The 66,526-nt window shown below is 43.8% G+C and overlaps 3 protein-coding genes and 2 pseudogenes across 5 annotated transcripts; 1 reads left to right on the top strand and 4 right to left on the bottom strand.

Annotated features, from left to right (window-relative positions):
* Positions 1-3,758: 3,758 nt before the first annotated feature.
* On the bottom strand, positions 3,759-6,314 carry LOC311019299 (uncharacterized protein). Its single transcript, XM_084018614.1, has 2 exons — positions 6,097-6,314; positions 3,759-4,502 (listed from the first exon to the last, which is right to left on the bottom strand). Exons 1-2 carry the CDS (start codon positions 6,161-6,163, stop codon positions 3,811-3,813), a joined length of 759 nt encoding a protein of 252 aa, XP_083874740.1. The 5' UTR covers positions 6,164-6,314; the 3' UTR covers positions 3,759-3,810.
* Positions 6,315-10,227: 3,913 nt separating this feature from the next.
* Positions 10,228-11,939, bottom strand: LOC311018585 (beta-1,3-galactosyl-O-glycosyl-glycoprotein beta-1,6-N-acetylglucosaminyltransferase 3 pseudogene; annotated as a pseudogene). Its single transcript has one exon. The product of its transcript is annotated as a beta-1,3-galactosyl-O-glycosyl-glycoprotein beta-1,6-N-acetylglucosaminyltransferase 3 pseudogene (transcript).
* A 2,703-nt stretch (positions 11,940-14,642) lies between these two features.
* On the bottom strand, positions 14,643-16,251 carry LOC311018156 (beta-1,3-galactosyl-O-glycosyl-glycoprotein beta-1,6-N-acetylglucosaminyltransferase 3 pseudogene; annotated as a pseudogene). The gene has a single exon. The product of its transcript is annotated as a beta-1,3-galactosyl-O-glycosyl-glycoprotein beta-1,6-N-acetylglucosaminyltransferase 3 pseudogene (transcript).
* A 948-nt stretch (positions 16,252-17,199) lies between these two features.
* Positions 17,200-30,445, bottom strand: LOC311019256 (uncharacterized protein). Its single transcript, XM_084018550.1, has 16 exons — positions 30,159-30,445; positions 28,503-28,706; positions 28,354-28,422; positions 28,172-28,214; positions 25,366-25,514; positions 24,540-24,734; positions 22,883-22,969; positions 22,586-22,784; positions 22,271-22,494; positions 21,932-22,174; positions 21,059-21,304; positions 19,938-20,133; positions 19,566-19,771; positions 19,338-19,438; positions 17,685-17,856; positions 17,200-17,603 (listed from the first exon to the last, which is right to left on the bottom strand). The coding sequence occupies exons 1-16, from the start codon at positions 30,334-30,336 to the stop codon at positions 17,221-17,223; spliced, it is 2,895 nt and encodes a 964-aa protein (XP_083874676.1). The 5' UTR covers positions 30,337-30,445; the 3' UTR covers positions 17,200-17,220.
* A 1,132-nt stretch (positions 30,446-31,577) lies between these two features.
* On the top strand, positions 31,578-63,483 carry otud7a (OTU deubiquitinase 7A). The gene is made up of 13 exons (XM_084018572.1): positions 31,578-31,708; positions 42,683-42,812; positions 45,316-45,469; positions 48,604-48,789; positions 48,875-49,093; positions 50,707-50,808; positions 51,237-51,364; positions 51,921-52,033; positions 53,586-53,713; positions 53,793-53,942; positions 58,991-59,105; positions 59,845-59,929; positions 60,244-63,483. The coding sequence occupies exons 3-13, from the start codon at positions 45,385-45,387 to the stop codon at positions 61,795-61,797; spliced, it is 2,865 nt and encodes a 954-aa protein (XP_083874698.1). The 5' UTR covers positions 31,578-31,708; positions 42,683-42,812; positions 45,316-45,384; the 3' UTR covers positions 61,798-63,483.
* Positions 63,484-66,526: the final 3,043 nt, after the last annotated feature.

Below are 66,526 nucleotides of genomic sequence, written 5' to 3'. Positions count from 1 at the left end.
CTGGTTCTCCTCATTAGACCTGCGCAGTGGGTATTGGCAGGTGCCCCTCAGCCCCTCAGCCAGACCAAAGACTGCTTTCTGTACCGGCAGAGGATTGTGGCAGTTTCGTGTCCTCAGTTTCGGCCTATGCAACGCCCCAGCCACGTTTGAACGGCTGATGGAGAAGGTGCTGGGTGACATCCCCCGACAGGAATGTCTGGTCTACTTAGATGATATACTGGTCCATGGGGGCTCCTTCCATGCAGCCTTGGGGGCCCTGCGGCGCGTTCTACAGAGGATATCGGTGGCTGGTCTGAAACTTCACCCAGATAAGTGCTGCTTCGTGAGAAAAGAGCTGGAGTTTCTGGGGCACAGGGTTGGGGGAGAGGGCATTAGCACGTTGAAGGAGAACGTGCAGGCAGTGAGGGACTGGCCGGTCCCCACAAACTTGCGAGAGCTGAAGAGCTTCATTGGACTGGCATCCTACTACAGGCGGTTTGTGCGTGGCTTCTCATGCATAGCTGCGCCCCTCTTCCGCCTGCAGCAGAAAGACAGTGCTTTTTCCTGGACACCTGAGTGTGAGCAGGCCTTCAGCTCTTTGAAGAAAGCCTTGACAAAGTCTCCCATCCTCATCCCCCCGGACCCCAACCTGCTGTTCTTCCTGGACACGATGATCTATGCTCAGGGCAGCCACACCTGAAAGCCAGAATAAGTTTATGTCCAAATGAGTCAAGATCATAAAGCCTGGAATGTGTTCAGAGATCAGACAGCAGCCTCGCCCTAAAGCATACCCTGTTGTCTATTTGACTCTAGATGGAACCTTCATTTACCAAATGAACATCATGCTGTATTGAAGACAATTATTTATAAAGCACATTTAAACAACAAATGTATACATTAAAGAAGCCATTGGTCGCACTAAAGTGTTGCCATTTACTGATGTTAACAGTTTACATCAAAGCTTCAAGTGCAACAGGTTGCCCTCTGCACTAATACTGCCATCTAGTGGGCTATTCGGCAAACAAACCACATTACATTTTATCGCCAACTTAGGCTTTGAAAGACCTTGCATATTCAAAAACTGACTCCGGCTGCTGTGTTAGACACACAATACACACATAGTTGTGTACATTAATCCTAATTCATCCACACATATCTCCACTGGTATGTGTGCTGGTCTGGCTTTACTAGGCTTGCCTGGTTCTAGTTTATATACTATCACTCTTTTGACCGACTACACCATCACTTTTTAAATGTTTTGTAGAAAAACAACACTGTGGCTTCTTTGGACTGTTTTTATACCAACTCTTCCATTTTTTATTTGACTATTTTTTTTACCAACTCTACTCTGACTTTTTAACCTACTTTACTATGAATTATTTGACAGAGAACATGTATGACCTTTTTTGATATATTATAATGTGAATATAATATTCTTTATGAATTATTTCAAAATTCTATACTTTAATTTTTTTTTAGACACAATAGAATGACTTTATGAATTTATTTGAAATACTTTAATATCACTTTTTAATGGAATATGTCATGACTCTTATAAGACTTGTTTCAACATACTATATCACAACTTTGTTGTCCTGCAATATAATTATTTTTTCACATTTTACACCATTGATTTTTAAAGCCATATTATAATTTGACTCATTTTCTTGACAAAATAAACTATGATTTTTTTGGATTACTTTTATCGTCATACTATACTACCACTTTTTTTCAAGATGCTACACTATGTCTTTTTGAGATGTACTATTCTGTGATTTGTTTTCCCCACATACTATACAATGTCTATTTCATGCATATTTGACATACTACAACTTGTTTTGACATACTATGAATATGAATATGCATGCATTTGTTGTAGATTTTTCAATAATGCATACAAATGGTTTCCTTAATTTCTGAACACAGATGCAAAGAGGTTGTGCAATTAAATTCAAAAAACTTTATTTGTCCCCGAGGGCAATAACAGGCACACAGAGCAGCTGTACAATAATAAATGGTGACACAAAACAAAGCAATACTGTACAGATTGAGATGAAAAATATATATTTACACAGACAGATATCTACTACAAAATAAATAATAATTATATAAACATTTTGTTTCAATGGAAACTTAAAAAAAAATATATATATATATATAAAGTATATAAACTATAAATAATCATGAATAGCTTGCTGTGTGTGTGTGTGTGTGTGTGTGTGTGTGTGTGTGTGGGTGTGTGTGTGTGTGTGTCTGTGTGTGAAGAGCTTCCCAAAAACAAAACAAAACAAAAACAACAAAAACATCCTCTGCTGCTCGGTGTACAGATTTAGATGAAAAATATATATTTACACAGACAGATATCTACTAGAAAATAAATAATAATTATATAAACATTTTGTTTCAATGAAAACTTGAAAAATATATACATATATATATTTATAAAAAGTATATAAACTATAAATAATCATGAATAGCTTGCTGTTTGTGTCTGTGTGTTTGTGTGTGTGTGTGTGTGTGTGTGTGTGTGTGTGTGTGTGTGTGTGTCTGTGTGTGAAGAGCTTCCCAAAAACAAAACAAAACAAAAACAACAAAAACATCCTCTGTGCTGCTCGGTGTACAGATTGAGATGAAAAATATATATTTACACAGACAGATATCTACTAGAAAATAAATAATAATTATATAAACATTTTGTTTCAATGAAAACTTAAAAAATATATACATATATATAAAAAGTATTTAAACTAATCATGAATAGCTTGCTGTTTGTGTGTGTGTGTGTGTGTTTGTGAAGAGCTTCCCAAAAACAAAACAAAAACGTCCTCTGTGCTGCTCGGGAGCCGCCTCACCCTTTGGCTGGTGGGTGCGGCGGGTGGTGTCGGGGGATGGGCGGAGGGGCAGGGAGGTTGGAATGGCACACACTGGGTCTCGGGCTCACTAAGGTAGGGGAGCAGTCCATCCTTCTCATCTGGTCCTGTGGTCCTCCATCCTTCTCATCTGGTCCTGTGGTCGTCCATCCTTCTCATCTGGTCCTGTAGTCCTCCATCCTTCTCATCTGGTCCTGTGGTCATCCATCCTTCTCATCTGGTCCTGTAGTCCTCCATCCTTCTGAGGAGGTCAGTACTTATGACCGTACCTCTGTCAGGAACAGCCACCAACACCTAAATTAAAAAAATAAAAAGACAGAGTGAGTAAAACAAACAATCTTTGAATCACTTGTAAATTAGGAGACTTGTGTTACTGTGTAATTAAATGTTAACTTACCTTTGTCTTATCGCCATCTACAATTTCAACACATACAATACATAACACATACAACACAACTAGACTCAGAAGGTAAATCATTTAAAAAGAGACACGCTATCTCATCTGGTCCTGTAGTCCTCCATCCTTCTCATCTGGTCCTGTAGTCCTCCATCCTTCTCATCTGGTCCTGTAGTCCTCCATCCTTCTCATCTGGTCCTGTAGTCCTCCATCCTTCTCATCTGGTCCTGGAAGCTGAGTAGGCCTTCCACATGGTCTCTTCTTGTTGGGAGGCTGGTGCAGTGTGTGTAATCCTGAAGGTCTGCTGCTGCCATCAATACCTAAGTAAAAGAGACTTGGAGACTTGTCTTCAGGTTAGTAATTATGATACAATATAATATACAATACAACACAACTATGACTCAGAAGGTAAATCATTTAAAAAGAGACGCGCTATATTGCCATGAAATCCGGTGTTCCAATCACTTCCATGGCCACAGGTGTATAAAAGCAAGCAAGAGGCTGTCTGGGGCTTTATCAGTCCTGCCAGACACAAAGGATTTACAATCCTGCAGAAGAAGGCCGTCAGTCTTCATCCGAGTCGCTGTCTTCTGGCCACGCACGGTATCTTCTGAAGGTCACGTAGTCACCGTCCTTGGAGCTCCTCTTCCTCTTCATACTTACCTCCCCGTCGTCTTCTCTGCTTCTCTTCATGGATGAGCTGCAGCCGGAGGTTGAGGGAGCGCAATCTTCTGGCCTCTGAGGAGCCAAGGATGGATCTTCTGCTCCATGAGAAGGGAGGGAAAGGGGAGGACAAGAGGGAAGGCTAGGGGGAAACAGTGCACGATGTCTGTCCCAGAAGCTGAGGCGAGGGCGCTGCTGAGGTCCAACGTCATCATCTTCTCTGCTTCTCTTCGTGGACGAGCTGCAGCCGGAGGTTGAGGGAGCGCAATCTTCTGGCCTCTGAGGAGCCAAGGATGGATCTTCTGCTCCATGAGAAGGGAGGGAAAGGGGAGGACATGAGGGAAGGCTAGGGGGAAACATTTCAGCAAGTCTCTCCCAGAAGTTGAGAGGACGGTGCGGCTGAGGTCCAACGTCATCATCTTCCTCTTCATCAGAGATCTCCATGGAGCTGTAGCCAGAATCTTCGCTCAACCACTCTTCATCGTCTTCAACGTCCTCCTCTTCGGAAAAGTCTTCAAAAACCCCAAACTCACCTACCTGAGCCGCAACTCTATACTCACCTGCAGGAAGGTCGATGACGTCGTCGACAGCCTCTGAGGGGGAAGAAAAATCAGGTATGAGTTTTTTGTTCATTGATTTAAACAAAGCAATAATCCAGTTTTAATTAGCCAAGAAGACAGCATATCTATATAGCAACTATCGCTGCACTACGTCTGTCACAAAGCCACCAACACACGGGGCTTTGAACAGGAATATCACACATAGTGCTGTTCTGTCTGTGTGAAGGAGGATCGATTCATGCAGCTGTCATGTGACAATTAATTTACTATTAGCATTATTTCAATATGTTAAAGTTTGAAAAATAAATGTTTTTGACTTCACCCATACATATTATGATTATATTCTTTTTTTTTAAGTAATTTTTTTTGCCTTTATTGAGAGAACAGCGTGAGAGTGAAAGGGGGGAGATTGTAGATTTGTAGATTCAAAATCAATACATTTTGCGATCAGAAACTAAACGTAATTGAAAATATGAGGCTGTTTATTCTTAAATTACTGAACAGAAATGAAAACGGCATTAAGATTAATTAAACAAATAATAATATTAATGAATAATTATAGTAATAACAATTTCTATTATTGTAGCTGTTTATAAACATATTATTTATACATTATTATAATAACGCAATATAAAATAATAGAATATGAATAAATCTAATACAATTACAATATAAAAGACTGCAATTATGTTATTATTATTATAATATTGTACATATTAAATGTAAATAACCTCAATAATACTATGAATATTATTATAATCATCAATAGTGATTACTTTGTGCAAAGACATGTATTCTGCACCAAAGAATAGTGAGGACTTCAGTTTGTGAAACGATCAGTGGTTTCTGATCAATGTATTAGTGGATGGATTAGATGTCGCCTGTGCGTCATTACGCGCAGTGAAACGGAGCTTCTTTCATCCAAAATGACCACAGCGACCTCTTTACCCCAGAACTCATCATCATCACCCCGTCTATCATTTGCAGGTCGGAGCGCGTGCAGGATACGGTGTCATCGGGGAGGCGGCACGCGCACACGCAGTGTCACGCAGTGACGTTGGGCCCGAACATTCATATGGTTTCCATGGTGCAGACCTAAAACACTCTTTGGGCATTTTATGAAATATGACCCCGGCGGCATCTTTTTTCACGAATCTCTATGTAAGATAAGGAAGTGTTGACGCCCTCAAACCAAAACACCACACTTCCAACTTCCCGAACATTCATATGGTTTCCATGGTGCAGACCTAAAACACTCTTTGGGCATTTTCTGAAATATGGCGGCGGCGCAATGTTTTTTGACAAATCTCGATGTAGCCTAAGATGTGGACGTTTTGACCCTCAAACCAAAGTGTTTCCACCACACTTCCTAGTACGACACGCCACGGTTCTCCCGCCATAGTTAAGACATGCTGGCCCACAAATCATTATTTTACACGAAGAAACCGTCGAGTGAGGGTCTGGTTTCACCAAATGTGTTTTTCCACCAATCGTCATGAACTGATGTGAACTGTTCTCCTTCAAACTCCAAAAGTTGCACTGATTTGTGGACTTGGGACGATGTTTAAGGTTCTAAGGCTATGAATCAACAAGTATAACACTAAAATAAATATAAAAGTTGTCTTACCGTCCCCGATGAAGTCCGGATCCAGGCCCAGGGGATCCTCCAGGAGCCATCGATCCCAGTGGGCCATCGTCGTCGTCGCCGCCGGTCTCTTCTTCCAAACAGTAGCTCGTTGACGATCCTCTACGACTGGTTTTACAAAAAGATATCGATATCGATTGTTTTTCTCAAGCGCTTTAAACTTTTCACAGGTTGGGTCAACTCTCAGTTTATCCAAGTAGTGTGTAGTCCAAGTGCAAAAAGAGAACGCCAAACGGTGGACAGCGCTTTTATACCTGCTCAATAATTCGATTTCCATGACAATTAGTGACGCGCGTGCGTGCGTGTGCTTGAGTAAGTCCGAACAGCGATTTTTTTCCTCATATTTGTCAAATGTATGTTAATTTTCTTGTATTGTTTCGTCATTAATTGTTCAGGACACTGTGACAGGACACCAAGCATCTTCTGCCTCGTCATGAAATAACGTTTCTACTTCCTGTCCTCCATATCCCTTTGTTCACAAGTCAGTAAAAAAAAGAATTCACTCCAGGGGCCTCATTTATAAAGCTTGCGTACGCACAAAACGGGGCTGGAAACGTGCGTACGCCACTTTCCACGCAAAGGTTGTGATCTATAAAAAACAAACTTGACGGGAAAGTGTGCGTACCCGTAAGCAAACTCTGAGGCATGCGTACCGGTAGCCTACGCACATTCTGGAGACGGGAAGGGAATCAGCAGTAAACGTGAGAAGAACTATATATTTTTGATGACTCGCACACATTTAATTACACTCCATATCATACGTTAGATCTGCGTTATCATGAGGAACTCCAGCAATGTTTTTGACGCTTTTAATGAGTGATAGTTTTTTTCATATTAACACCTTCTTTTAAAATCTGACTTGTATCTTAAATCAAAAATAATTTTGAAATATTGAATCAGCGCTGTCACCGCAGGAGGAGGAGACGGCCCAAATGCATGTAATACAGTACGATAAATACCTTCCATTAGATCACTGTAGAATACAGCGGGAATAACTAAATATTCTCCTTATTTATGTGCATATGTCATCAACACACATACATACAGCCATTAAGCCATCGTATAATTGTTACACTTATCCTCGTTTTTAAACCACCAGAGCGCAGAGGAAATGCGCTATAATGAGTGGCACGCTCGTGCGCGCTCAGTCGTGGAGCGTGGAGAGCGCAAATGTATCGATGACCCCGAGCCTCGGCCCCCTGCCCGACTGGAGGGGTATCAACAGGGCGCAAGAATCCGTGAGGATGTTATGCGTTTGTAATATAAGGACAACAATCAATGTTCATAGTAAACATATTATTTTATTTATCACAGTGCGCGTTTGCCGTAGCTCATCTGCAACGTTGTTGATGGCGGTGATTGTGTCTCGCTTGCAGGACGGCATCAGTGAGCACCCGACCGCTTGATGAGCCATGCGTACGGGGTGCGCTGCTGCTTTGCGCCGGACCCGGACGCTGTGCCGAGGGTCACCGTCACCCTCCTCACCGTCACCCTCCTCTACGCCCAACGCTGCAGACTCTGGAAGGACAGAAACTATTTAACGTTTTGTTTTATATACAATAAAAGTTTAAAATCTGAAAACTTCCTCAAATAGCCTACTCCAGCAATACATTAAATCCATGTTAGGAGCGGAAAGATGTCATTTACCTTCAGATCACCGTCCGCTCCGTCCAGCTGACGCCGTTGACTGCAGCAGCAATGTGTTGTCACTCGCACTACGTCTTTTTATTCGTGATCCCGCTGCTGTGACCACTAAATTAAATTATTGTCCGGGCCTCCACCTCCCCAACAAGTGTCTCTTTCTCCGTTTCTGAAAAGTTACGTTTCTTCGGTTTTTTGTCGCCGTGATTCACCACACGGAAACAATTGCATGCCGGCTCATTAACATAGTAAAATGTGGGCGTGTACAGGGCGGGATTCAGGTACGCACACTTGTAGGTGATCCTGTGATTTATAAAGGGAACATTGCGTACAGCTTGCGTGCGCACAGTTTTATAAATCGGATTTTTTTTTGGCGCACGCAAACTTTGGCTTTTGGGCGTACATACACTTTTAAGTAAGGATCCTATGCACAGTTTTATAAATGAGGCCCCTGGATAAGATGACACGCCACATACACCGCTTTGAACCAACTCCTAGTGGCGATCCTCACCCGCCAATATCTAAAAGATATTGATTTCCATCTGGAAGTTTTCAAATGCCACAGTCAGCGATAAGATGTACCTGATAAAGGTAACTTTTAATCGAAAAGTCAACAAATTCCTTAGTTGCAGCCTGACCATACCAAAGCAGATTATAAACTGCTATGCCAAGCCATGCTGGAGGAATTCTCTGATACGAGTCACAGACTGGTTTGACTGCCGCCATGACATTCTGGCAGGGAAGACGGGAATCTCCTCAGCAGTATTCCCACCGTCTTCGGCTGGCCTACTGTGGTTCTATGAATGAACCCGGGGTAGAAGAGGAGCACACTTTCAAGTCGCTCTTCATCCAGAACCTCCATCCCATTACTAGCTATCATCTTGGTGTGGCAGCATGTCCAGACACCTTAACGAGTTGACAACTTAGAGGACTTGCTCTAAAGGGTTTTGAAAAACAAAAACAGACCACAAACAAGTTTGTGGAACCTAACACGGGCTTTAGCCTCGATGCTAAGACCTCAGAATTAGGAGGAGTTTCTAAAACACAGTCCCATAAAACTCCCCTTCGCAAAAAGCAACAACCCACCCCACCGAGAAACCAACCTTTACCTCAACCACCACCAGGGTGTGGTAGAGGACAAAGGAATCTCAAGTTCGAACCCAGAGACCATGTTCCATACTCACTCTCAGGTTTTAACAAACCGCCGGGAGAACCATCAGCCTTGGAACAACAGAGGAATTGATCGATGTAACATTCGAGACACTCTCCCTCGTAATAAACAATCCCTGAAGCAGGATTCATCCAACGATGAACCAAAGGGAGATAATAGCAAACGAGCTAACCAAGCGAACAACCACAGCTCTAAAGGTAAATATAAACCACCAGGTCTCAACCCAAAAGACGTCAAATACATCAGGCGTATGGTCCAAAGCCTGTTTAAAGCAAAAGAAAAGGAAACTGTAACCAGATCAGTTACCTCAGTGAAGACTGGGAGCCAACTTTGACCATAAGGGCGAGATTGTGTGTGAGCAGCATATTACACATTTAGGGAATCACATTACGAGTAGTTCTATTGGAGGCCCTCCCGGACCGACCCCTCCTCAGGATCGGGTTCAACTAAAATCACGCCCCCTGCGTGTAGCATAAAGACCAAGCATTTCCAATAGCTTGTCGAGTAGAGTAGGGTTGGAGAGGGGGCTTGAGGTCAAAGCTGACGCTTGGCTGGCTCAGTGCCTTAATTCACCGACGGGAAGAGTGACTGCTTGGGGTTCCGAGAAAAAGCTGAGACCACGCTGCAGAACGTAAGACCGACACAGTCTACATAGCATTCTCTAATATTTTATATCCGTTGATACATTATGTTTTATTACTAAGAAAATCCAAATTCTTAGGAGAAACACACACTCGTCCTTATCGCCAAACTCCCTATCTTCATGGTTAATCAGTTTCTTTCATTTATACCTCTTGTATGTTTATGTGTTAATCCTGATTCCACTTATACTCTTTTATTCCCTTTGTTTAATCCTTAATCAATAAATTCCCCAAAGCATATTTCTTCTGAGCAGAATACAAAGATCCCTATTTCAAGAGCTTATGATCTGAGGAAATGAGACTGATTTATTAAATATTGATTCATTGTTAATTGCTTTTTTATGTGATCGTTGCGGTCTAAAACGCCTGATTTTGCTTTTTTGAAAAGATGCGGTGCAAGTTGAGATGTTTTCGGGCTTTATTTTTTCAATAACATTGCAGGCGCAAGTGAATTTACAAAAATAGTTGCACCTGTTTTTAGTTTTCTATGTACAAATTCTAACCAAATATGCTTTTTTTCAGTGACAAATAACAAAGGACAAAAGCGTCTGCTAAATGCCCTAAAGGAAATGTTGCTTATATTTGACACATTTTCTGTAATAATTTTATGATACCATAGTTTGAAATTAGACTGGCACATTCTCTCTACAGCCATCATAATGAACCCAGTTATCATCCAGTAGAAAATAGTTTATTTCATTTAAATTTTCATTTACAACAAATAATTCAGATTTAAATTATATATGATAATTTCACTGTTTAAAAAAATATTTTATTATATACCGGTAGTAAAAAAAAAAATCATACAACTCATACATATGGCTACTTAATGTAAAATACGTTAAATTTTAGATTTCAAATGATTCCACACTTTACAAAATGGTGGAGTATTGATCAGTTAACAGTGAGTCATGTCTTAAAGCTTTGAAGCGTAGAACTGACTCCATGCATCTGATGGCAACATCATCAACCTCAGGATCAAACTTATTTGCAAGGAGATGATGTTGTCTCAGGAGCCACGGGAGTTCACCTGCTCCGTACACACAGACCGATCTTCTGTAAGCACCGGTGCACGGATTGTACGGGGCTCCGGCTTCGATATCTCCTGCTAAGTAGCTCCACTTCACCACACGAGCGAGGGATTGCATGTCCGACGCGTCATACTTGCCGTTGGAAGGCACTGATCCAGGAACAGAGGGCATTCTCTGCAGAGTGGCCCACAAGTGCTCGTCGGGGCTGTACGTGTCCCTCTCCCACTCCAGAAGCTGCTGAACCTCTCTGTCCTGCATCACGTGTTCCACAAAGGCTCTCGTGACCACAAAATAAGCATTTCCTGTGAACATAGGGCTGCTAATGGGTGGGGGGGTTTTCCTCACGTCTGTCTTAGTGATAGTGTTCGTTATGTTGTAATGATACAGCCAACGGCCTTTCTTGTAGTCATTTGTGGCCTCGGACTCCATGCTGTTTCTCCCATTGAGGGCCTTCAGTGCCTGAACCATCTCTCCATTGGTTTTGATGGGGAAGTCTGTCCCGCAGGTGTTAAGCAGGTACCTCCACTGGACGTGCGAGTTCAACAGATCTTTCATGCAGTTCAAATCTGCCTGCACACGGGACCACGAGTCATAGACCACTCGTTCTAATTTACCGGCTACAAAGACATTAGGAATGCAGGAAACAATTGCCTCAACAGCCTTCTGAAATTCTGTAGAGGATTTCTGGTCCACGTGTACACAGTATATGTTCTGAGGAGTATAAACAGCTCGTAGAAGTCGCTCAAACATCTCAATCTTGTCATGGATCACCATGGAGTAGGCGATGGGAAAATCCTTTTCCTCCTCACTGAAAGGCTCTGTAATGAAACCTCTCTTTTCAATGTAAGATGTGCAGTCCTTTGTCAAATTAAGGTAGAAATCCTCAGACAAAAGACTTTGTCTTTTCTTGGATGACAGAAGCACATTCAATGCATCATGCTTGCCCTCTGCGTTTCCACTGACGATGGCTGAGCAGCCAGGCAGGTCAATAGAGAACTGCTGTGGTATTCTGAGATCAGGCAACGACTGCCAGTTCCATGCAGTTTCCCAAAGGACAAAAGAAAGGAACATACCCACGAGGATGAGAGAGGGGTTCCTCAACATCCGGCTCTTCAACAACCTTGAATAACTCATGTCCTTGCTTGAACACAGGCGAACTTGCTGTCAGTTTAAGTTTCAGTTTACCAGTGAGGCATGGTTTAATGTCAGGAACACATGGATCAGCCCCCTTCAGTAGGCGTGTCAAGGTGTGGAAGGAATTTCCTGAGTATTGTCAATAGTTCTTAAATAGGATGTGATCTAGTGCAGGTCCGTGTGGACATTTCTTACACGATATTTACTGATTGTTGGCAACAGTTCAGGTTGAGCTTCAATGCCAACCTAGGACTTTGTATTGTAATAGTTGTACAGACTTGCTACCATGAAAGTTTCTTCCCACAGTGAGATTGAGGGCAAACATTATCTAATAATTTACAACCACTATGTGAATTAATGCAATAAAACCATCAAAAGTCAGTCCCTCCAGGATTTCCTCTTTTGAAAAGTTGTGGTGAAAGTTGCAATGTTTAGGGGGTTTATTTTTTCAATAACATTGCAGGAGCAAGTTCATTTACAAAAATAGTTGCAACTGTTTTTAGTTTTCTATGTACACATTCTAACCAAATATGCTTTTCTTTCAGTGACAATAACAAATCTGTTCAAGTACTTACAATGTGAAATTGATGAAATCCAGGAATGGCTCCTTCGTTGATCATATTTTTCGTTGAGGAAACTTTGCATTGCAGGGTGGTCACTTTTAAAGAGTGGACAGTTGAAGTGGAAACCCAATTGTTACAAATCTTAAGGAACTTGGTCAACACATGTTGCCAAACCTATGTCTGTTGTTTCACACATCACATTTTCTGTAATAATTTTATGATACCATAAATTAGACTGGCACATATTCTCTCTACAGCCATCATAATGAACCCAGTTATCATCCAAATGCCACAGTCGACGATAAGATGTACCTGATCATGGTAACTTCTAATCGAAAAGTCAACAAATTCCTTAGTTGCAGCCTGACCATACCAAAGCAGATTATAAACTGCTATGCCAGGCCATGCTGGAGGAATTCTCTGATAGGAGTCACAGACTGGTTTGACTGCCGACATGACATTCTGGCAGGGAAGACGGGAATCTCCTCAGCAGTATTCCCACCGTCTTTGGCTGGCCTACTTTGGTTCTATGAATGAACCCGGGGTAGAAGAGGAGCACACTTTCAAGTCGCTCTTCATCCAGAACCTCCATCCCATTACTAGCTATCATTTTTGTGTCGCAGCATGTCCAGACACCTTAACGAGTCGACAACTTAGAGGACTTGCTCTTAAGGGTCTGCAAAACAAAAACAGACCACAAACAAGTTTGTGGAACCTAACACGGGCTTTAGCCTCGATGCTAAGACCTCAGAATTAGGAGGAGTTTCTAAAACACAGTCCCATAAAACTCCCCTTCGCAAAAAGCAACAACCCACCCCACCGAGAAACCAACCTTTACCTCAACCACCACCAGGGTGTGGTAGAGGACAAAGGAATCTCAAGTTCGAACCCAGAGACCTTGTTCCATACTCACTCTCAGGTAGGTTTTTAACAAACCGCCGGGAGAACCATCAGCCTTGGAACAACAGAGGAAGTGATCGATGTAACATTCGAGACACTCTCCCTCGTAATAAACAATCCCTGAAGCAGGATTCATCCAACGATGAACCAAAGGGAGATAATACCAAACGAGCTAACCAAGCGAACAACCACAGCTCTAAAGGTAAATATAAACCACCAGGTCTCAAACCAAAAGACGTCAAATACATCAGGCGTATGGTCCAAAGCCTGTTTAAAGCAAAAGAAAAGGAAACTGTAACCAGATCAGTTACCTCAGTGAAGACTGGGAGCCAACTTTGACCATAAGGGCGAGATTGTGTGTGAGCAGCATATTACACATTTAGGGAATCACATTAGAGTAGTTCTATTGGAGGCCCTCCTGGACCGACCCCTCCTCAGGATCGGGTTCAACTAAAATCACGCCCCCTGCGTGTAGCATAAAGACCGAGCATTTCCAATAGCTTGTCGAGTAGAGTAGGGTTGGAGAGGGGGCTTGAGGTCAAAGCTGACGCTTGGCTGGCTCAGTGCCTTAATTCACCGACGGGAAGAGTGACTGCTTGGGGTTCCAAGGAAAAGCTGAGACCACGCTGCAGAACGTAAGACCGACACAGTCTACATAGCATTCTCTAATATTTTATATCCGTTGATACATTATGTTTTATTACTAAGAAAATCCAAATTCTTAGGAGAAACACACACTCGTCCTTATCGCCAAACTCCCTATCTTCATGGTTAATCAGTTTCTTTCATTTATACCTCTTGTATGTTTATGTGTTAATTCTGATTCCACTTATACTCTTTTATTCCCTTTGTTTAATCCTTAATCAATAAATTCCCCAAAGCATATTTCTTCTGAGCAGAATACAAAGATCCCTATTTCAAGAGCTTATGATCTGAGGAAATGAGACTGATTTATTAAATATTGATTCATTGTTAATTGCTTTTTTATGTGATCGTTGCGGTCTAAAACGCCTGATTTTGCTTTTTTGAAAAGATGCGGTGCAAGTTGAGATGTTTTCGGGCTTTATTTTTTCAATAACATTGCAGGCGCAAGTGAATTTACAAAAATAGTTGCACCTGTTTTTAGTTTTCTATGTACAAATTCTAACCAAATATGCTTTTTTTCAGTGACAAATAACAAAGGACAAAAGCGTCTGCTAAATGCCCTAAATGAAATGTTGCTTATACTTGACACATTTTCTGTAATAATTTTATGATACCATAGTTTGAAATTAGACTGGCACATTCTCTCTACAGCCATCATAATGAACCCAGTTATCATCCAGTAGAAAATAGTTTATTTCATTTAAATTTTCATTTACAACAAATAATTCAGATTTAAATTATATATGATAATTTCACTGTTTAAAAAAATATTTTATAATATACCGGTAGTAAAAAAAAAAAACATACAACTCATACATATGGCTACTTAATGTAAAATACGTTAAATTTTAGATTTCAAATGATTCCACACTTTACAAAATGGTGGAGTATTGATCAGTTAACAGTGAGTCATGTCTTAAAGCTTTGAAGCGTAGAACTGACTCCATGCATCTGATGGCAACATCATCAACCTCAGGATCAAACTTATTTGCAAAGAGATGATGTTGTCTCAGGAGCCACGGGAGTTCACCTGCTCCGTACACACAGACTGATCTTCTGTAAGCACCGGTGCACGGATTGTACGGGGCTCCGGCTTCGATATCTCCTGCTAAGTAGCTCCACTTCACCACACGAGCGAGGGATTGCATGTCCGACGCGTCATACTTGCCGTTGGAAGGCACTGATCCAGGGACAGAGGGCATTCTCTGCAGAGTGGCCCACAAGTGCTCGTCGGGGCTGTACGTGTCCCTCTCCCACTCCAGAAGCTGCTGAACCTCTCTGTCCTGCATCACGTGTTCCACAAAGGCTCTCGTGACCACAAAATAAGCATTTCCCATGAACATAGGACTGCTAATGGGTGGGGGGGTTTTCCTCACGTCTGTCTTGGTGACGGTGTTCGTTACGTTGTAATGATACAGCCAACGGCCTTTCTTGTAGTCATTTGTGGCCTCGGACTCCATGCTGTTTCTCCCATTGAGGGCCTTCAGTGCCTGAACCATCTCTCCATTGGTTTTGATGGGGAAGTCTGTCCCGCAGGTGTTAAGCAGGTACCTCCACTGGACGTGCGAGTTCAACAGATCTTTCATGCAGTTCAAATCTGCCTGCACACGGGACCACGAGGCATAGACCACTCGTTCTAATTTACTGGCTACAAAGACATTAGGAATGCAGGAAACAATTGCCTCAACAGCCTTCTGAAATTCTGTAGAGGATTTCTGGTCCACGTGTACACAGTATATGTTCTGAGGAGTATAAACAGCTCGTAGAAGTCGCTCAAACATCTCAATCTTGTCATGGATCACCATGGAGTAGGCGATGGGAAAATCCTTTTCCTCCTCACTGAAAGGCTCTGTAATGAAACCTCTCTTTTCAATGTAAGATGTGCAGTCCTTTGTCAAATTAAGGTAGAAATCCTCAGACAAAAGACTTTGTCTTTTCTTGGATGACAGAAGCACATTCAATACATCATGCTTGCCCTCTGCGTTTCCACTGACGATGGCTGAGCAGCCAGGCAGGTCAATAGAGAACTGCTGTGGTATTCTGAGATCAGGCAACGACTGCCAGTTCCATGCAGTTTCCCAAAGGACAAAAGAAAGGAACATACCCACGAGGATGAGAGAGGGGTTCCTCAACATCCGGCTCTTCAACAACCTTGAATAACTCATGTCCTTGCTTGAACACAGGCGAACTTGCTGTCAGTTTAAGTTTCAGTTTACCAGTGAGGCATGGTTTAATGTCAGGAACACATGGATCAGCCCCCTTCAGTAGGCGTGTCAAGGTGTGGAAGGAATTTCCTGAGTATTGTCAATAGTTCTTAAATAGGATGTGATCTAGTGCAGGTCCGTGTGGACATTTCTTACACGATATTTACTGATTGTTGGCAACAGTTCAGGTTGAGCTTCAATGCCAACCTAGGACTTGATTGAAAAAGTATTGTAATAGTTGTACAGACTTGCTACCATAAAAGTTTCTTCCCACAGTGAGATTGAGGGCAAACATTATCTCATAACTTACAACCACTATGTGAAATAATGCAATAAACCATCAAAGGTCAGTCCCTCCAGGATTTCCTGTTTTGAAAAGTTGTGGTGAACGTTGCAATGTTTTGGGGCTTTATTTTTTCAATAACATTGCAGGAGCAAGTTCATTTACAAAAATAGTTGCAACTGTTTTTAGTTTTCTATGTACACATTCTAACCAAATATGCTTTTCTTTCAGTGACGATAACAAATCTGTTCAAGTACTTACAATGTGAAATTGATGAAATCCAGGAATGGCTCCTTCGTTATTATATTTTTCTTGAGGAAACTTTGCATTGCAGGGTGGTCACTTTTAAAGAGTGGACAGTTGAAGTGGAAACCCAATTGTTACAAATCTTGGTCTTGGAACTTGGTCAACACATGTTGCCAAACCTATGTCTGTTGCTTCACACATCACATTTTCTGTAATCATTTTATGATATCATAAATTAGACTGGCACATATTCTCTCTACAGCCATCATAATGAAACCAGTTATCATCCAGTAGAAAAGGATTTATTTCATTTAAATTTAAATTTATAACAAATCATTCAGATTTAAATTATATATGATAATTTCACTGTTTAACAAATATTTTAATATAAAGTAAAAAAAACAACAAATCATACATACATATACACATGTATTTTTTCAATGTTTACTCACAAAAGCCTCAACTAAGCATTATATAGGTGCAGGCACTTTGTAGAGGAGAACTCAAAAAGCACCATACCAAAGCAAAATGTCACTACACTCTCTTCTAAATATTAACTTCACTATTTTGAATTCACCTGTTAATCTTGATATTGTGAGCAACCATAACACGTTCCTCAGATCCCTTAAACTCTGGCACGTTTGTATCTACGACTGATTGAGACAGGTGCTCTCATTCACATCCTGGTCTGCATCTGTGTCCTGCTCATGGATAAAGCTGTAGCGTCGATATACTGATCCACCTCGACTGGTGTACACCACATCCACCTCGTCTCCGCTGTCTGGCTCAGGAACACCGTGGGGCATGTTGATGCTGGCGCTGCCGCTCAGTCTCTCATAGCTTCGGCCCCAGCAAAGCCTCTTCCTAGCATGGGCCTTCACCAAGGCAAACACAGCCAGAGCCAACCCCAGTGCTAGAAGCAGGGCAATAGGCAGGCCAGCCGAGGTGTGCTTCAGGGCTCCAGACGACATATTCAGGTCTGTTACCTGATCGTCTCCTGACTTGGGTTGAGGGGCCTCCACACACAGAGCTGGAATGAAAAAAAATCTGCCTTCAGTAGATGGTCATTTCCAAACAATCCTAGGTGTCTCATGATCGGCAGGGACTTTACCTGAGCGGCTGTCACAAACACAGCAATCTGTGTCATTCTCTCCTGCCTGACAGCAGCGGGCGCAGCGGTTCTCCACAGCATGAAGGGCGGCGTCCCGGTGACAGGTCAGACACTGGTCGCTTCGGGGGCCGGTGCAATGCCTACACGAGCTGTGACATTGCTCACAGGTTTCCTGCAGAGGTACGATTTCACAAATTATTACTGTTATAGGCAGATAAAACAAACAAGAAAACATATCAGCTGAAAACATTAGACCAGTAATGTGTTTAACTGTTTGGAACAGAGAGTGAAAACCTATTTGTCCAGATCCAGTGCCTTTTATTGCCATTGGAGTTGCAGCATATGTCTGCACATTGTGTTGCTTGTTGTAGAAAGATGCTCCATACAGTAAAAAACTACTTTCAAACAGGGCTGCGCAATTAATCAAATCGAAATGGCAATATGGCCTATTGCAATTTTCAACTCGCAAGATTTGTTCAAGGCGAAATGCATGTGAGAATCCTATTTTAAAACTAGAAAATGCCACAATGATTTGCTCCTTTAAATGTGCGAGTGAGAGAGAGTGGGAGGAAAGTAGAAGATGGAGTTGAAAAATGTGATAATGGGTTCAAGTAGTATGAATTTCATTGAAAAGTTGCAAAGAGTGTATAAAAGAGAAACATTTTTTTTTAAAAGCTGAAGTGGAAATGCCGTTCATTTGTGTAAATGCCCTTGAAAATTGTCATAAAACCAGAATCCATTATCATTATCCTCTACAGAATCACTTTCTTTCTGGAGCTTTTACTTGGAAAAAGAAAATAGGTCCACCATTGTTTCCTGTTAACATGCTGTGAGAGGTGGGGGCTTTTATTATGAAAAACAAGCCTGATCTTAAGCTTCCTGATAGAATAGAGTTATTCTACAGGGCTTCTATTTGTTTAAATGGCAGTTGGATGTCAATTTGAAGAAAGTAGGCTCATCTTTAATCTCCTGCTAACAATTCTAAATGTTGGCTCCCCCTCTCTAGATCTGAAAAGTCTTATACTTATTTCAATAAGCTTCATGTGGAACATTTTAAAATGACTACGTGAATGTATGAATGAGTGGATAACAGTTGAAAAAGCATGAATTTGTGAACATTCATCCATTAATTTGAATGAGGAATAATTACCAAACAATGTTAAATACTTCTGAAAGTATTAAAAGGTACATCAAATAAATCTTGTCCTGGCCTACACTTCATTTTTTACAGACTTTGTTTGGCAGGCCTATAGTAAGGAGCTGGTTCACTTAAATTATGTACTTGATTATGAATTCCAAATACATACATCAGCCTCATCTCATTTATTATGATGTAGTAGACCAGGGGTGTCAAACTGATCCGGTAAAGGGCCGCTGTGGCTGCAGGTTTTCATTCCAACCAAGCAAGAACACACCTGATCCAACCAATCAAGGTGTGAAGGCAAATCAGGTAGGTGAATAAGTCAAGTCAGGTGTGTTCTTGCTTGGTTGGAATGAAAACCTGCAGCCACAGCGGCCCTTTACTGGATCAGTTTGACACACCTGTAGTAGACCCTTGATTTGATGACACATTAAAGTGACTGTTTTGCACTTTGGACAGATGAAAATAAGATAGGAGCACTTATCTATATAATAGTTTGTTTATAATTGCACCTTTTCCGATAAGTATCGCCCCTCCTCACAACGTGGATAGCAGACTTTGTCCTTTAAAGTGTTGCCCCAATCGCACGTCACACATCCCTGAGGCGAGGCATCTGCAAATACACATCAATCATGCTCTGATAATATTGAAAGCAAAAACTCAATATTGACACATCGTGAGGATATTGACAATAGGTGGAAAAATCTGATTTACAGGGATGTTAATAGCATCGTCTGTACCTGTGCAGGTCTGACAACTGGTGTGGCACTGTTTGCAGAGGTCGTTGAGCTGATAGAAGCGGCGTGGGCAGCGCTCAACACACAGCTTGGTGCCTTGCAGCTCCAGGAGAGGAGGGGGGCAGGCCTTGCAGGACTCAGGACCTGGTCCAGTACACTGCTCACAGGACTGGTCACATCTCTCACAGTGGGAGCCCTCTTTGTAATACCTGAAGAAATGCATGAAATTATCAATATTAACAAGTCACACGTGTCCATAGATGTATTTTATTTGTCCAGTGTTGCAGAAATTGCACATAATGTTCTTTGCTTGTTGGATGAGGTGATAAAGGACAAAGTCAACAGCCCATTGTGTTTCATTACAAATGTATGTACCTTGCGGGACAATGGGTGACACAGAGTTGAAGGAGACGCAGGTATCCCGGAGAGCAAGTGACGCAATCTTTAGGCGATGCTCCGGTGCAGGTGGAACACGCGTTATCACAAGGCAAACAGAGTCCCAGCTCTGTGCCGTCAGCATCCTGCTTTGTGTCGTAGGTAGCAGCCGGACACTCGCTCACACAGGTGCTGTCTGGAAAATAGCACACACCCATATTTATCACTACAGTCACGCACACTCTGTGCTGCTCATCTGGACACATCTTGGCACCTGAATAGTACGATTGGATTGATTCATATAAGAATCGCAGTTCTTATCATCTATGATTCTGTGTCGATTCGCAAAATGCTGTTAATCAATTCTTGTAATAATGTAAGCTGATAATATTAAGATGGATTGGACTTCTTTCATTCCTTACACTTCACTATCATAAGTCAAATGGTAAATGGTCCTCATTTATATAGCGCTTTTATACAAAGCGCTTTACATTGTTGACTGACATTCACCCATTCATTCACGCACCGACGGCGGAGTCACCCACGCAGGGCGACAGCCAGCTCGTCAGGAGCAATTAGGGTGATGTGTCTTGCTCAGGGACACCAGGCACTCAGCTAGGGGGAACCGGGATCGAACCAGCAATCTTGCGGTTACCAGACCACCTCCTGAGCTAATGCCCCCCCATAAGTTATTCCTAAAAAAAACAAAAAAACACTAATGAATTGAGTGCTAGCATTTTTTCAAATGCAATTTTACAAGCAAGCACATCAATTAAGCCTTAAATGTATATTGCCATCATCAATCTACCCGGCTGTTGTTGTTAACTGTTCATCATCGCCACGCAGGGAATAAACGGTGAAGTATTCTCAGGAGAGCCAACGTTATGCAGCCAATTTTCAAGGTGAGGGTATCAACTTCAAAAGGCAAATTCAACGACAAAATCTATGATTCAAGCGCAAATTCCATCAATGATCAAGGTTTAAAATAAGAAAATAGTGTGGAGATATGTGGTTTTGCTCTGTTATATGGTTACATACTAAATTCACTTTTTAAAAGGTCCACTTCTTTGTTTAGTTTACACCCTGAACCACCTCAGTATGCATTGGTGGGGAATGCTCACTGTGAAGGTATTTGGGGACGGCGCAGGTCTGGCATTCATCGTTGCCCGGCCCCTCGCATGAGTAACAGTGCCTGTGGCAACCCATGCAGGTGAACTGGTCGTCGTGTAGATAGGTCCTCGGTGGGCAGTCTGTGTCTCCTGTCACGCCACACAACAATGTGTTTGGATCCAGCACGAGTCCCTTCTCACACTGGGTGCACTGGTTTGGGTCTGAGCCGGAGCAGCTCATACAGGTCTGGTGGCACTCTGCACAAAGTCAAACAAAGGAGACTGGGTCACGACTGTAGTGACAAAAGAGGGTGTGATCACCACCGAGTTAAATGATCCCTAAGTAAATACTGTTTGGCATTATGATTAACCCGTAATAGCCCTTGCAGATATTATATGACAGGTTTTAGATACTAAGTATATATTACGTACTGCGTAAGCAAACTTTCATACAGTCTTGAATTGCATCCTTATCAAACATCCACAGTGCTGTTTCTAATCAAACAGAGATAGTTAACCCTTACAAGCCAAGGCACGCTTCTCATGATGCTGGATTATCAATCTACAAAACTGGCTGGCAAAATATCCAGTGTGTAGTCCTTATCACTTCAGATAAAAATTTGGAAATGTCACAGTATAGTCATTAAAAAGTCATTATATGTTGTATAAATGATTATAGTACAACACACAATTAAATTCCTGGTATATTATGTCCTAAAAACTCTTAGAAAAAGTTCATCAACCTATAGGATGTCATATTAATAACTAGAATTACTGCCATGCTGTTGCATGCCTCCGCCCAACCAAGAAAAGTTGCAGACATTACCCTACATATTCAATACTTAAAAACTCAATCAAGTCACATCGGCGTATCCAGAGGCTCACCTTGACATTCCATAGCTTCGGTTTCATAGTAAGTACCGGTGGGGCAGTCTTTGGAGCATGAACCCTTATACAGTTTGGGGCTAAAGGTCGAGCAGGTCTCACAGTCATCTGCCAAGGGCCCTGAACAGCTGCCACAGGTCGGGTGGCACTGTCCACAGCGGCCCTCCTCCATGTCCTCATAATAGCCCAAGGGACAACTAGCCTTACACACACCGTTCAGCATCAGGTAAAGGAAACTGCACTCTGTAATGATAGTGGGGGTGGTACATTTTTCAGGATGTGATACAATGTCTTAGAATTCGTATTATATATATATTTTTTAACTGCCTAGAAACTCACTGAAACAGGTCCTGTCATCCGAGCAAACATCACAGTGGGGAGCACAGCGTCTGCAGGTTCCATCGTCTGCAGGGTATGTCCGCAGGGAACAGTTGAGTCGACACATCCCACTCTCCAAGTAGTGACCGTCGGCACAGGACAGACACTGGGACTTGATCCCATCACATGACAAACAGGAGCTATCGCAGGCTTCACACGACCCCTCTGCCGTCTCAAAGAAACCTCTGAAATTAGCCATTTGTGAAGAGGTGAAGAACAAAACGCAGTAAACAACAACACAACATTCTTGCTGCTTAGCTTTATCCAACTGCTTACTCTGGGCATTTTGACCAGCACCTCCCCTGGTGGAGAAAAAGTTTATAGCTGCCTTTGGAACAGCTGATGCAGTGCTCGTTGGTATCCACGCAGGCCTCACAGTTTGGCAAGCAGTCCTCACACAACTGAGTGGCAGGGTTTGCAAAGGATCCAGTTGGACACTGCACTACACAAGAACTGTCCTGGCTCAAGAAATATCCTGTGACACACACATGCACACACACAATGCATAAAAAGCACATAATAATGATAGTGTTTCAATGTATGGTCATGACCAAAAACAGTAAATATGTGTACCTTTGAAGCATGAAGAACAATCCAGAGCTTGTGGGCCAAAGCAGGTCTTACAGGAGGCATCGCATGCATGGCATTCACTATATTTTCCTAAAAATAAAATCATAAACAGAGTAACCATATGTCATACTAGAATAAAACATAAAATTTGAGAACACACAGAGAGTTGTGCTGTTGCTCCGAGCACTTGATTACAGACAGAACTGTCTGCTTTGCCCTTTACCTTTAACCACTAGGGGGAAGCATAATAAAATGTAAGGGTAGTGTTGCTTAGGAACAGATGATGGATGCGCTCGGTGTGTCTGACATCTTCAACATGTGACCTGCTATTGTAGGAGTCTAACATCTCTCACACTGTTACAACAAGTTAAAAGGTTAGTTTATGACTAATGTCTTATTTTCTGATGGTCAGTTACATGAAATTAGAACATTTTGCACAATGGGGAAGCCACTAAATGGTCCATTATTACTTACTAACTATTGATGTTTACATGCAACTCTCACACCCTGGCTGACATCATACCCACTACTCCATACTCACTCTCCAGAGAGTTCTATGTAGAGGAATATATAGTTAACATGCCAGATCAATGGTGGCTGGTCAACCATCCATAATACATACATACTGAGATGCATTTTTTTTAATGAATACATATTGTAAGCTGATTTCTACATTCAAATCCCCCAGCAGTGATTCAGCACATGCTGCTATATGTCTAGGGCTTTTATTGTGAAAGGTAAAAAGAGATGGAGCAAACCGGTTAATGCAGGGGGCAATAAATGTATTTTCCCAAATGAATAAACAAAGTACTTTGTGGCTGTTTGTGTTGTGGTGCGCTGCTCTGCTCACATTACATTATTATTATTATTCACGCCACAACTCATGGGTTTGTGTTAATCGTACTGCTCTCTCTCCTCTCCTCCAGTGCAATGCATGATGGTATATAGTGCGTGGTTAGTGATCATTGTTGTCAACGATTTTTCATGATGCATGGCAAACTGATACATTTTGCACATATCCTTTTGAACATATAACTATATACAGGGTATACTGACTGCATGTAAGGGATATGATAAAAAAAATAAGGGATATGATGCTCGTTTAAAAAAAGAACAAATGACAAGTGTTCCCGGCAACGAACACCAGACTGACTGATACACACAGGGATGTAAATGATCCGACAACCAATGAGGCAGAAATGTTAACAACCAGCCTGATTGCCCCGTATAGTTGATAACAATGGAGTGTTAAATTCCAATGGCTGTGGACACAGTCAACAAATGGGAAGCAGTTGAAGAGCCCTGTGCTTGAGGCACTAAAATGGCTCTTGAATCCTTCAACCTAGAGGTTCTTCAGCAGGGGTCAAGCTCAGGGGTCAAGCATCCACCATACGAACGTCCTTGAGCAAGAATCCCTCCCAATTCCTGGGGCACTGACCTCTGCTCTGACCTCCCGTAGGATTTCAGGCAATCAACCAGTCAAGTCTCACGTTGTTCAGTGTAATCTGTGACTCCACGGTGACCTAACACTCATATGTCATGCTGTACTTTAATCACTTTGCTTTCTCCTGGTCTCGACTCTGATAAATAAAAAAAAAATCTTGCCATTTGAGAAAGATCACAAATAACAGCTAAACGTTATTATAGTTGTTCCTCTTACCATCAAAGTACTGTCCCAGTGGGCAGTTAACCAGAGGACACTGCCCATGAAGAGGAGGGTTCCCACCAACACACAGGTCACAGTCGCTTGTCCGTGGTCCATGGCATGTCTGGCAGGAGCTGTGGCAAGCCTGACAGAGCCATCTACTGGTGTCACTGAAGGTTTGCGGTGGGCACTGTTTAAGACAATCACCTCCTGACAGGGCAGAGAAATACAGGGAGGATGTGACACTATGTTCTGGTACAGAACTTTACTGTATCAGCAAATAGTCTTGGAAAAACCTAGCAGATAATATATTATTTACTATTTCACTATTTTAACCTCTTAATTTGAACAAAATCTACTAGCAAAGTGGCTCTGACCTCTCAGAAAAGTTTAGTTTTAGTCCAATTTAGTCAATTTAAATCCTTCTCCCTTTCAGGATCTCTCTCCTTTTATAGACACCAATGTTGCTTGGATCTTTTTGAAACTGGAACAATGACACAACATACCACAATCCGTGAAATATGTACATGTTAAGATCAGGTTTATAGTGTACTAGCTAGTGCTAGTATCCTAATTCCTTGTTTGCATAAACCACACATTTGCATATCTCATGTTACAGATTTGCTGACGTGGACATGATTTGCAATCCAAATGAAGACTCGGGAGAGCGATCATTTGTCTTTAACAAGAATGATTGATCACTCCAACACACACAACGATTTATGACATCACACCCAAACCTCGACTAGTACTGTGTAGGACAAAGGGGTCACCTGAATCCTTCAGTATGAGAGTAGTAAACAAAATATACACTAAAATGATCATTCTTTGCTACGGGTACCATTGAGGAAGTAACCGGGCTGCTGGCAGGAAAGGCAGCGTGTATCGCTCCTGCAATCTGTGCATGGCGCTGGACAGGGCAGACACAAACCCCTGCCCCAGTCCTCATAGGTGCTCTGGGGGCAATGCCTGCGACACTGGTGCCTGAAACTGTAAAAGAAAACGTTCATTCAAAAATACTGATAATCCATAACAAGTGTCTATGTGTGTGAAATCAGTCAATAAATGGTTGACGAAACGCAAACATGCTGAACAAAAGATACTGAAATATCAAAGACCTCATGAAAACGATTTAATGGATTCTTTACAATGAATGGAGAATAATGTCGCTGCCGGCAGGCTTTGCCCACATGGATGAGCTTGAGGCTAGAAGAGCAAACACACCACACGCAAGAGGCAATAGTGGACTGTGTCGGTCCACAGCACACCTGCAGATGCATTGTTGACTTCAATACAGTCGCCAGCCCCCCCTCAAACACCAGTAAGGACGGCAAACAGAGATCAAAACATGATGTAGGCTGCTTTTCTTCTAGATTATTATGGTTCTATTTTCTTCTTAAGGCAGAGAGTTAATTGGTGTTTTATTTGGAGCCCAGAGGCATGGGGAGATTTCTATCATTAACCTGTCCTCTCAGTCCTTTGGGAATGAATTGAGCTATTAAACATCGTCGAGTCACTTGTCCTAAAAAGTAGCCTTAAGAAGCTGGGAAATTGAGTTGCCAAAGATGGCACACATAACAAAAAAGTAAAGTAAGAATAACTTTTAATTTATAAGCTTAAACTGAAATCAGCTAAGTAGCAATAATAAGCCGCTAGCTTATAGACCAACATGCTCCGCCGCCACTTCCCTACGTGAGAGAATCTGACCCCTGACAGCATAAGATGCACTTCCTCCTGCGTTGCCATGGATTTGGTGCTGAGATGCGGCAGTTGTTTGAGAAGCAACAGCTGGAGGCGCCACACTGCATCCATCAAATCACTCACAATAGTAGCTATATAAACTGTGCACTGCTTGAGAATCTGTGGCATGTTTAAGAATCCCTCTGTGCAAATATTAGACGATCCATTCCAGGAGAGCACGTCCGCTTTTCTAATAGAACTTTTGTTTTGAGCTTTTGCTCCTTTAAATATAAAATAATGTTGTAGGTAGTCCCTAGACTTAAGAAAGCTTGAGTAAATAAACGCAGAGTGAATCACAAGCATTTCTTGGTTTAACTTTATTCCACAGAGAGGAAGATAAATGTCAATAAATACCAATCATCCATCATGCTGCGACTCTTTTCAACAGGCAGTGTTTTGTGAGAGAATTGGCTCCATATATTCACAGTTGAGCAAAGGCTCTATGACTTAAAATATTTTATTATTACCAGCAAAATAGTGGAATTAATTTTAATGCTGGAAACTGTCACAATTTATCACAGCGAGTCTCTTCCTGTCATGATTGCCCCTTGCTTTACTGGATGTATTTATTTAGTGTCCCATAGTAGATGTAATGTGTACCGCAGCCACAGAAATGAGATTGCCAGTTGCCCTAAATCTCTAAACCATTACCGTTAAAGTAACGGTAACAAAGTATCTCACTGAACCTATGGAACGGCAGTAAGAAGAGATGAGTGCAGTGAAGCAGTGGACTTTCCTTCAACCCTCCTCCGCTGTGATTCACACAAGCCGTCAGTCAGGACGGTGCACCCTATATAATCACACCTGATGTGGCTTTGCTGTCCACTTATACTTGCACTCTTCTTCATCTGTTCTCCTCTCCTCCACACACATAACATAAATACACACCCTGTGAAGCATCTCTGTGAAGCAGACCACTGTCCTGTGCTCAAACCGAGGCTCAGGTAACGGCGTATGACTTGGAATGAAAGGTAACCCGACACACACGATGCCAGGAGGCCTAAACTCGGGGCTGAAATACACAATTGAAGGTTTGTTCTACCTCTGTAACCTGTTACACAGTGCGTCCAAGTCATCGTCTGGTTTAAACGGAGATGCAGTTTTGGTATCTGAACCCACAAACTACTTATTTACCCCAAATGTTTATGCAGCGCGACAAAGGCGATGAATATAAAGTGATTTGAAAGTGATGTTAAGGTTAATTATTTCTCGGCAGCATATTAAATCTCCATAATTTAAAACCACGGAAATAATCAATGAATAAATCATGGCACCATGTAGAATTCTGTCAATTTGATGCAGAAAAGACAATAAAGATGTATTTCACTGTATTAAATAATGCTTAAATGACTGGTCCATCAACAAAACTAGAATTATCATGTCGTCATGTTGCAGTTTATATCCATGTCTGGCCAAAATATCATAATTTTATCCTATTAGACATGCACGATTGTCATCATTAGCATATGAATTCTTGAATTATGGCCAAAAACATGTTTATTTTTCGGTCACAGTGACTTTTGACCACCAATTTCTAATCAGCTCATCATTGAGTACAAGTCGACATTTGTGCCAAATCTAGAAGAAATTTGCTCAAGATGCTCCTGGCTGAGATATCACGAGAACGGTACGGATGTGAGTTCACAGTGACCTCGACCTTCAGAATCTAATCAGTTCATCCTTAAGTGCAAGTGGACGTTCGTGCCAAATTTGAAGAAATTCAAGGTGTTACTGAGATATTGCGTTCATGAGAATGGACCGAACGTACGTCATGTATATAAAAAGAGGACACAAAGTTTTGTGGACTGCAGTTTTGAAGCCAAATGAAGAAGAATTTGATAGTATAGCAGAAAATATGGAAAGACAGAAAGTCCACTTTTAAAATATAATAACAGAAAGAGACTCACAGAAAGTAACCTTCCACACAGCTGTTGCAGATTTCAGAATCCTCTGTGTAAAAATGAGAAATTAGCGATTAATTCAAATTCATAGGGAAAAAGAAACCTACACTGTACACCACCATTATAACCAGGGTTGTTAAATCCATGGCCAATCCACCTTACATAGGGAGGGAACAGTACGGCGTTACCTGTGGAACATGTTTTGCAGCCCATCTCGCAGTCAATGCACTCTCCTGTATCCACGTCCTGCACCTGCCCTGAAACACAGACACCTGGCGGAATGACACCCGATGTCTTTCTTTTGAGGGTTCGGTCAACTGAGAGACTGTACATTTACCTGTGTCACAGGATGCAGTTTGGCAGAACCCATTCTGGAGTTTGTAGTGTTCCCGACATTTGGCACATATGTTGCCATCTGCGCACAGTTCACAATTGGCTATGCAGGGCAGACAGGCATAGTGACCCCTGTCAGCATAGAGTCCCCGGGGGCAGTGTGTCCGACAGCGACCTTGGTGGAGGAAACGTTCCTGTCCTTCTTCATCTGAGGAGGAGGAGGACACAGAGGACTTGTTAATATAAAGTCTACTCATTTTTTTTTCTACGGAGCCATACGGAACTCCTGCCAGGAAACACCCTTTTCAAAAATCTGGACTCTTCTGAAATTGAAAATCAATGAGCTTCGCACAGTAAGTGCAGAGGTAGAGCCAAATGGGCCCCACAATAACATGAGCTGAAGGCAAGGTAAAAGGACATGCTACCAAGTGTGTAAATTGGAGACTTAACTTATATTTCAGGAATCAAACCTCTTAGATTGAAGGAGAGAAACGCCGTGTGGCAAATTATGAGAAAACTGAGGATTCAGTCATTTCATTACACATACATAATTAACCAAAAGTGGCTGAACAAATCGATGTGAAACCATGAACAATATCAGTAACTGATGGCTGCAGATGCAGAAGAGAGATCTGAGCTGTGGGCAGAGTCTTCTGTTGGCCCTAACGATTAATACTGCCACCTGCCACTAGCCTAGCTGTGGCACCTGAGGTATCTGTTGAAGCAGCCGAGTTACAACATCGTCTCATCTGCTCGGTGCTGCGTAGAAGATGTGTGAGACAGGGAGGAGAAGGGCCACAAGCAGCTGCTGCCTTTCTAACCCTTCCACTTCCCAGATACTCAACCTATATATGTGATCAGATGTGAAAATATGTGATCAAATGTGAAATACAGCATATATTATTATGGTGGCAATGTCAAAAAGCCTATCTTTATAAAAGGGATGTTTGTGAGGGAGATACTTGCAGGTTTAGACCAGAGAACTGCAACAGTAATACTTCTAGCCCAAGGGGATATTTTTTTCCTTTCCCTCTGATTAACAAAGGCCCCATTCTAACATGATCAGATTACACTGTGAAAGCTCGGGAGAAAAGGGATCACACCTTCGTTTCTTACTTATTTCAAAGGTGCCCCTGTGACAGAAAAAAACAACAGGTTCTGCAGCCAATCTATGACTGTTTAACTCGGGAAATGGCAAACCAGAGCTAAATGCTCCTCCTATAATTCAAAAGCCTTTAAACCACTTTGCTTTGTTACACATTACATACAGGTGCTTTGGAAAAAAAACTCCACCTCACTTTCAACTGGATTAATGAGTCTGTGACATGGCTTTCTTTTTAATCAGGCATCTGTAGAGCCCCTCCCCAAAAAAAAAGAAAGAAAGAAATCTAAGCAGCTCATATTTGCACAGCCAATTCATAATGTATGAGAAATGCTTCGATGAAGCCTTTGTTTAGCTGGTGGTGATTTGTTGTCGTTGCAGAAATAGGCTATACATAACATTACTTTTTGAAGCCTCTCTTTGGGTAAAACAAGGGCATCGTATTGTGAAGAAAATAAAAAAATATTTAATACATAAATAATTCGCCTTTTCCTTCGTATAAAGCCAGCCGTGATTGCATGCTGCGATAAAAGTACGTGTAGAGGAAATGTTACTCACCAACTCCACAGGTAGTGCATTCAAACAACTCATGCCCGTCGCACTCGGAGCAGGTGGGGTGGCAGAGGACACACTGGTTCTTCAGCAGAAACTGTCCGCTCAGACAAGGCGATGACGGTTTACATCCAATAAATCCGACCAGGTGGAGAAGGATCAGAAACGCGGTGGCGGACCGCATGATTATTCCCGAGGACTTTCACTGGAAGTGAAGGGAAAACAACAATCAGGTGCGTCTCCAAAGACGTGTCCGTGCAGCAGGTACGCCGTCAGATCGATATGGGACTCTGTGACAGCGACACCAGCCCAGAAATAACTCGCAGGACCAGTTCGCTCCAGCGAAGCACTGGACAATGAGCCTGGACTGCCATCAGCATTTAGTAAATTATCCTAATGTAACCAGGGTAGTAAATCCTCCAGGCTATTACCTCATTATTTTTGAGCTGCATTTAATGTTTTGTTTCTAACATTTTGTTTTCTTAAAAGAAATAACCTATTTCTTATTTGGTCACAAGGTGGCAGCAGAGTGCGCTCTGTTTGGGTGCGGAAAAAAAGGGTGCTACGAGTCGTCATCTCACTCGCATATGATCTTTGCTTTAGCTTTGAGCTCGATAAAACGAAGTCAACACGTTAATAATTGAAACAGATTTTAAACATTGACGAACAAAAGACGATTGAGAAGCTGTTGACGTGTAGAACTCAGTCGAACTCCCTAGAAACTGTTAACAATTGATATTTCAGTTACGGCTGCTATAGCATTAGCATGCTAACTATGTTAGCAATTGGTTGCACGTGTGCAAAAAACATAAAGATTAGCCTTGAGCGCATATAAAAACCAGTAGGGATATTGTTGAAAAGGGTAACATGAATATATGAACATGTAATAACATTGTTTATGTGCTGTGTGAATCCTGCATACACAACTAATCCTGCGGCTAATCAAGCGCGACATGACAGTTTTCTACAAGCTATAGAAGATGTCCCACTGTAAATTAGCCCATGTAGTTGGATATGTAAGGTGAGTACGGCTCATGAAACTCACCACATTAATAACTGTTATCTTATTAATGTAGGCAGCATGTTTTCTGCTGGCAAAGCAGTCAAATAATCAGAGAAGACGTCCAGATGATCCATATTACTTGTGATTTTAGCACTCACATGTGACAGCGCCAACATACAACTGCCATTTTCTGCCACTAATTGGGCCCCGCCCACAAAACGCGTCATCATTGTTTACAAACACCAAAAGGGTCTATTTATGCCTCGGATTTGGAGAGAAAAATCCAGTTGAAATGATGACACAGCGGCCTCTCGCGGCTCGTTCCCGGATGTGTGCATCCGAGGGCGTGAGCCAAACGTCTCCTCCAGGCCGACGTCACGCGGCAGCGTCTGTCGGAGGAGGCGTGGCTTTGTTCTGCTGCAGCGGAGAAATATGACATGGGGATGAGCGAGAGAGAGAGAGAGAGAGTGAGACAGCCTGATAGGAATTAACGGTTCGTCAGAGGTCTGGACTGAAAACCTTAAGATGGGGAGTAATGACTGAAAACGGAACGGTAAGAGACAGACCCGTTTTTTCCTTTTATTTCCCCCCCCGTCACACACAGCGCGACAGGCCGATTCACGGCTCATTTGATAGTGAACACAATGGGCTACCACTGCAGACAGGTGCACCTGCTTTTATGCGAGTACGTGCTTCGATGCATTCAACTTCAGGTTCCCTACGAATACCTATTTGTGTTTTAGGTCGAAGGCAAACGCATCGAGGCCACAGATCTCATCGACGGCTTGGGATGAGACGTTACCCGGAGTCTGAGAGTTAAATGCTGTAAACATGGATGTGGTGTTCAATCTGTATGCTTAGTCACAGACCTTTTGTGATGTAGGAACATACAGTAGACATTTATATATATATGTATATATATATATATTGTGAGTGGGGCTTATCCCAAAACAAATAGCCAGATATGGAATATTAATTATCAGTGTATTTTGGGCCAGATGGCTTAACATGTAGATGTTAATAACAGCTATATGTTTCATATAATAAATCACAGCAATTTCACTCGAGACTATTTGTTCATCTTAACAGGAAACATTTAACTGCAAACCGTCTGGTTGAAATCTGGTGCCCATATATGTTTATTTATTATTGGCCTGGTTCACAATATCTAAGCCTACCTGTAAAGATGGTGAGTCCACTCTTTCACTGCTGTGGTATTTAAAAAAAAAAAAAAACATTAATGTCCCCCTGACAAAGACGTGGTCAAGCCTCTAATCTATCATTAATATCAGATCATATTTGAGCTGGGTACAACACTAATGAAATGAACTCTGCTACGGTTTCCTCCTGGCCATTTGGAAGATGATGATGTACATCAAATCAACTTGTTTGCTGTCTTACCGTTACAACTTATTCTGCCACCTATCTAACCCTGTCCGAGCGCTTCACTCGGGCACATGAGACGGGCAACTGACCGGTCGTGTCCGATTTGGAGACAGCTTGAATAGATGGGGGCAGAGATAGAAAGCAAAGGCCCGTGGCCGCCAGGCCATGCCAGCTCCACAGAGGGCTTTAGTGCAGCAGGGCACTGGGGAGAGGGCCCCTGGCACCTGATCAGATACCACAGTGAATTCTGTTTCTGTCACTGGCATTTAGCAACAGAAAAGCAGAGCCCAGATGACGGTTGTTGTTGAACCCAGTTGGGCTTTCGTGTCACTGTGGCGGTGCCGCTTTATCAAAGGGATTCTCAACTGATACAAAATGACCTTCCTTTGCAAACATCTGTGCCAGTTTCCTTCTACCTACCGGAAACATTACACTCATAAGCTATCATTTAAAAAAAACACACTAGTTGCGGTATTAGAATAAAACTTGACACGTATACATATTTTGCATCAGATGACCCAGCAGTGGTGTGTGTGTGTGGTGGCGTTCCACTGGTATCATTAGGCAGGAATCGAAGAACTATCAATATCTTGTGGACCCTGAAAAAACACCTGCAAGGGGGCTTTAATCTCCTGTTTCCTTTGAAAAGAATTCCATGTCTGCCTGATTCCCCCCAAAGTTTAGTCCTTCAGAGGACATGGAATGAGTCAAGTGGCCATGGTAATCATGGCCCAATCACAGCCCGGCTTTGAAGTGGGCCCTGTTCTTCAGACATCTTTACAGGTGGGGTAGCGGTGTTAAGTGTTCTGTCTGAAGGCAGAGGGAGGTCAGCTAGAGGCCATGGGTGCAGGGGCTCCTCTCCCACATCAGAATAGGCTAGGGCGGACCTTTCCATGGGTCTGGACACCGGCCTCGATGTTGGATAAGAAACTTTTGGAAAAATGTGTCAGAAACCACTCTTAGAATGTGTTTGTGGATACATAGCAATGTGAAATATACTTCCAAATCACAGATGAATGAAGTTGTAAGCCTTGTTCCATAAAGCCGTTATAAACCAGTATTCCCTTCTCTGTGGTAAAGGTTGTAATACGTTTACTGCACAAACCATTCAACCAGGATTTATGAAAGGTTTGTTTACAGTGAATCTAGATTTTTAGATTCAACTTGTTTGTTTTCAATGTCCGAATCTCTGAAGAGATATATGAGCGTCTACATGACATGTAACCATAGTCTAAAGGCAGCTATGGTTACTGAAAGGATGTCTGGATGTCTCTTTGTAAGTTATTGGAGCCTAATTTGAGGCACAATGAGGAAATCTAGATAATAGTCTTATTTCACCCTGAATGTTTTCCTAATGAACCCTTTTTTTTTCTAAACAACTAACTGTCTCTCGTGAAAGAAAAGTGACATTAGCTATTGAGGCACAATCCTTGTTTGAACAAAATATATTTCAAAATATGATTTTGGGTGCTTTCCCTATGAATCATCGAAGACAGACAGTTTTCCTTAAACTAGCAACAGTCATTAGACGAGGTCTGCTTTAAGGAGCGTTGGCATCAGAATTCAATCATAACCGCTGCGGTTTGACTGAGTGCCTGTTTAACACACACATTACTAAATGAAGTGCTGTTTGATGGATTTATTAAATATGCTGCTGCTTTAAGAAGGTGACGCTTCATCATAGAGCTGCACGGAGTCTCCCCACCTGTGTGTTCGCTTAACATTTTTGATTGCAGTGTAATAGAACGATTTATTATCATATTCTGTTATTACACAGCTGTTCCAGTTAACCCTGAAGTTAACTTGCAAGAGATGACGTTTTGATGATGAGTTGGCATATAATCATTTTTACGTTTGCCCACATTGAGCTGTCATCACTAATGAGAAAGTGTCGTGATCCAAAACAGAGGGAGCTCAGGTTTATTCGTGATTTTTTGTATCCTAATGTGACACAGTCAGCGAGAGGAGTCGGATGTTAAGTTTCGCCAAGAAGATATCCTCTGTGACAGACATAGGCCTTTAGCTTGTGCACGCCTGCGTGTACACGTGTGTCTCTCCGCCTCCTGCACCTAATTGCGTTTGTGTGGCTTGACTCGTCTGGTGCTGAGTCTGGGAGCAGCTGGCTGCCGGAGACGTCTGCCATTGTGACATTCTCCCCGCAAGGCCCGACGGGCGCAGCCATCCCCTGTCCCGCCTCGAATCGGCAAGGGAGCCGTTTCTAAATCAGACTCAACACTGTTGCACAGGATACCCTCAGTGACTCAATTTAGATTCACGTCGGCCCCACGGCGTTGGTCATTTTCATTCATTCGGGGGGGGAAGAAAGAGGTCAAGCCTCTCTGCAACACCCAGCTCAGTGCATGTCCATTTCTCTCAGTGTACTGTTTCTGGTAGAGATGTTGAAAGGGAAATGCAGGTTCGATGCCACGGACACTGAGATGACTGGAGAGGGTCAATAGGTGCAGCAGTCTATATTTATGTACAGTGTATTCATCTTTGCAGGAAACGTATTTTGACGTTGCCCTTTGTTAACAGTCACACATTCAGAGATGTAATTATTTCCAAAACATATGTGGTGGAAGTGGGCATCTATTATTTACCCTGCAGTTACTTTCCTCCCACTGGTTTTTGTGTGCCTCTCCCACGCACTCTCACATGCCCCCCCCCCTCCACCTACATACTTTTCCAAAGGAGTCTGCACCTTGACATATAGACTGTAGTTATTCGTACATTTTGGAAAAGATTGCCAGGTATGTTTGAAATAAATCATCGTTCATATTCATGCAATCTTATTTGCATCCCATGATGCTTCTGGACATTAAATGCACAGCTTGATAACTTCTTTCACTTCAGTTCTGGTTCATTTACGTCTAGTTGGGGGCAGCAAACATTCCTCGTGCAGCAATTATAGTGGACTCTGCCCCAGAATGGACCTCCTTGACTGATGTAAACCTCCGCCAAGGAGGTTATATTTTCAGTTCAGTTTGTTTGTCAGCAGGATTATGGAAAAAACTACTGGCCTGAATTTCTTGAACCTTGGGGGAAGGCTTTAGCGTGGGCCAAGGAAGAAACCATTACACTTTTCAGAGAATACACATTTTGACATCATTCAGATGATCTAGTTTTAGAAATATATACAAATATATATAGTGGCTGTGCTTGCAGATTTGTATATCATGGAACACTGGACTATTGGCCTTGGAGATCTGTACTCTGACTGTAGTTGAATGGCTATTTCTGGGATATTTTCAACCATGAATAGTGTCTCAAGTGGGAGTTGATTTCATGAAAACCTGAAAACAAATCTAGTTTTGGGTGAAGACTGAATAAGGTTGAGAAACTCTTGAGAAAGTTTTGTAAATAATGCCTGCTAGTAATGTCATATCGATGATGAAATTCCTCGAAAAATAAACAAAATGGGGGATAAGATGCTGACTTTGCACACATTAGGGCCTAATCTAAAAGTTGGCATATCATTTTAAATGTTTTGGCTGAGCTCATAAAACTCCTGTTACAAACTTACATTTGCATAAATCTAGTCAAATAAAGTCTCCATATTTAAAACAACTAACTATAAAAGCAAATCACAAAGTTTCTATATGTCCAAGAGGCCAATTTAAAGTTTTATATGAAAGATTTTGTGGCGAAGAGTTGATTCCAAATTCAGACATTATTGCTGAATGGTTCAGCTCAAGCTACTGTTATGTGTTGAACGTATTTAGCAGGAAATGTGTCGAGCCTCGTAACTGTGCAAGTGTGCATGTCTAATACACCCAGTGTCATGAGGCCAAGTCAATGCATTTGGAAATTGTATCCTTAGGCCTTCCTTTTCACGGGAAGCGCAGATAGATTTTTCCTCTTTAGCCAGTAAACATGCATGTCTCCCGAAATGTAAGGAAACACTATTGTTTGTAATGATTCATGACAAAAAACAAAGAAAGTGAAAGTGACTTCTTCGATACACTTCCAGCTCAGATCGGTCAGACGTTCCAGTCAGAACGTTATTTTGCAGAAAGAGTGTTATTACAGGATGCATACAAGCAACAAGCCTCATGGTTTAATTTGATGGATGCACACAAAAGTCAATTATTGGAACTTAATTGGCCTCAATACTGGTAGTCAGTGGCTGAAAAGCATAGTCATAAACTGCATTATAAAAGGCTACAAACAAAAGCTACAATTGACGATTTGAATTTGAATTGCGCCCACAAATTAAACAAATAGCACCGCAGGTGTGTCTATCCTTAAGACACACCTTTGCTATGTACCTAGTGGGTTTAAGTAGCTTGCTAAAGAAAAGCTGCCCCCATTTAGTGTTTGTGTTGGTGACTCATTCAAATGTGGTGAAAGCGCCACAGCGTTGTTGTGGTACAGCCAGGAAAAAAACAATCAGGAACCTCCTGGTTTATGGGTTTTAATGTGTATTTCTTCAGATACTAAATGGAGAACAAGGTTATCATGTTGCCCTCTGCGCCTACTGGTGTGTTCCCACACATACAGTCAATTCAAGGCCGTACAATATCGATACTGGGAGATGTAAGTCTGAGATATAACCGGTGTCATAAACACTCTTCTTCCCTTTCTTTGTGGATCTGTGCAGATAATGACATTCTGATATTTGCGGGTCATCGTAGGTCATCAAAGCACCTCTATGATCGAAGCTGAATGCAATTTCTGTGGTTACGTGAAATGTGTGTTCATCTCAGACGCTTGTTTGAAAAAAAAAAAACTACTGGTGCAAGTGATCTAGCCAACCTGACAGCGTGCGCTACTCTGCGGTAAATGCTGTTGTACTGTTTTTTTCATGGTACCAAAATGAAATAATCAGGTTGACAAGAGAACATGAAGTACTGTATAGCTGCTGCTTATCTTAGCTAAGTGTGTGTGTGTGTGTGTGTGTGTTTAATTTTTGAACTAGAAAATATGGATTCAGAGGAGGTGACATTATGATCTACATGTATAGATCCTTTAGGCTTAGATGTAAAAATCTACAGTAACCGCACACTCCCAAGAATCACTGAGCTGCAGGTGATGAAAAGAACGTCGACAGATATTCTGCCATCACACAAGCTAGCGTGTAGCACCACTTTGAACTGGTGAGGACGGTGGGAGCAGACAAAAGAGTCTGTGTGTACTTTGAGAGGACACCCTCCCTCAGCACAAACCTCAAATAGGACACACCAGCTGGCTTCAGCGAGCCGGCGTGTTTACCTCACGTGGGATTAGAAGATAAGTATTCAGATAGCAAGCAGTTCTTCATGTCTCTTCTGTATATATGCAACGTCCTCACTCCTATGCTCGAAACCCCCCCTTGTTGTCCGTGTCATTAATACACCTGACACCGGGCTGCTTAGTGTGTCGTTTATATCCGCCGTCTTCTTCAGTTTAATGACAGAAACCTTCCTGTTTGGTCTCTGGTCCCCCGTCTGTTTATGGCATTCTGTTAGAAAAGGGCCCGTCCGGACGGGAGGTGTCGGCCGCTGTGGTGTGGGGCCGGAGGGGCCGCCTTTTTAAGGGGTTACGATGTTGTTCTGTGCCCCTCAGCAACCAGCTCTTTGTTTGGGTGCATGCTGCTCACAAATCCGAGCTGCATCTCTGTTCGAAGCTTTGACAGGAAGGTCAGACGGAGGCATCATCAGTCGCTTTGTTACTGAATGTTGCTTTTCAGAAACATGGCATGCATCCTGTCGTTCCTGTAAATAATCCAAAATACACACGAAGCAGTAAAAATTTATCATTTCGGTGGCGAATTCACGGCCGGAGCTGTTTAAACTTTCTTCCAAAAACCGCCCTGAGGTGTACACACACAGTGCAGCGCTTACTGCCGTCCACTGCAGCATTAATTGAAAATTTGCCCTCAAATATTAATGCAATGATGCATTTAGTGCAAATTGACAACAGCTCTCCCCTCCGTGCGTATGCTGCGCTGGCAGTGTGCAGCGCAGCAATGAGATGCAAAGTGACATTATTGCTTCCAGCAGCATCTTTCTCTCAGCATGCGTGGGGCCACTGCACAGATGTGTGGCTTTTCTTTAAGTTTCCAGAAAGATTAAGAAAAGTTATTTTTTTGTGGGCATTTTCGCAGTTGGTCTGTCCATCTTCTTGCCACTGGAAGCTCGGTAGTTTGTGATTTCTCAGGGTGCTCTGAGGTCACAGCAAATAAATGCCTTCCTGGGTCCTAAAGGGGAAGTCCCATGAGTGAAAAGAGAATAATGGAGGGATAAGGAGGGACTCATCACACTCCAAGGTGGCAATGGGGGTGAAAGACGGACATAGATGGAGCTCTCAAAAAATCAAAATGGCTTAATTTGATGAGCCAGTGCAGGGTGAAGAGCCCTCATTTGAATATGTCATCCCAGGCACTGATTGAAACGTGTCTTACATTCCACATTCCTGTCTATAACATTGTCTAGACGACGTACTCGCACACGTTTGCAACCACAAGTACAAACTTGCCATTGTGGCTGCAGGAGGAGAAGGAGGAGGAGGAGGAGGAGGGCTGGAGTTTGGGGCTGACTGACTGATATATGACGGCTGAATAGCAAGTGGTGCTTCCAATCTGAACTGAAATTCACTGATTGAATCTTGTGCTCTCGAGTGCAGATTTTGAAATAGTGGAAACTCTCAGTTAGAAGTTTGGTGAGACATTGTAATATCCCATTACATGAATTTTGCATGCCACTTAAGTGCGCCGTGTTACGAATTGCGCTAATGGACTGCGTTGATTATTTGGTTCCGACACAAGGTGGAAATGATCTGTTTCCCTGGAAATGTGCTCAACTGTTTGTTTTTTTCCAACATACAATTACCCCTATCTAATGCCTTCCGCCTCCATTCACTCAATGACATCAATAATTCCCGTGCAACATGATTTTGAAGCTGTGTGGTTTCAGTGTTTCCATCTCCTACTAAATTAAAATAGCCATTTTGCTTCCGAGCACAAATGAGAGCGTCGGCTTGACATTTTGCTGAGCACAGGCATGTGAATGAGCAGTGGATGAGAATGAATGCCATCTTTTATTAGCTGTCTTCTGTGATTTGGCAGCCCTTTGTTGAACCGCTTGCTCTGTTGGCTTTGAGATGGGTAAACACGCCGAGGGTACAATGAGTAGCAAACGGGCACTGGTTACTGTTTTTGGGTGCTTGGGCCTGCTAACCGCAGCTCCATTCACACATGGGTGATGAAGCCACTGTTGGCCCGACAACGCCGTGTGGTCCGAGTTTGTTCTCCGTCTGCCTTCCAAAAATATTCTGCCTAGCGGAGGATCACTTGAGGTTTGAGTAACTTCATTTGTGTTTAACCAACGAGTCCGTAAAGCCCGACCCTCGCTGGACGGGTCTCCTGCCACTCGTTTGTAGATTGGACCCAGGCGTCTTCCAAGGTCCCTTTGACTCTCGAGTCTGGACTAGTGCCTCCTAATAAGCTGTGAAGTGAGCTAGTCCTCCACAAGAAGGAGGCACTGAATCAGTCACGCAGATCAAACCTCTCATTCATATTGTTTGATGTTGATGTTTTTTAACCACATGGGTCACTTTATGTTTTTTTTTTAGGATTTCGGAAAGCATTCTGGTGAAATAAAGGAAATTAGAAGTGTAAGCGGAAGCACCAAGGCAGTAGGGAAACTGTACACAAAAACAGGAAATAAAAGACTGGTAATTCATCATGAATGAATGATACAACCCTATAGAAATGATTTTTCTTAACAGCATCCGTGTTTCTTGCTGTAGCATACAGTCCACTTGGACAGTGTTCCAGTTATGGAGGAGACTCAGTGTAAAGAGGAGAGTATGAGTGTTTGTACAGTATGTTCACCTCCCACCTGCTGTGTATCTGCTTTGCATGTGGGCGATCACCGCTCACTATGGAGACAATTATCTCACTTATTACTCATCCTGTTACAGTAAATGGACTATGTATACACACGGACATTATAGTTGCACATTTAGATGTTATGGAAAAGGAAATTATGTGTTCAATGACACATAAGCTTGTGATGATGTGGAAACCCATAGCGTGTCATTTGTCCTCTCCTCGCCTGTACGGCACTTTTTTTATTGTTGAGTTCTCCAGATCCATTCACACTTTAATCAGCCGGCTGATTTACTGGCGGTTTAAAGTAGCCACGCTTCAAGCTGAAGAATGAGGTAGGTTTATTGTCTTGTGGTGTAAAGTGTACTTATACAACGTGATTGACAGTTGCTAATGCTTGATTTAGTAGAGTGGTAATAGTTGTTGAATATACACGAGACATTTTAAATGTCACTTCATGGTCCAAAAATTCTAAACAGTGGCGACGTACGACTCAGGGAACATCCAGCAGCTCAATTTATTATAGTCAGTCCTGGTTTTGTGCTTGCATTGAAATTATGGTTGTTATTTATGAAAATGTTTTTATATATATATATATTTGAGTGTGGATGTATTCAGTAGATGTATCATTTATGTCATGTCTGATGCTAAAGGCTTTTGAGAGAATTTGAGATTGATGGATGGATTTTATTGGATTTATCCTAAACTGAGGATTTTTTTTGTTGCTGCAGCCATTTATACAATACAACAGTAAAAGAACAATACATTTACATATGACACTATGTATATGTCTACAGAATAATTAATATATTAGAATACACAGAAATATACTAGACTACAACAACAACTACAGTATAAAGACATGAGATATAGGATAAACATACTATATGCAATGTTTTTAGTAAATGCAATGTGAATATGTATATACATGATGTAATGAATGTAATACTAGCTGCAGTGTCTGGACCAGTGCTGTTGAGTGTTCACATGGATGCTGGAGAAGAATTCAGTGGACCATCCTCCAGTGTTTGTGTAGGCAGATGATTAAGACACAATTCCTTTGTCTGTTTGTCACTTTCTACAAACGGGTCCTTGTAAATACAGAGGGACTGGGACTGCACGGGTTAGTAGACCACTGGAGCTCAGCAGTGTCATAGGAAGCCCGTAAGATCGCAGATACATCGCAAGGCTGGTTTCATTTCCCCTGTGGTCAAAAACTGTACAAGTATTTGTATCAACACGCCATAAGATCAAAGATCCCGCCTGCAGAACCAGCAACTACAGCTGTCAGATAAATGTAGAGGAGTTGTGTAATTGTAAGGTTGGTGGTCTGATCCCCAGCTCCTCATGCCCACGTGTCGAAGTGTCTTTGAGCAATACACTGAACTCCAGAACTTATGGATAAGAGTTAGTTTAACTTGCTGTAATAATATGTGATGAATTGCTCTCATCTGATCGCTATGGTTAAAGTTGCTGTGACGGATTGTCCAAATAAACAGAGGACACATACAGTATATGAACATTTTTACTGTTGGTGTGAATTATGCACGACACTGAAGGATATTTCAGTCCCACTTAGGAGGGCCATGAAAGCTAGCTGCTCAGCACTTGCCAGTATTCTGCTGCAAAAGTGGAGAGAGGCGTCGGCACCGGACAGCGGCTGAATCTCCTCCTGTTTCTGCTCTCACGCTCTCCTCTCACATGTTTCCATGTGTCGTCTGCCCTCATCCTCATACTAATCTCATCTCTCTGCCTGCTCCATCACGCGGGATCATCCAGGAACACGTCGACTCCAAACAGTGACCTCCTCCGCATTTCCCGGGCATCAGCTCGTTTGCGCCTCGTTATGTAAAAGCAAAGATCGTGAGGCTAACACTGCACTTTCTTTACCGCGTCAGTGTTGGGGTTTCAAAAAAAAAGAAGAAAAAAAAGCAGCTGCGTGTCAGTGTGAGAGGACGGAAATGCGACTACGCCTTCAGCAAGTGGGGCCTTAGAATAAATGATGCTGTCTTTGCTTAAATTTCAGGCTGTGCTGTTTAAGAACATGTTTATGAAGAAGAAATGAAGCAGCTTTACAGCGATTTTACAGCTGACTGGTGTAGTTACACACAACACAAGGCAGATGAGAAAGTTAAGACATTAGTTTTTAATATTCAATCAATAATATAATGGCTATTCGAGAACAATATTCCGTTTGGAGAGTATGCAAGTGGTTTCTAAATGACACATGATGAAAGTAGTGGTTTGACAGATGCAGTCGCAGCTGTGTTTCTGTCCGTAACGCTCCGTTTCACCGTGATAACTTTCAGTATGTCCGTGTGTGTGTTTCAGGCTTCTCTGCGTTCCCGGTGTCTTCCTGTCCTCTGCTGCCTCTGAAGCCATGGAGTAGAGCTGCATCTGGTCCTCACAGTCCCGTGGTCATCAGATGGCTTCTCAACAACCCTCATCAAAAATACAGAAAGTACGTGTGACAGCTAAGAGAAGGGAAGTTGAATCACATTATCACTGGCAGCTGCTGAATAACGGCGAGACGATGAGAGACCGTAGAGGTGCTGAATGTTTTTGTAATTAGCTGCAAGTGAAAATACCAAACCGTCGTCAGAGACAAATGGGGTGACGTGTGTAAACAACACAACGATGTGTCGTATTTCAGAAGGTGATCCTCTACAAATCTTAATTAGGAAAGTCACTTTTAACTAAAACAAACGTTTTGTCCAAAATATAGTGCAGCAAAAATAAAAAGTAATAAATTACCTACATATGTAATATACTTAGTTTACATTCCATGACCTCTCCTGGTGCCATAAATATTCACGACTAGTACGCTAAATGAGTATTAAAGGATTTACATTTAGTTGGAATGAAATAAAAGGCTTGAGACTGAGAAAAGCTGACATCGCAGCAGAGTTGGAAAGTTTTAATTGGTGGACTAACCTATTGCTGGTTCTGGTGTCTCCGTAAAAATAGGAAAAAAATATAGACAAACTTCAATCCTTTTAAAGTAGATTTGTTTTTCTAGTTCACTGTGATGCCTTTTTATTTTGTAAGAGCCTGATGCATCATGCGTGTGACAAATATGCAAATTGTCATCATCATTAAAGGGATGGCTTGACGTCAGATAGAAAAACACGCAGAGGGGTATTTCAGAGTCATAACTACCTCCCACAGGGGAAAGTGATCTGAATAGGGCTGTTCTTCAGGGAAAAGATGAGGTCATGACTTATAATATTCAGCTATTTCTGTCTCTTGCTCCACACCAATAGACTCAAGGTTTTTTTTTTTTTTTGCCCTGCAAAGCAATACTGCGACTGTCACTTGATGGGCAGCCTATTATGCTGTACTGAGGTAAGTGTCTACCTCTAGAGAGTGTAATTACTTGTGGATATGTTGTCTCTTCGGTCCTCATAAGAGGCTAATACCTCACACTATTTTGAATTTCCTGTAAGAGGTGTCCTACAATTAAAATTAGCTCGCATTTCGGTATCATGAACATTTAGCTGATGTATAGGAAAGAAAGACGTCTCCTCCAGCAGCTGTACGTTTTGGGTCATATAATAATTTGATGACATAATATGTTTCCACCATAATCTCATGATCTCTGACAAACCATTGGTGGTAACGGCTCCAGCTGACCACTGAGTGTTTTCCGCTCGGAGTGCGCTTCAATTCTCACAGTGCAATAATGCACATGCAACACAATGCAAATGGTTGACAGTAAGTAGGTCAGCTTAACTACAGCTTAAGTGCAGCTTTGACTCATTAATAATGCATATGATAAAGACTAAAAGTTGCCCGGGTCTTGAACAAAGATATTCTCTCTCTCAGATGCTAACCATGAAGCAGCGCTCAGCTGCCTTGTTGTTGTTGTTTTTAATTTTCATGTTATCCCAACACTGACTGAGAGGACGTTTCTACGATTATTCTGTCACGGTCGGTTACAGATGTGCCATATCCACTCATGTTCATCAGTCTCAAACGCAGGGAACATCAGCATTTGTTTTGCATCGGCTCTATTTCCACATCAAGAGTGTCTGTTGGTTCACGAACACTGAGCCAAAAAACCTGATGGACGCTCCTGTCATGTGGCACGCTGGGAGCTGGAGCCTCCGCTCACAGCTCAGAAGCGTGGGAAGAGGATCTGAACGTCTCCGGCATGCACTCGCTCCCCTTTTAGGTGGAAGCCGAGGCCCGAGCGTCCTTCAAACCCCCGGTCCACACACACACAGAGGCCGCGTGTCGGAGCTGCGGACCCGTGGGCGTTTTGTTTCTTCACTGACAGCGCTCTTAACTCCGTTCCTCCGTCACCCACACAGCCTCAAGTGGAATGAGAGCTATGCATGCGGCTCATTTATTCCACGGGCCGAGGGAGTGAGCACTTGTGCATCTTAGAAGTGTTGTTTATGACCTAACAAAGCAGCGCTTGTTGATCATTAGAGGCGCCGTGTTAACCTGTTCCCCAGCTGGGATCGTGCTAAATATCACGCTGAATCACTCACACAAACAGGTCGCTACGGGCTTCCTTCCTCGCTGTCATGGTGGTTTAAGATACTGGATCGTACCCAGAAACCCCCTTCGTTGGCACCGGCAGGAAGAGGGTTACTGTTTTATTTAAAAAAAACATTTTTTTATGATCGAGAGCCGTGCACCAAAGGCTTTGGAGATAGCCAGGTGTGCCCTGGATGCAACCTCTGGCCGTGTTGTTGATATTACATCTGTGCTGCTGGATGTTATGTTATGACTGTGAGCCGGAGCTGGGAGGAGCTCTATGAGGAGAGTGTGTTCACAGTACGGTGAACTATCAGCTCCATGAAGCATTACACATCAGTGCAAGCAGGCCAAGACTGCTGGCTGGGATCAGAATAAGGGAGAGGTTCCTCCCAGTATCCGTTTCCTCATCGGGGTGAGTGAATGAGTGGTCATTGTGGCTGAAATGGATTTACTGTACAATGATGTCTTTTTCCCAGATGACAACGTGAAGGCTGGCGTCCACCAAGGCCACCGCTGCACCTTGGGCAGCGCACGCACATGATCACATGACTCTGGACATGGACGCGGTCCTGTCAGACTTTGTTCGGTCCACGGGGGCGGAACCTGGTCTGGCAAGAGACCTGCTGGAAGGTAAGAGACCGACGCTTCCCTGCACCTGCAAGATTAGAGGTCATCCCTTAAAAAAAAAAAGTTATCTCGATTTGTGTTGTGATCAGCTGCTCCCTGTTGCACCTCAAGTGAGCCGGAGAGAGAGAGGAGGATCGAAGAGGAGAGGAAATGAGTGGAAAGGCAAAGAAAGGAAACAAAGGAGGGGAGGAGAGGAGCGGGGCCTGCAACAGTGAGCCTGGCCTGCTGATTTAGAGGCCAGTGTGACAGTTTTACGAGTGCACTCCCCAGGGAGAGCTTTGTGCCCATTCATTGGAACTCATTGAGGAGCAGAGTGCTACTGGCACTTGTATAGCTTACATACAGGGCCACTTTGGAGGGGGGAAAACAGGAGAGCAAAAGTGCACACGGTGACAGAAAACTGGTTGATGGTCAGTTGAATTGGCTTCAGTATTTAGAGCTAGTAAAAAAAAAAGTGATGTCTGTTTTTTGTTTCCACTTTTTTTGTGGCATTTTCAGTCTCTGCAAATTTCACCTCGCTGCTGAAATTGCATTCCAGCATCTGGTCAAACTGCAAAGAAATGCTAAATTCAGATAGAATTGTGTCTACTTTACAGGAATAAAAAAAACCTCCACACAAATCAGACTTCCATTAGGGGGATGAGATGAGTGTAGAATGTGTCCTGGAATGTTCTTTTGTGTATTATGCAGCTGGTGTCTTAGTCTGAGGAAAGAATTTAAGCGTTGGGTGTCTTCAGTCCCCTTCAGTCATTTTTTCTTTTTTCTTTTCTGATTCTACTTTGGCACAAAGCCACGGGGGCATACTTGTGACACTAACAAGACACCAAACACGACACTGCACTCAGACGAGACAGACGTGGGCCCGGATGTCCTATTTCAGTATCGCGTCTGCTGCTTCTCTCCAGTGTTAGATTAGCTTTCCAGACCTGCATCAATCAGCTGCTCTGTGACCCTCTGGTCTGAGTCAGGCTGGTGTGAGGAGCAGGAACATGACAGTGCCACATGTGGTGCTTCCCCCTAGAGGCTGGTTTATATATTGAAGAATTTGTTTGGACCTTTGTGGTCACAATTATTGATGACCAGGACAATTTCTGGGGCTGAGGGGTTTTAATTTTCGAATAAGAAAAAAAAAGATTAATAACCAATTTTCTTTTTGGTTTAATGAAAGAAATAGTTAGTAATGATCGACTTCTATTGCCCTCCCATATGCATCTGATGTAATTCAGAATCCTTTAATGAGAAAGAAAGGAGTTCAGTGAAGCTGCACTGTTTCTAATAGCTGGAAATAATGCATGTTCACACTGTGGATTTATTCTCAGTATTCCTTTTTGCTGATACAATCAGAAATGAAGCAGCCGAAACAACGCCGTCCACGCCGCGGTAGTAGTAGGCTTAGACGCATCCGAGGGGGTTCTGAGTGGCTGTGCTGCTGGACGTTAAGTTGTATTCCTGGATCTGTGCAGCTCAATAACGTCCAATCAGTTTTGCATTGATCCGCCGGAGAGACAGTGATTAGTGATCAGTGGTGCCAGGTTTCATGTTCAGACTGCCGAGAAGCGTCATGTCTGGAAGTCGGGAAGAGGACAACTTCCTCCGGGGCTCTTGCACAGAGAGTCCATTAACCGCCTCGCGAACATGCTCAGATTACCCCTCTGAATGTTTGCAGTTGACTTTTTATAAAAGACTGTTTTGCAGATAGTTCCTGTGGCATCAAGAGTAGGCACGCTGAGTTATAATAAGACTGAGGCTCGACTTGTCTCTCTTTAACCTGGAAGAGATGTTAGAGCGACGGCACCCAGAGGACACAACTGTGTGTGTGTGTGTGTGTGTGTGTGTGTGTGTGGGTCCTTCGTGCACATCAGGATATGGCTGTCACTCTGTGAAAGGATCTGTCTCCCCTCACTGTCTTCATTGTTGTGACACCAGCCGACCTGAACCTGGAGTTATCCTCCTTATGATGCAGCATGTTTTCCTCAGACTGAAGCACCTCATGGCATCGCTCCATGTGAGCTTACACATACCTTCACTGATGAGGATCGTTTCAAATCCTTGGAAGAGCTGGGAATGTATCCGTATTTTTAATATGTCAAAAGAGAACCATCCAGAAATCTGCAGATCTTTTCCAATTTCCCTCGTCCCTATCTGCTATTCGTAGCGTAAGATAACCATATCCAGCATGTCCTGGGGCGGTTTGCAGCCGAGTGTGAAGCAGCCGGGATGAGGATTAGCACCTCCAAATCTGAGGCCATGGTTCTCGACCGGAAAAAGGTGGCTTGCTCCCTCCAGGTTGAGGGGGAGTTCCTGCCTCAAGTGGAGGAGTTTAAGTATCTTGGGGTCTTGTTCACGAGTGAGGGAAGGATGGAACGCGAGATTGACAGGCGGATCGGTGCAGCGGCTGCAGTAATGCGGTCGCTGTATCGGTCCGTCGTGGTAAAGAGAGAGCTAAGCCGAAAGGCGAAGCTCTCGGTTTACCGGTCAATCTACGTTCCTACCCTCACCTATGGTCATGAACTTTGGGTCATGACCGAAAGAATAAGATCCCGGATACAAGCGGCCGAAATGAGCTTCCTCCGCAGGGTGGCGGGGCGCTCCCTTAGAGATAGGGTGAGGAGCTCCGTCACACGGGGGGAGCTCGGAGTAGAGCCGCTGCTCCTCCACATCGAGAGGAGCCAGTTGAGGTGGCTCGGGCATCTGCATCGGATGCCCCCTGGACGCCTCCCTCGGGAGGTGTTCCAGGCATGCCCCACCGGGAGGAGACCCCGAGGAAGACCCAGGACACGCTGGAGTGACTATGTCACCCGGCTGGCCTGGGAACGCCTTGGGGTCCTCCCGGAGGAGCTAGGGGAAGTGTCCGGGGAGAGGGAAGTCTGGGCGTCCCTGCTCAGGCAGCTGCCCCCGCGACCCGGTACCGGATAAGCGGAAGAAAATGGATGGATGGATGGAAGATAACCATATAATATCTTATTATCTCCTATTCACCGTCGATAACTGGGTGTCCTGCCGCCCCAGAAAAACAGCTATAAAAAGAATGAACGTCTGAAGGAAAAAAAATCCCGTTCAATTATCATACCAAACATTCATGATTGATATTTGTAATCAGCGTTGATGTGCAATCAACCTTTTTGTTTTTCCTGCAGGTAAAAACTGGGACCTCAGCGCTGCTCTGAATGATTACGAGGAGCTCAGGCAGGTCCACACTGCCAACTTGCCGCAGGTCTTCAATGAGGGCCGCTACTACAAGCAGCCCGAGACGCGTGACACGCCCACCCATGTCAGCAAGATCGAAAGGCCGTGTGCACAGAAGCAGGAGGACAATGCACAAGGTACGAGGGCCGCCTCACCAGGTTTGCCTATTCTTCACTCGTTTCCCACTCGTCCATTCAACCCTCGCTCCTTCTCCCCTTTTAGAGAAGCGTCTGTCCCGCGGGATCTCCCACGCCAGCTCTGCCATCGTGTCCCTGGCGCGGCTGCAGGTGGCCAACGACTGTACCAGTGAGCAGTTCCCTCTCGAGATGCCCATCTACACATTCCAGCTACCGGACCTCAGCGTTTACAGCGAGGACTTCAGGAGCTTCATAGAGAGAGACCTGATCGAGCAGTCCACCATGATGGCTCTGGAGCAGGCCGGTGAGTACTAACAGGATATCGGATATTATAACGCAGTCTGCCACAGTGCTTCTCCTACAACTGATATCAGATATGCGATAGAATCGTATGCGATGTATTCTTTATTTAGATTTACACTGCATTGCAGGGGGGCCCACAAAGCAGCAGCGATGAGAAATGCAAGTGAAAGTCGGTAATGTAGACCGAGACATGGAGGGTGAGACTGATAGTAGAGATATGGAGCAGATCAGAGAGGCGGCATCATCTGGAAGCAAGACGACAACAACTAATTCAAAGCATCCAGGATCCCAAAGGATTCATCTCCCAGCTGATGCTTTGAACTGACGGAGGAAAACTAGTTAGCGAAATCTTCCTGCAGATTTTCCCTCACACAGAGACTGCAGAGATTGTAGAGCCTTCCTCACCTACTTCTGTTAGAAAATCTGGGGACAGGCATCTCGGAAGAACATTGGGCTAATTAAGTATATTGACCTTCGCGTGTCTGTATTTCATAGACACATTAATAAGAGTCTTATAGTCTTGTGAATACATTTAAAACAAGTCCAGCCTGAAGATGGTATCTGATCTCAAGTGATAAGTGAATGATTTATTTTCTCATAAATTTCATCCGAATTCTATGCATCACAAATCAATATTGTACCTCTGCCTTAAAGAAGATGTAAAATGACGTAACCAGCTTGAATCTCAGCCAGAATACGAACCATTCTTAGATGTAACATCATTAAGCACACTGTGATGCAACAGCGGTCCATGTTTCTGGAAAATGAACTTCGATATCTAACCCAAAAAAATGAGAAATGCAAAAAAACATCTGCATTTTGAAGCCCTTCCACACCCAGGGGTAAATCATTCAGAGCCTCTTCTGTGTTTACTGTTGTTAAATAAGTGATGCAGTCAGATCACCCCAGGCTCAGAGCGATGAAGCTGCCTGCAGTAGAGCAGCGTGCCGTGCCCAGGGCTGTGAAGCAGTCGTCTCTCCCTCAGGGACACTGGCAGGGCGGAGGTGGAACACAAACTGGAGATACTGTAAAAGTCAGGCTGAGGAGGAAGATATTCAGAGTGCAGTTCCTGAAAGACAGCTGGGTGTTTGAGAGCGTGTGCAAAGCATGTGTCCTGCGCTTATTATTGCTTTCAAAGCTCATTTTGCTTGTTTGGCTAATTGTTTCCTCACGTGTACCTGCTTAGTACTGGAAGACATTAAGTTACAGTGTCACTAGACACACAATTGAACGACTCCTATAAATATCTGTTTTTGTACAGAATGTAGTATATGTTAAAGGAGCCGGGATTTAATATCACAAACAGACTAGAAAGCAGCAATCAACAATTTTTCCTCACGATGGTGAGGATTTACACATACACCCCATTTTTCTCTCATATGTGCTGTAACTTCTTTTTTTGTAGATTGTATTCTCCTCTTGGGCACGGTATTAGCCCGTATCACCCAGTGAGACATAATATTGGACTGTACCAATACATTTCACTTGGGGGTCTTATCACCATTAAGATCAAATCAAATTAAGAGAACACTGAATTGAAAATGGATCGACACTCTCTCTGTGTGTCAGTTTTGTACAGAACGCGTGGTCATTTGATATTGAACTTGTGTGCAGGTCGTCTGAACTGGTGGTCCACCATGTGCACCAGCTGTAAGAAGTTGCTTCCTCTGGCCACCACAGGGGATGGGAACTGCCTCCTGCACGCTGCCTCTTTAGGTGAGCACTACATTATATCTAACGTACAATATGACCGTGTCATCCATTACAACTGTCTGCCAACAGTGTGAGAGGAGGTGAACATAGGAGGATTGAGAGAGCAAAGGAAGCAAGGAATGGAGATAACTGACCTATACGTTGCAGGAATTATTCAGGTCCATGCCGAAGGAGATTGACAGCGTTTCAGCATTGTGGGAGCACGAGCTGTCAGGGTTAGAGGCACCCGAGCTAATGTCTAATCTACAATGACAGACAGACAACTAACTACCCTTTTGATAAGTGATGAAAGACATTTCTTAGACAGGAAGTTAAAGAGCCCAGATCGTCTCAGAATGATTTTATAGTTTGGTGCAACGGCTGTGCTATTTTTTGACGTCCTCGATCCTTAACGTGCAGCGACTGTGTTTTTTTGCATCTGTGTCGATCAGGGATGTGGGGCTTCCATGACAGAGACCTGATGCTGAGGAAATCCCTGTACACCATGATGAAGAGCGGAGCGGAGCGAGACGCTCTGAAGAGGAGGTGGAGGTGGCAGCAAACCCAGCAGAACAAGGAGGTCAGGAGAGTGAATGCATCGCATACCTCTTTCAAAAAGATGCATGAATACGTCTATGCAAGCAAGCGATAGGACTGGTTTTAGCTTCCTTGCTGGATCGCACATTTGGAGGAAAATAGTGCTTCGATGATACCAACTGTGCATCGTAACAGTGTTAATACTGTCAAAATCCCTTTCTCTCCCTTCCCTTGATGTTCAGGGCTTAAAGTATTTGCCAATCTATTAGAAACATTTGTGTCACCAAAGAAGAAGTAGTCCAGATGCTCATTGTTTTTTAAAAAATGTCTGGTGATCCACAATCACACCCCAGACAAACGCAGCATCCTGGTGGTTGCATGTCACCCACATTTCTCAAATTACCCATAATCCCTACCTGTTTCTTTTATCAAACCATCCCTTAACAGCAAAAAATATGACAAAATAATATCCACATGTGTAGATTCTTAAAGCTACTGGAGATTACCTTGTAGATGAATAATGATAAGGATTGTGTGGGTGAGCATCATGCTTATCAGAAATTCTATTTGTGTGTGTGCGTGTGTGTGTGTGTGTGCAGTCGGGGCTGGTGTACACTGAGGAGGAGTGGGAGAGAGAGTGGAACGAGCTGCTGAAGTTGGCCTCCAGTGAGCCTCGCTCTCACCTCAGCAAAAACGGCAACACCAGTGGAGGGTAAGCAGTTTGACTCACATCCAATCTCTAAAAAAGGCCCGCGAGCGAACGCACTCCGAGCTCCCAAGACGCAACTCGCATCGCAATGCTTGGAGCAGCGATGCTCGCTCCATAGTCATTGCATAAGATGGCGAAAGGAACGACGGTGGCGAGTTGAGCAGCTCTCATCCCACATCACACCTCTCCTATCTGTGTGTTAACGTCTTGTGCATTGAAACGCCACGGGAGGCTCACAATTAAAACAAAAGTGACCTTCTCACTACGATGGATTTGTCATGGAAACTCATTGTTACCCCACTTTGAAATTGCTTCCTCGATTTAGGTACCATTGTTGAAGCTCTTGTGTGGGACAGTGCCATCTACTGGCTGGCACCCGTATTACTGGTGTGTGTCTACTCCTCCCTTGTGTTGCATAAACACATGTTCGAGTGGGTTTATCTCAGGCTACAGAGGCAGATAGGAAACTAACTCTGGTTTCCTCCTCCTACGCACAGAAACCTTGTGGTTTCACTCTTGTTCCCATTTTCACTGAAATAAACGTGCACGCTGTCTCATGCACACGCCGGGCAGAGCGGCTCATCTGGTGGAGGAAATAACAACTGTGATGAACATTTAAAAAAAAAAACTCATTCAGGTATCTCCTATTGATTGAAGTGTCATTTTATTTTCAGACTCAAAGGATAAATATAAAAAAACCTCATAAAGAATAATTTCATAATTACATTCAGGGTTCACCAGCATTGACTCGTCCAGCAGGAAGCCCCCTCTCACTGGAAATATCCCATAATTTACTCATTTACTCTGGCGGTTTTCATCTCTTATCAGGTTTGACTGTAATACAATAATCAGGTTAAGGATGTTTGATGGTCCTAGTGTGAGATGAGCCCCCTAAATAGGATGTGTGGGATTCACATATTAAGAGGCTCTTTATTAAAGTGAATTTGGCAGCGTGGCTGTTTGTGTGGCTGACAACTTAATTGTTGCACATCCTCCGGTTCCCTGGTGGTTGCATGCCTGAAAGCTCTGCCTCCGCTCTTTTCTCTCCATCTCACCCTCCCTCCCCCTTTTCTCCCTCGCGCTCCCTTTTCATTCAAACACACGTACGAGCAGATGGATCTTTGTGCATGTCAGTTAACGTCAACGTTTTTTCAACCCTATTTCGCAATATATGCTGGAAAAATATTTCTTTTTCAAATATTCTGCATGCTTACACCAGATGGTACCGACCAATTTCAACCAATAATATCGTGACATCCATCCATCAGTAAATCTGAAATCTGAAGAAGGTCGTGAGCGTTAATCTTTTGAACAATCAAATCAAATTCCTCCCAATGTCATGTCCTGTTTCACTCGGAAATACGGAGGCTAGAATCTCTTGAAATGCCATTTCAACGTGACTTTAAAGGGAGCCAGAGGGCCAAAATCATCAGATTAGATTACACACATATTTCCCATGAACATTTACTGTTTTGTCAGGTGTTTTTGCACCAATTCAGGAAATTGTCCCGTGGTCCCACTGTGTCACATGGTTGCCTTTTCTTTCTTTTTGCAGGGTGGATAACTCTGAGGATCCGGTCTACGAGAGTCTGGAGGAGTTCCATGTGTTTGTGCTGGCCCACGTGTTACGTAGGCCAATTGTAGTGGTGGCTGACACGATGCTCAGAGACTCAGGAGGAGAAGGTAGGCTGAGACATCTTGCCTTGATCTTCTTCAATGCAGTAGGATATGCAATGGACTGACACTGGATATGGTGTTCCAGCGTTTGCTCCCATCCCATTTGGAGGGCTCTATCTGCCTCTGGAGGTGCCCCCGAGTCGCTGTCACTGCTCTCCTCTGGTCCTGGCCTACGATCAGGCTCACTTCTCCGCACTGGTGTCCATGGAGCAGAGAGACCAGCAGCGAGAGCAAGGTAAGTAACTGTGCATCGTTGAAAAAAAACACTTGACAGAACAATTCCGTGTGGGATATTATTTTTTTTACCTCCTTAATCTTAAAAATCCAAAGTGATGCCTGCTGTAAGGTGCATTTGTTAAATGAGGTAATAATTAGGCAGTTGCACGAATGAGGCTGAGTGGTCGGCCTGTCCGGCCAAAGCCGAATAATGTATGAGAGAGCAATCTAATTACCTGCGATCCATTATTAAAGCAGGCCAGTTGGCAGCAGGAACCAGGGAGTGGCCAACATGGAGGGAGAGTAGACAGCAGACCCCCTTCTTCTGACCTCATAATCCAAGTCTGTATGTTATTGTATGGCTACACTTCTCCCTGTACTTTGTTGCAGTGGGTGTGTCTGTTTGTGCATTCGCCTCTCTCACAGGAGTCCGTGATGTGGTACGAAACGTAGAACTGTGTTGTGACACGGGAGTGTGGATTTTTTTTTTGTTTGGAGTTGTTTTCAAGCGATTCATGTTTTTGTCGTGTCGTGCTTCCGCTCCGGCTGCGTTTGCTTATTCTTGAGGTCACAGCGATCCTCACATGGAGTTCCTTTAAACTGACAAATAGAGTGGATCTCCTTGACAACCAGTCTTAGTAGTCACGGCACTCCTCTCTATCTGAGTCAGTGGGTGGAACTCACTTGTCACTCGCGCGGGCGGCCGGCCAACTCCATCTCTCTTGCCTCTGTTTTTCTCACTCTGAAACGCATAAAAAAAAAACATTGACGCAAACGGTTCTCTTTCTTCCTCCTCCTCTTGTGCGCATGGAAGTTTCCTATTCTGGGCATTGAAAACACCAACCTACCTATTAAGTCTGGGTATGACCACTGCAGGCTAGCAGACAGACATGATTACTAACCTGCAATCCCTCGCCTGAAGTCATTTGCTCGAATGCCTGCAGCCCACTCCAGCAGCACAGAATTAGTCCACACTTTGTTTGGGCGTCTTGGTGTGGCAGACGGAGGGGTTCCCCTTTTGTCCACCAGGTGGTGTATAAGCCCAGAGAACCCGCTGCAGTTCAACCACAACACCCCTGCATGACTCTACTTTTTCATTATGGTACAGCGTGTCCTGTGATAGGACCAGAGTGAGTTGTGTCTGCAGTCTCTCTCTCTCTCTCTCTCTCTCTCTCTCTCTCTCTCTCTCTCTCTCTCTCTCTCTCTCTCTCCAGGATGTTATGAAAACACTTCGCTTGTATGTCATGTGATGAATCACGTTACGCTGCAGTGATGCAAAGCTTTGCTGTGCCTCTTATGCTTTTGTATGAAAATATTAGTTACTTTTTTCATTTTTTTTTTGATAATTTCAGATTTTTTTTAAATTATACTATCTTATGTCTCTGAACAGATGCCAGACAGAAAGACAGGGGGTCAGACAGACAGGCAAACCAAATCTTCCACTGCCAATTAGGACAGAGTAGCGCCGGCCTGCCCCTAAGCCATCACCACATATGGGCAGGGTCTGGGCCTGGGCCTCAGCATACCGATCCTCTCTCCTGACAGTCAGGCCAATGTGTGGACGTCTCAGGTGGAGGGTCGGTCTCCGTCCCCCCCCCCCCCCCCCCCTAGCACACGGAAGAGCATCCAAGAGGCCGTCGGCCCCCGTGTGTGTTCAGGTGCCAGAGTCTGGGTTTGAATACTGGCTCTTTCTTCAGCCGGCTGCATCGGAAGGTTAAAGCATCATGTTACTGGCCTGCTTGCATGGTTGGATGTTTTTTTTTCCCTTAGTAAGGTCGTCAGGTGAAGCCAGAGTCTTGTGCACATGGGCGTGTTACCCATAAGCCCACTGCTGCTCACCTGCTGTGTGATAATGACTGGCCCCTCAGTAGACGCCATTGGCAGTGTCTTTTATCAGCTTGTTTGTGCTCCTGTGGTTAAAGGATGTGTGATTGGAACTGACTCTCTTTTTTGTAGAGACCTCGACTTTATTTCCAGCTCTGGTCCCAGAACCAAAACACTTCCAGGTTTTCTTTGGCATCTCATCACCGTCCCCCCCCCAACACCCGTTTGAATGAAGTCAATGGTCGTCTTTTACACAAAGACCACCTACAGGACCATCCAGCTCGGGGCCGGGTTTCACTTCTCTATTTATTAAAGACGGTGCATTACTCCCTATGCAGTCGGTGTAATTACATCAATACGGCGGTCAGAATTAAAATGCCATTTGTTGTGGGTTTTATGTGTTACTTCAAATGTGATGCACTTGTAATTACCACTATGGTTCCCCTGTTAAAAGCTCAGGCTTGTTTATATGCATGACTGCTGTTTACTCTGGTGAATTGGGCCCTTTAAATCTGCAGCTGTGCAGAGGGACCAAAGTCAGGAATTCAAATTTGTGCATTTTCCAGACAGTACAAATTGTTCTTGAGTCGCAAACAGAGGAAGCATTGGCTTCAGTGTTGCTGCTGTCAATTAAAGCTTGTGGTGGGTGACTTTCCTCTGAAGGGGGTACAAGAGGAGATAGAATCCTCTCTTTGTCTTCATTGCTATTTTCATTTTTGCACAAATTAAAAAGCTACAAAGCAAATATATATTTATGTCCAATCAAATCAATCAATGCATGCTTAGAAAGGTTATCGGTCTCATTTCCAACAGCTGTTTCCTCACAGGTTACACCCAAGTTTTCTATCCCTAATCCCGGTCTGCATCACCCCTGAACCAAAGATGCACACCGAGCGAAGGCAAGGCACGACAGGCAGCTACGTTGCTGAGCACACAGCTTGCATACCGCGGAGAGCTATGATGTCATCCATGCATAAGCTATGGGAATCGGTCATTCAAGGACAACAAAACAAGGCTGCCAACAGGGATAGTAAATACATTACAGCACACTTTAGTCCCCCAGAGCTCAATTGGCAGTGTTGAATCTCTGGATCTGGACCGGGCCCAAGGGGGGGGAACAACAGCACACACAGCACTTTGGAATGGCGAAAAAAAAAAAAGGAGGACAGCTGCATCGTGGGAGCCACCTCACAGACCTCCGCTGCCTGCTGCATGACCCGAGTGGGAACTGAGTGGGAGCCGGTTCACTGCCTGACTGTGTGTGTGTGTTTGTGATTATGACTGATTTTTTTTTTTCTGGGCAAAAGTATTCTAGGAAAGACCCCTCTTTAAGAAAACCATTCTCTTTTTTTCCCCTCTTAGTTTTCAGCACTGCCATGTCACTGTTTGTCTCCGTGGCTACAGGCGTTTAGTCATGCGTCCTGTTTAAGGGATTATTGTTATTTACAGGTATGACGCAGAAGCAACGCTGGCATTTTAGTGCAGGTCTCCGGACCACCCTAGTTAGTCAGCGATGCTATTAGTGAGGTATTGACTCAGCTGGAGGAATGTGTTTGCGTGGCAACTAACGGTGTCAGATACAAATAAGTGATCATGTTCGCGGTGTTAAATTAGCTCGCGTGGGTGTGGCCGCACACAGATCTTAAGGCATCATCGCTCTGCGTGTGCCGCCACTATTTAAGACACTTATCGTGATTGATGGTGTGCTTGTCACCTATGCATATAGACGGAGACACGAGAGGGGAAAGAGTGAGTCTTTGGGACGTGGGAGGGGCCGCTGCTGCTGGTGCTGGTGTCTCCATGAAGCCCGCAGAGCGGAGCAGCCCATTGGCAGTGGGAGAATCGATGAGGCAGGGAGGAGACTGTGTCTTCCATCTGGAGTTGACAGTGAAGGCTGGAAAGTCCTCGGCCTGAACAGCCTGCCTCTCTCTGCTGTCATGCCGACAACAGCCCCCCCCCCCCCCCCACACACACACACACACACTAGGCAGCCATTGGAAGGCAGCCACGCACTCACGTGAACACGTACACTCACACACTGTATACTGTAAGCACGCCTCCCACGAGAGGAAGCCCGGGTGGGTGTCTGTTTTTATGCGCCGTGTCCAGTTATTAATGGCGAAAAAACCTCCTCTTGCTCGTGAGCCGCTGATCGTATCAGCGGGGTGTGAATGAAATTATCGCAGCGCTCCTTTTCTCGTTCTGTACTCCTGCGTCCGATAGCGCTCTATTACCCAACTAAATCATCCTTTACAGCCCGGTTCATATTAAATCCAAGCAGCAGTTTCACCGTGCCAAGTTCAGACTTCCTGTAGTATTAGCTGAGGGATGGCTTCAGTTTGTCACAACCTGGGTCTTATTTGTGTAGTTTTTTGTCATCACTCCTACTGTACCCACCCAAGTGCAGAGGTCCGGGACGTCTCTAGAAAGAAGTCAAATAGCAGACACCCAGGCTTAGCCAGATTTATGTGCAAGAGACGAGGAAGACAAACAGTAAATGTATGACTCAAGCCGTCAGCCGTAAACATTCATCACAGTTTACAAACTTCCCACTTCAACCCTCACTTAAAATACTTCCCTGTGAAGGGATTATTACTCCAAATAAAGTGCTTTCGATAATCGACCTAAACTCCTGGCTTGCTTACACCCCGTCGTATCATTGAAACGCTTGTTTCCTTGCCCTGTTGGACTGTATTAATGTCACCGTGTGCCCGGATCACAGTATCTCTGGAGTGTGCAGCGTTATCATTGCGGATAAGAAAGGTGGCCGTGAAAATAGGACCCCGTTTGAGAATGAATCATTAATTCTTGACCTCGGAGAACAATATTCTCCAGCTACAACACATGTTGCAATAAACCTGATGCTTTTCTTTAACTTCTCTCTTCATGTAAAAAGATAAATAGACGGGTTACACTTGACTAGAGAGGCCAGTACAGTACCTCAGAGAACCAGGATCGGGACTGAGGCCCTTCGCTGTCTGGATGAGTCGGTGTGAGTGACACTGGTCATGGTCACTTCTCTGCCTTAAAAATGGATGTCAGATAGAATGAACCCGCAGTATACTTTACCCAACGCTGACAGGCGTCTGGGATAGTTAACACGGCATTATTCTAGTGTGTCATAGTGGTATCACTTTAGCTCTGACACCGCGGTGGCCTTGTGAGGGGACGGGTGGCGTGCGGCGTCGTCTCCGGTGGTAGAGCTAGACCAAACTAACCTTCTGATAATCTCATCTCTTCCAGCTGTTATCCCTCTGACTGACTCGGAGCACAAGCTGTTGGCACTCCATTTTGCCGTGGACCCTGGCAGGGACTGGGAGTGGGGGAGGGACGACAATGATAATACCAAGCTAGCCAAGTAAGTCCTGTATAGTATGTCACACGGCGTTGATGCTTATCAACAAAGCACACAGAGGCGCTGACTGCGAAAGGCTGTATGTGCGATGGGGATGGGTGGGGTGGGGGGGTTAACTCTCATTATGGGCTCCGAGCTCAGGTCACTTCAAAGAGTGAGCAGAGAGAGAACAAATTGTGAGTCCCGTCAGTCATCCATAGGGTTTCCCAGGAACGGCCTCACTAAAGCAGCAACACCCTCTCTGAGTTTAGCAAAGAGTTTATGTAAGGGTTTCTGTTTCACATTCCTGTCAGTCAGGGGGTCAGCTTATGCTTTAAAGGGACAGTTCACCCCCCAAATAATAAAAAAATAAACATGTTTCCTCTCACCTGTAGTGCTATTTATCAAGCGATGTTGTTATGGTGGAAGTTTCCTACTTTTGGTCGATATCGGCCTTCTCTCCAATATAATGGGACTATATGGAACTCTGCATGTGATCCTCAAACCATGACCCAGTTACTCAAGATAATCCACAGACATTGTCGTGAGCAGTTTGATGTATTTTCTCTCAACTGAACCGTCAACTGTATCGCCGTGCAGAAGGAGGCAAAGACGAACTGTCCCTTTAAAAGCTGCAGAATGATCGATGCTGATACACATGGAAAAGATGCTGAAGCCGCTGTACATGCCATTAGGTTCTACTCAGAAATAGTGTGTTCTATTGCTGCTTGTTTGTAATTTGTGGGTGCATGTTCTCCTACAGTCTCATCTTGTCTCTGGAGGCCAAACTCAACCTGCTGCACAACTACATGAATGTAACGTGGATCCGGATTCCATCGGAAACAAGGGTAACTTCTTCTTCCACGTGTTTCTCGTTTGTCACAGTGAATGTAGCCCGAAGGACTCCTCCATAGCAGCTGTCCTCGAAAACCACATACTTCAATCAATCAGTTTTATTTTCTGTCAGAATGCCATAATCCCAGCCATTCATAGACAACAATGCTATTCTTTAAGATTTTTGGGTGGAATTGGTTTGGAATACATTGGCAGCCCCTGGGAAATGACAATTTTGCTTGTGCTGTGTGTGTTTGTGTGTGTTTGTGTGTGTGTGTGTGTGTGTGTGTGTGTGTGTGTGTGTGTGTCTCTCTCTCTCTCTGCCCAGGCTCCCCTGGCTCAGCCAGAGTCTCCCACAGCTTCTGCAGGTGAGGATGTCCAGTCTCTAGCTGAGTCCATGGACTCCGACCGCGAGTCTGTGGGCAGCAACTCTAACGTCAACAACGGCAAGCCCAGCAAGGAGAAGGACAAAGAGAAGCAGCGCAAGGACAAGGACAAGAGCCGGGCCGACTCTGTAGCCAACAAACTGGGTAGCTTCAGCAAAACCTTGGGAATCAAGCTGAAGAAGAACATGGGAGGTCTGGGGGGCCTCGTGCACGGCAAAATGAACAAATCCATTTCTGGCTCGGGTCGTAATGGGGAGAATGGAGGGGAGAAGGCAAAGAAGAAGGAGTCTAAGACAACCAAAGGAAGCAAGGAGGAGTCGGGCCAGTCGGCCAGCTCTACTTCTTCTGAGAAGGCCACGAGTCCATCCCCTACAGACAGACCCTCCAGCTCCTCCCCCACAGAGAGACAGGACAGTGCAGGGAGAGACAAAACCCTAGAAAACTGGAAATACAGCACCGACGTCAAGCTCAGCCTCAACATCCTGCGGGCCGCCATGCAGGGGGAGCGTAAGTTCATTTTTGCGGGCCTCCTGCTCACTAGCCATCGACACCAGTTCCACGAGGAGATGATCAGTTACTACCTGACCAATGCCCAGGAGCGCTTCAGCCAGGAGCAGGAGCAGAAGAGGAAGGAGGCGGAGAAGAAGCCGCCCGCCGCCAATGAGGTGGCGGTGAAAAAGCCTGAGCACGAGAGTGTCTTCCAGAGGGAGAGATCGGACAGCTCGCCTCCGGAGAGCTGCTCTCCTGTCCTGCCACACCCCACCCACACCTACAGCCACAACTCCCAGCCCCCGCTGGCCCTCAAGATGCAGGGCAGGAACAGTCCCACTCCCGCGGCCCCTCTCGTCTCCGCCCCGGTCCCCCCTCTCACCCCGCCGACCGCCTCCCACCACGTGTCCCATCCAGCCCCACTCCCTGCGCCTTACTCCTCCCCCAGTATTGGTGCTAAGAGACCCGGGCCCGTACCTGTGTCCGCCCACTACAGCCATACGCCGCCCATCCAGCGGCACAACGTGATCCACTTACAAGATGTCAACATGCAATCCTCCATCTTCCAAGATGACCCCTATAAGCCCGTGGTGGGCACCCTAAAGACATGCGCCACCTACCCCCAGCAGAACCGCACACTTTCATCCCAGAGTTACAGCCCCGCACGCCTGTCAGGGGTCCGCACTGTTAACGCCATAGAGACGCTGTCCTACAACATGCCCGGCGAACACAAGTCCCACACCTACACCAACGGCTTCGACGCGGGAGACATTCAGGACTGCCTGGAGTTCGCCGATGAGGACAACTCATCGCACACCTGGCTCAACCAAGAGAAAACCAAAGGGCGGAGCTCTGGAAGCCCTTTGTACTGCTTTCAGCAGCGCCGCTGCAAGAGGGAGAACTGCTCCTTCTACGGCAGGCCAGAGACAGACAACTACTGCTCCTACTGCTACAGGGAGGAGGTGAAACGCAGGGAGAGGGAGAGCAAAGTGCAGAGGCCTGCATAGCCATCACAGCCACTTCAAGCCACTTGTCAGCGAGGCCACGGGAGACTTGAGGGAACCACACCATCTGCACTCTGCATTTAGAACATGATGGCAAACCTTTTCCTATTTTGTTGAAGAATGCTCTTGTATTCCTGTCACCCCTCCCTTGTTAGTAAAGATTATTACTTTATGATGGGGGAAAGCAGAACTTGAAACAGTGAGCAGCTTTGGCCAGAAATTGTGCTATTTTTTCCTTTTTGTGTTTCCTTTGTGTCATTGAAGTTAGTCTTTTACTTGTTTTAGAGTAAAAGTCATCTCTCTGTGATCTGTAACTTTCTGTATGTGAGGGCAAAGTTCTTTATTTTTCAAAGTACAACAAAAAGATTTGCATCTCATCGGGGAGGGACCATTTTAGCTCTTTTAATCAGTTTGAATGCAATACCTCTGCTTGGTTCTTCAAAAATCTCTGTGGGAAATTTATAGTTGTTTTGCAATCAAAAGAAATTGAATGGGAGATTAATATTAGACTTCAAAGCAATAAATTGGTGATTTTTGCTACACCCCTCTCCCAAGTTTGTCTATGCACCAATAATATAGTTACTGTAGGTTTACTGTGTCTTGTAAATTGTAAAGGATTGTCACGGTGTGGTTTTGTAAACAAATTTGAACTACAGGAATTAAAATGTGTAAGCATTATAGATTGTAACGTTGGATTAGGATGAAAATGGGAAAAAAGGCGATCTCATTTGTTAAGTGTACCTTTGTTCTTGCCATGATGCAAAGGTTCCCCCCGTGTCAGAATTGGACTCCGGATAATGTGTAAGATATCATTTCACATTTCTACCCGTAGTCGACCTCCTTAAGACCACAAGCACTGCCAAACTGGCTTTCTTAAAAAAAAACACAAAAAAAAGAGGAAGAAGGAGAAAAAAAGAAATTCAAAATTTTCAAATACGTTTTCTGTGGCTAACACCGAACATTGTGCATAGGATGAAATGCTTCTGGAATATGCAGTGTTTATGGTGTGTTTTCTCCGAGTCGCCTGTTAACTACTTTATTCGGTCGATGTGTTAGATGAGAAGAATTTGCGGGCGACGAGTGTGATTATGTGTCTCTCTCTCTTCCCCCCTCTACACAAACAACACGATGTGCAATCATGCTACTAGCACTATGTGGTGACCTGCAGTATAGATGTGTCACCGGTCCAGTGTGAGATTGTCTGTTCTTCTTTCATATCTAGAGGCCGTTTAAAAAGAAGCACCTGCTGCTAAGAGCACCTCAAGCCTTTGTGATCATCAGTGCTTTAACCAATCAGTGGGTTTGTAAAACCCCGGGCCTCCAAGTGCTTTCTGCTCATTCGACATGACTACTGTAAAGACGCAGTGTTTGTGTTGCTGTTTGTTCTGGTGATGCTTGGATAATGTACCATGCTGTCCTAAGTGTGTCCTGGCCAAGGATGTCCACTGCTCCCTGGGTTCGCTTCTGTCTGTCTCTCTCTCTCTCTCTCTGTCTCTCTCTCCCTCTCTTGTACACACTGCAGTGTTGCTCCTCTTTGTTTCTATGTGACAAGTTCATGGACTCTCACCATGTTAGGACTGTAAGATATTATTTTGTATTCCTTTAAGAGTTTTACACTACTTTAAATTATTCATTTGCACATTAGGTACAGATGTAAATATGAAAAAAAAAATAGTTTATTGTTACAAACATGGTGTGTCTGCGTCATTTTTCTTTCTTCAAGGAGGTAATCGTGAGAAATCTAGAGATTAAAGGTTTTATTTTTTGGCCGAGGGTTTCTTTACATCGACATTCAAACAAAGTCACCAGGGGGATGAAGTTGTGTGGTTTCTCTTGTTCCACATACACAATAATACCATTTTTGCTGTCGTCTTGTTTTCTGTTTTCTAGTGAGACCTAAAGCAAGTGATAACGGGTGGAATTACTGTGTTAGGGTACCAGAACTAATCAAGGCTGCATGGTTATAGTTATGTAACAAACACAGGATGATCATCTGTCCCACTTTTCTCTGAAAAGTATAATTGGTATTATCAGAATGTAGGGGACCCTTAATGAAAACATTTTAACATTGACCTTCCATCATGTCGGTGGGCAGTCTTTTTAAAAATAATAGTCACAATGGATGCAACCGAGACCTTTTTTTTTAAAGTTGCAAATGTGGGTCAAGCTCAAAACAGACTGAATACTTACTTTGCCAGGTTGATTTGACAGTTTCTATCATGAAAGCCTTCTGGCTGGTCTTTTTCAACTTCAAGTCCTGAGTTTGGAATGCAGACTTTCTTTAAAAAGTATGAAGTCTGATGTGACTCACCAGGGTTACATTCTCAGACTTTCCTCAGGATACATAATACAGTTGTACATTAGTCCCCACAAACTGCTCTTCATGTGTAACATTTTAGAGGCTATATGAATTTCTAGAAAAGGAAACTGCATAAATGGAAAAGGGGTAATGAATCTTACTTTTTGGATCAGTCAAGCTAAGCATAATGAGGGGAACGGAGTTGAGAAACAGGCCTTCAGAACGCAGCAGCAGATCAGCAAGTGCATTCATCTGAGAGTGTCCTTCAAACCAGCCGTGGTTAAATCTGGTGATGATGCTGCTTGTGAGCATATGTCGCATATCAGAAGGAGTGGTATCAAAAACACTACATAAAAAATGACTCAAGGGAAATTCAAAGAGCAATTATTCATTTGTCATTGTATGAAAGGATGAATTTAATTACAGCCTCATTTCATCTTCAAATGCAGAGGAAAAGCAGCTTGTGATCAACCGTGACCAAAGGCTTCCAGTCCAACGTTCATCATTGGATTATAGCAGTCAAGAAGCTAGAGAGGGTTGTTTCTTTACATTTCTAGCTAGCAGCACGGCTCCGGTGATGTCGATCAGTTGGTCCAGACTAAAACAAACATCACACAATATATCAAAATGGATTTTTATCCAGATATTTATGGTTCCCAGAGGATGAATCCTAATGACTTTATTGATCTTTTGACTTTCCATCTAGTATAACCAGCAGTTCAAAGATTTCACTTAACTGATGACGTATCTCGACATTAATGTGTCCAATACTTTGATTTAAATATATATAACAGCAATACTAATGACATTGCCAACAGCCTCAGCTATACTTGTGTTCAATGCTAATTACCAAATGTTAACATACTTATGTAAGAGGATGAACAAAGTAAACATTTTAGCTTGAAGCACCAAAGTAGAGCCTCATGGAGTTTCTGTCTGTCACAGATACTTTATATGCAGGGAGAGAAACAACGACCTGTGCAGTAAAACCTAAGTGTAGCTATAGTAACAAATCAACTCCCTTCTCTGTCCGTCCGACTGTTCAAATCCATGAGCTCATCCGTGATTTTCAATTAAAAAGGTACGAGGTTTGCTGTTTCAATGATCTGTACAGTGGCAGCTGGCTGAGTTGGTGGAGTGAGAGTGAGAAGAAAGTTGCCTAGTGGGCGGCAGCCTGTGGTGTGTGGGATGAATTGCATACTTCTGACTAGAGAGTACAGTCTTGTGACCGGGCTGCTGGAAACGACTGTGTGTGTGTTTAGACGTGACTCTTCCAACTGTTGCCCCCGTGCTGCAGGTCACATCTGTGGACTGCAGCTGCTAATGATATGGACTGACTTGTTACGTTTTGGAGGATGAAGTACATCTCCACGTGATGTCTAATGTTAGTCACACAATGGCACAAGGGGGGCTCTTTCTTCCCCGGCCATGTATCCCAGAGCTCTTGAATCCTGCGTCCTCCATAACAAGTCCTGAATGAGACAGCGTGCATTGTGCTCTTTCTTGGATCGCCTTTTCTCAGAATCTCCTTTGAATTTGCATGAGGGACCTCCCTTTGCTTTTCAAAGCAACAAAGCGCTCTATCAGGCATACAGCAGTCGTTTGGCAGGCCTCTCATCCTCTCAACGTGGCCTCCATGTTGTCAAATTCACTCAACTCGTTTTAAATCAAGACTCGTGCAAAACAAAAAAAAGAAAAGAAAAGAAAAATCCACACCAGGATACAGCAATTCTGCCTATCACTGCCTATTATTTCCCTTTCAGATGCATCTGTCTCCTTCCTCACATAATAAGAACCCATTAGAGGCCTTAACGCAACACAATACTTCATAAATATTGATTTTTATGGTAAGTAGTTGGCTCATTAACACGGTGAAATTAAAACTTGCGTATATGAATTGAATATTTACATCCTCCATGAGCGCCTCTCATTAACTAGATTGCATGAGGCTACCTGACAGTATTTACAGTACTGTGTTTGAAGCAGGTTGGCGCCTTTGATGCCTCTGCTGCAGTGAATGGTAATAATCCCCCCCATAGCTAAGCCTTGTTCTCAGCCAGTGCCAGCCTCCAATATCTGAGCTCATCCCACCCTCTCTGCAGGATGTAGCGCCAGCCCTGCCATGCACTGCACTCGAGAGTGGGTGGCATCACATGGCCCTTCAGTCTGCCTTCTGGGGCTTGGCATGGAGGTAGAGGGACACACACACACACACACACACAGGCCTCTGTGTGATTAAGACCACTGCTGCTACTAACCACATCGCTCACTCCGTTTCTGTGGATTCATTCCACCGAGTCTCAAAGTCAGCGATGCCCACACACCTCAGTGGGAGCATAGACCCTTTCCATCCCACAAAGCCTCCCACGTTCTAGACTCCGAGTGTGTCTAGGTTGGGTGCACCAATCAGCGGCGGGTAACACCACCCACCCA

The sequence above is a fragment of the Eutrigla gurnardus genome, assembly GCF_963514095.1.
Source record: "Eutrigla gurnardus genome assembly, chromosome: 9".
NCBI lineage: Eukaryota > Metazoa > Chordata > Actinopteri > Perciformes > Triglidae > Eutrigla > Eutrigla gurnardus.
This window is presented reverse-complemented; position numbering and strand designations above follow the sequence as displayed.

What these genes read in the sequence shown, in the direction of transcription:
- otud7a (XM_084018572.1), top strand. Translation starts at nt 45,385, where the DNA reads ATGACTCTGGACATGGACGCGGTCCTGTCAGACTTTGTTCGGTCCACG. An exon ending in AACGGCAACACCAGTGGAGG is followed by an intron (nt 52,034 to 53,585) that starts GTAAGCAGTTTG and finishes TTCTTTTTGCAG; the next exon opens with GGTGGATAACTCTGAGGATC. An exon ending in AGACCAGCAGCGAGAGCAAG is followed by an intron (nt 53,943 to 58,990) that starts GTAAGTAACTGT and finishes CATCTCTTCCAG; the next exon opens with CTGTTATCCCTCTGACTGAC.
- LOC311019299 (XM_084018614.1), bottom strand. Translation starts at nt 6,163, where the DNA reads ATGGCCCACTGGGATCGATGGCTCCTGGAGGATCCCCTGGGCCTGGAT. An exon ending in TCCGGACTTCATCGGGGACG is followed by an intron (nt 4,503 to 6,096) that starts GTAAGACAACTT and finishes CTTCCCCCTCAG; the next exon opens with AGGCTGTCGACGACGTCATC.
- LOC311019256 (XM_084018550.1), bottom strand. Translation starts at nt 30,336, where the DNA reads ATGCGGTCCGCCACCGCGTTTCTGATCCTTCTCCACCTGGTCGGATTT. An exon ending in GGATGACAGGACCTGTTTCA is followed by an intron (nt 22,175 to 22,270) that starts GTGAGTTTCTAG and finishes CTATCATTACAG; the next exon opens with AGTGCAGTTTCCTTTACCTG. An exon ending in GTCACCCATTGTCCCGCAAG is followed by an intron (nt 19,772 to 19,937) that starts GTACATACATTT and finishes GCATTTCTTCAG; the next exon opens with GTATTACAAAGAGGGCTCCC.